The sequence below is a fragment of the Cupressus sempervirens genome, chromosome 2 (genome assembly GCF_028749045.1).
Source record: "Cupressus sempervirens isolate cs-2001-9-10 chromosome 2, ASM2874904v1, whole genome shotgun sequence".
NCBI classification, from domain to species: domain Eukaryota; kingdom Viridiplantae; phylum Streptophyta; class Pinopsida; order Cupressales; family Cupressaceae; genus Cupressus; species Cupressus sempervirens.
In genome coordinates this window covers 430,182,953-430,255,041 of record NC_143119.1, presented here as the reverse complement: position 1 = coordinate 430,255,041, position 72,089 = coordinate 430,182,953, and positions in this window count along the sequence as shown.

Sequence of the window (72,089 nt, the reverse complement as noted above, 5' to 3'; positions counted from 1 at the left end):
TCTCCTACTTAATGCATCGATAGCCCTATTCGACCGTCCACTTCTATTTTTCAATAGAAATGTATAGCTCTACAAGAACTCTACTCATTTCAAATGTCTCTAATTTAATTTACCTTGGTTATTTAGGTACTATAATGCCAAATGATCAGTGTCCAAAAAAAATTGACAAAAAAAATGTCTCCATTTCTTTATAGCTTGAACTGTTGCATAGAACTCTTGATCATAAACATAATACTTCTTCTTGGCATCATTTAATTTTTCACTAAAATATGCAATAGGCTTACCTTCCGAGCTCAATATAGCTCCAATAACACTACCACTAGCATTACAATTAAAGTGTCCCCTTTTTTATTTATATGATATTTAAAGCCTCTAATCAGATTTTTAAAATCAAACAACCAATATTTCCAAGATCCACCAATTTTTCAATAAAACCCAAATGGGGTATGCCCAAAATAGTGCCAAAAAACTTCACAGCTTCACATATTATTAATAAATCTGAAAGTAGAAATTTTTATAGAAATTTCACTAGCATAACAGCCTACAAAATGAAATTTTCATATCTATATAGATTTTACACAACAGCTGCCAAATGGAGGACAAAAGTAATGCTCATCAGGCTCCCAAAAACAACACAAAATATCTCGGAAACACCACAAAAACACTAATAATCTACCACAGAAGTATAACCATGACCCAATACATATATTCAGCACTATTTTAATATCTAAATATCTAAAATATAGCAGAAACCCAAACTGATATGAAATACTAAACTGGAAACACCAAATTCCTACAAAAAAACACACCCGAAAACCCACAAATTTGCACTGATCAGCACAAGGGAAAACTCTCTATGAGCTTGCACATGGAATGACTTTAAACTCCCATCCTTAGCCTTCCTAGAAACCTACAAACTCTCATCCTTGGCAGCCTCTGAAGAACAACAAAGCAATGAGCAAAAATCAAGTTCTGAAATGAGCCCAAAATGCCTCCAAATCTCTTAAAAGAGGGCATAACCCTAACTCACGACCAAGAGGGGTTAATAAAACACATTTTAATAATAATTTTCATTTATTAGTCCATTGATTTCTAAAGATTAGCCCCTTTTTCTGAAACTTCACCTTTTTGAGCCCGCCTGCCTTAGCAAATATTATTATTTTTAATTATTTGAAAAGGGGACATGACAAGTCCTCCCCTCCCAAATATTGCTTGTCCTCAAGAAATGAAGGTTGGAATGCTCAAGAATATGTGCTCCTTCCCAAGTTGCATCCTCCAGTGGAAATCCTTTCCATTTGACCAAATGCTCTATGATGCTCCTATTTCTCAATCTTTTCTCTCTTGTATCCAAAATCTTTGTTGGTATCAAAACTAATTTCCCTTCATCATCAAGAGGTGGTAATTCTATAGATACTATTTTTTTCTATCCTAGAATCTTCTTCAGGAAAGATACATGGAAAACATTATGTATTTTTCTATTTGGTGGGAGCTCCAATTCATAAGCTATCTCTCCTACCTTCTTGATGATCTTATAAGGCCCATAGAACCTTGGCTTGAGCTTCTCTGCCCCACTCCTCTTCAAGGTGCTTTTCTTATATGGTTGTAACCTAAAAAATACCAAATCTCCCACCTCAAAAGATCTTTCAGTCCTTTTCTTATTAGCATACAACTTCTTTTGGTTCTGTGCATGTTGTAGATTATCCTTGAGGGACCTTATTATGTCTTGGCTTTTCTTGATGAAATCACTTGCTATGCATACTCTACTATCTGAAAGTACTAGATCAACAAAGGAAGGGCATCATAACCATAAAGAGCACAAAAAGGAGGCATACCAATAGACATGTGATGAGATGTATTGTAACAATGCTCTCCTAGGTGCAACCATTTCACCCAAGCATGTTGTTGATTTGAAACATAGTTCCTCAAATATCGCTCTATCCATTTATTAACTATCTCTGTTTGTCCATCTGTTTGAGGGTGATAGCTAGTACTGGGAGTGAGTTTAGTTCCTGCCAAATGAAAGAGCTCCTTCCAAAAAGAGCTGAGGAATCTACTGTCTCAGTCACTAACAATGTTTTTAGGCAAGCCATGTAATCTAAAAATTTCCTTGAAGAATAATTCGGCCACTTGCGATGCCTTGAATTTAGATGTGATAGGAAAGAAATGTGCATACTTAGTTAGTTTATCTACCACCACATATATGCAATCCTTACCTTGAAGCTTGGGCAACCCAGTGATGAAGTCCATGGAAATACTTTCCCATTTTTGTTCAGGAATAGGAAGTGGTTGCAACAACCCTGTAGGAAAATTTTGCTCACTCTTGCTTTGTTGGCATACCATATATTCCTTAATGTGTTTAAGGACATCCTCCTTCATACCCTTCCATGAAAATGGCTCTCAAATTTTCCTATATGTCTTGAAGCATCCTTGATGACCTGCCAAAGGTGTGTCATGAAAGGCCCTCAATATCCTCTCCTTAGTTTTTTATCCTGGCACTAAGAAGATCTTGTTCTTGTAATAAAGCAATTCATCAACAACCTTGTACCTTTTATCATCCACTAACTTATCCAAAATCTTGGTGGCAAAGGAATCTTTAGCATACTTTGAAATTATGGATACTTTCCAATCAGCAGAGATAGATGTTAAGGAACACAGAGTGGGCTTTCTTGAGAGAGCATTAGCAACCACATTATTCTTTCCTTTCATGTATTCAATATCATAATCATAAGCTTGCAATTTTTTTACCCATTTTTTTTGGCGATCATTCAAATCCCTTTGGTTCAAGAAGAACCTGAGGCTATTATGGTCTATCTTTATAATGAATCTCCCACATACCAAATATTGTCTAAACGTATGAAGTGTATGCATGATTTCCAACATTTCCTTATCATAGATGGAGTAACCTTTCTCTGATTGATTTAGTTTTCTACTCTCAAATTCTATTGGATGTCCCCTTTGAGCTAGGACAACCCCTATACCTTCTCCAGAAGCATCACATTCAACAACAAAAGGTAAAGAGAAATTTGGAATTGCAAGCACAAGGCATGAACTCATTGCCTGCTTAAGCTTATCAAATGTTTTTTTGTGCCTCTTCTGTCCAAAAAAAAGCTCCTATCTTTGTCAAATCAGTCAAGGGGGCAGAAATCTGAGAAAATCCCTTGGGAAATCTCCTATAGTAGCTACACAACCCGAAGAAACCTCTCAACTATGTAAGATTAGTGGGTGGAGGCCAATCCAAAATTGTCTGGATTTTTTTTTGATCAACTTGTACTCCTTTAGAACTTATAATATGTCCCAAGTATAGGATCTCTATCAAACCAAACTCACATTTAGATAGCTTAGCATAGAAGGATTTCTACTCCAAGATTCCCAAAATAGTGTCTATGTGTTTTAGATGCTCTTCCCATGTTTTACTATAAATCAAGATATCATCAAAAAATAACAAAACAAATTTTCAAAGATGCTAGCTAAATACCTTATTCATACAAGATTGGAATGTTGCGGGTGCATTAGTGAGGCCAAATGGCATAACAAGAAATTCAAATTTCCCACAGTGACATCTAAAAGCAGTCTTTTCCACATCTTCAATCCTCATTCAGATTTGATGGTACCCTGATCTTAAGTCAATTTTTGAGAAGTATACAACACCATGTAACTCATAAATGAGTTCATCTATGTGTGGTATGGGATACCTATTTTTTATGGTCTTCTTGTTTAGAGCCCTGTAGTCTATACAAATTCTGATTGTACCATCCTTTTTCTTGACAAGTACCACAGATGATGCAAATGGACTCAAGCTAGGCCTTATGAATCCCATGTCTAGGAGTTCCTTAATAGTTTTTTCAATTTCTTCCTTCTAACCTCTTGGATGGCAGTATGGGGTTAATATAACTGGTTTGGCACCCTATTCTAACTCTATAACATGCTCAAAACCTCTACCTGGTGGTAATCCTGGAGGCAAGTCATTGAAAACTATACTATTCTTATCAAGAATATTTTGAATTTCAAAATGGAAATTACCTTGATTCTTTGGAGAGCTTGTTGGATGGATTATGACTCCTACTGCCCATGCTACTTGTCCTCTTCGAAAAGACCTCTCCATCCTCTTTGCAGAGAGTGCCTTAGGTGCTTCATTCAATAAGCCTCTCAATAAGACTTCTTTCCCATTGGAATGAAATTTAAACTCCATAGTTTGATGGTTCATGTAATAGCCTCCAATAGAGTGCAACCATTGAACACCCAATACAAGATCTATCTCCCCAATGCCAACAACATAGAAGTCATCACATAACTCATAATCTCCTAAGGTCATCTTGAGTTGTTTCACCACCCGTGTGCAAGGCATAGTGAATCCATCAGCTCTAGTAACATTGAATCCCTCAAAATCTTCTGCTTTAAGCCCTCTTTTCATGGAAAATCCCTCATCACTAAAATTGTGAGTTGCCCCAGTATCAAGAAGAACTGTCAACCTTTTCCCTGCTAGTACCCCTCGAATTTGAAAGGGATGGTATCTTGGGACTCCTGCTAATGCTGCTAAAATGCCATCCTTTCTGATTTCTTTTTCTTTATCTTTTTCTTTCTCCTCCTTAGTGTCATGAAATTTCTCATGCTCATTTAAATCAAATTCTGAAGCAACTTCAATATAGTGCACTTGACCTTTCCCCAAACATCTGTGTCCTGGAACCCATGGTTCTCTACAAGTGAAACAAAACTTTTTCCTTTTTAATTCACTCCTAGTCTCTTCATCTACCTTCTTTTTTTCCACATGTATCACATATTTTGGTGGTAGTGTTGGAAAATTCTTTTTTTGAAAATTCCCCTTATGTTGCCAAAGATTTAGGGGTTTTTGATTAGTGACAGGTTTCATAGGCACGCAAGTTTCAAGTTGCAAGCTTATTTTGATAGCTTCCTGTAAAGTTGAGGGTGAGAAAGCCTTAACCAAACCCTTAATAGAATCTTCCAAACCATCAAAAAAAAGATAAACAATCCTCTTTTCACTCATATTAGGTACCATAATAGCCACTTTTTGAAACTTTTCTATATACTCATTAACTGATTTGGTTTGCTTCAATTTTGACAATTCCTTAAAATACTCTTCATCATCCTTGAGGTCAAATCTATCTATCACTTTTTGACTAAAATCATCAAATGTAGTTACCTAATCATGACCTTGAGTAGTCATTCCATGATACCACCAATCATAGGCTACATCTTCCAAGTGTAGACTTGCAAATTGAACAGCATCACTCTCCTTCATGGGGTTAAGTGTAAAGAAGGTCTGTAATTTTTGTAGCCATGCTCTAGCTGAAATTTTATTTGTTCCATCAAAAGTAGGTGCTATAAACTTGCTTATTTTATTTTTGAGCTCTCTTCCACTTATGTCATGCTCCTTCTTGTACTCTTTCTTGGGCATCAAAGTGTTCATCATATCCACATATTCTCTAAAAGGAACCAAACTATGAAAGTCATCATCTAAGACATTCTAAGTAGCTCTTAATGCAATCAAGTTACCTGTAAACCTCTTCCATGGGATTAAGGGCTAGATTTGGTATTGGTGGCTCATCTGCAGGCAAGAAAATAGTTTTTTTTTATTTAGAGGGTGTGGGTTTCAGATTTATTGGCTCCTCTAAAGTGCTCCCTTTCTCATTAGTAGATGCAACTCCTTGCAATTTTTCTGTCAATATTCGCAAAGCCTCTCTAGTTTCTGTCAAACTATCCAATATTTGCTTCTGAGTATTCTAGATATCTTGAAAGAATTTCTTTGCCATCTCATCTGGGTCAGCCATAATTTTTCCTTCCTTGGATTTTGTACTTGTACTTTTAACTAGAGGTTTGATCAAAATTTCTTTATTCTTTTCTCGCTGTGAATATCTCTTTTCTCTTTCACTTAGTTGCATGCAAACTTCTACAAACCCTCGAGTTGGCAAGATCATAACTCTGATACCACTAAAATTTCCCCTTTCTGATTTATATGATATTTAAAGCCTCTAAATAGATTTTTAAAACCAAACAACCAATATTTCCAAGATCCACCAGTTTCTCAATAAAACCCAAATCGGGTATGCCCGAAATAGTGCCAAAAAACTTCACAGCTTCACATATTATTAATAAATCTGAAAGAAAAAATTTTTAAAGAAATTTCACCAGAATAAAAGCCTAAAAAATTACCTTTCCAGATCTATATAGAGTTTACACAACCACTCCCAAATGGAGGACAAAAACAATGCTCATCGGGGTCCTGAAAACAACACAAAATAGCCTGGAAACACCACAAAAACACTAATAATCTACCACAGAAGTATAACCACAACCCAATAGATATATTCAGCTCTATTTTAATATCTAAATGTCTGAAATATAGCAGCAACCCAAAGTGATATGAAATACTCAACCAAAAATACCAAATTCTTACAAAAAAACACACCCGAAAACCCATGAATTTGCATTGTTCAGCACAAGGGAAAACTCTGCATGAGCTTGCACATGGAATGGATTTAAAATCCTATCCTTAACCTTCCTAAAAACCTACAAAATCTCATCCTTGGGTCTCCTTCTCCACAGGTTTGGCAGCTTCTGAAGAACAACAAAGCAATGAGCAAAAATCAAGTTCTAAAATGAGCCCAAAATGCCTCCAAATCCCTTAAAAGAGGGAATAACCCTAACTCACAACCAAGAGGGGTTAATAAGACATATTTTAAAAATAATTTTCATTTATTAGTCCATTGGTTTTCAAAGATTAGCCCCTTTTTTCAAAACTTCACCTTTTTGAGCCTGTCTGCCTTAGCAAAGATTATTATTTTTAATTATTTGAAATGGGGACATCACAACAATCCACCTAAAACACTTTGTTAAAATTAGGAAGTGCCAACACAGGTTTCTCAATCACCTTCTTCTTCAACAACTAAAAACTCCTCATAGCTGTTGCATTCCACTCGAACTTCTTTCTATCCCCTCTCATTATTTCACTAAGCGGTGCACAAATACTACTAAAATTCTTGATGAACTTCTTATAAAAACTACCCAACCCATGGAATGAGCTCACCTCAGTGGTAGGCCTTGGAAGTGGCTATTCTAGGATGACCTTTACCTTCTCTAGGTCCATTTTGAGACCTTCAACAATTACAAAAACCCCAAATAATCTAACTACCCTTTGACAATTCTACACTTCTTCAAATTAATCAATAGTTTCTCTTCCCTCAAACTCTCAAAGACACTACAAATGTGCAACAAATGTTCATCGAAAGACTTACTAAAAATCAAAATATCATCCAAATAGACAACAACTTTTCCCAAAAATCTCTTTAGTACCTCATTCGTACACCACATGAAGGTGCTCAACGCATTGGTCAATCCAAAGAGCATGAATAACAACTCATATAGACCATCCCTAGTCTTGAATGTAGTCCTCAACTCATCTCCTCTATTATCCATATTTGGTGATAGCCACTCTTGAGATCTATCTTTGTGAAGTGTTGAGCTCCACTCAAGCAGTCTATAAGATCATCCATCCTTGACAAAGGGAACCGGTACCTAATGGTTATCTTGTTTATAGCCTAAGATTTTGTACACATCCTCCACTCTCCATCCTAATTTTGTGCCAATACTATAGGTTCTACACATGGACTCAAGCTCTCTTGAATAAGACCTTTCCTTAGTAGCTCCTAAACTTCTTTATTCAACTCCTCAATCTCAGTAGTAGTCAACCTATGAGTAGCCTTCTTAAAAAACTATATCTAATGAATAAATATATTTGATGAACAATTTTTCTTACTAGAGGCAACCCTTCTAGGATATTATTAGATATGATATCTCCATACTCACTTAGCAGACATGGGACTTCAACTGGAACTTCACTAATTCCTTATCCTTTCTAGGAATTAAAGCATAACATATGTGTTGATGTTTCTTTCCATCTAGGAATTTTCTTCACAAATCCTAACACTATTGTATACATTCTCATCTTCCCTTATCAAGGTCTTCAACTTGTGATGAAATCCATCCTTTTTTAGAGAACATGTGTTTGCATGACCATCATGTGTAGCATGCCTATCATATAGTCATGACCTTCCCAACAAAAAATGGTATACATCCATCAATATGAGGTCACATACAACCTCATCATGGTAACTCCCAATCTTGAACTTCACCAAACATTATTCACTAACCAAAACCTTATGATCATCATGTACCTAGGAGATCTGATATTGATGGGGGTGTTTCTCCCTCTTGAGCTTCAGCTTTGAGACCATATCCTCTAACACCAAGTTGTTAGTGCTCCCAACATCAATAATCACATCACATTATTTACCCTTACACTTGCACCTGGTATAAAATAGACTCCTCTTTTGTCTAGGTTCAGTCTCACCACTCAGCAAGACCATTTTATTAAATAAACCTCTCCTATTTATCCATCCTCTAAATGTGATGACTTAGCATCATCATCAACATGAGAAAAATTTTTGTGACCATCAACTTTCCTATCTTTTCTTCCCTGGTATTAAGGGAACTCTCTTCTTCAATGTAGTGAAAACATGTACCATGGCAGCCTCCTCTTCCTAAAAATTGTCCATATCCTCTACCTCTTCATCGTTGGTCTCCAAAGTTTTGATCATGGTAGCAATTAAAACCCTCATTCCTCTAGTTTTGGTTAGTACCCACATCTTCATTTTTATTCTAGTCCTCATTTTAGCCTCCAAAAGACCTACCACCGCCCCTTCCTCCTTGACCATTCCCTCTTTACTTTTCTTCAAACTATTTTTAAGATACTCCTTGACTTGTAAGGAAAACTAGTATGCCTCTTCAATGTTAGCCATTCTAAGAAGACTTGGCTCCTCTTGAATGTTAGGTCTTAACCCATTAAGGTAATGGGAAACCTTCTCCTTATTTTATTCTACATGCCCTATCCTAATAAGGACTAGGTAAAACTCCTTTTTATATTCCTAGGAAATTTTATTCACTTGCTTTAACCATTGTATCTTCTTGAACAAATCAAGATTGTAGTCAATAGGAATGAACTACTTCTTTAGTTTGTTTGCCATGCGATCCCATCTTATGATTTTCTCCTTCCCTCTTCTATTCCTCTCTAACTAAATCGCTTTCCACTAGATATTGGCATGGCCCTTTAGTTTGGTCTTTGAAAACTTAACCTTATTAAGGTCCTCAATATCCTCATACTCAAAATATTCCTCTAGCTCATTGATCCAGTCGATCAACTCATTTGTGTTTAGATTTTGCAAAAAATTGCCAACCTCAAGTTTAGGTCCTTTGACCAACTTGACACTGGCCCTAAAATGATTCTCCACCACTTTTTTTGGGACTTCTCCTTCCTGTACAACATTTCCTTCTTCCTCATTTTCCTCCTCCTTTTCATCGCTTATGAAAAGATTCATCCCTCTATGGATCTCCTCTTCCAATACTTGGACTTATGTGTGGACATATCTAGCCTTAGGGGGAACACCTCTAGCCCTTCCACCATGCTCTCTTCATGGAGGTACCTTCTCACTATCTCAAAACCCATGACCACACAATCTTGGTGTGGACTATCTCACAATTGGCGCTCTATCTACACACTCAGGAACACTCACTTTGATACCACTTGACGAGGGAAAAACCCAAGAAAAAATTAACACAATAGTAAAGGAGACTTTTATTATTTGAAATGATATGCTATTACATTCATTACATATAGAAAAAATAGACTAAACTATATGCCCTATGGGCTTACAACATAATCAGAGTCTCGAGAAAAATACTTCTCACAATACTTTCTCCCAAACTCTGCAAAAACTTCCTTTACAATGTAATAAAAGATCTTAAGTAACCCATATTAGGTTTAGTCTTAGGAATAATTTAATAATATGTCATTTAGCATCTAGTGCCAAAGTAGAAGGTTCTAGAAGACACATCAAAAGTCAGTGCAAAATTAGAAGAATCTAGAAATGATAGTCCAACTTCTAAGAGGAAAAACTTTTAATTCGAGGCTCCAATTAAAAAACTATTTACATTTATGGAAAGCTCTCTAAGCACTCTATATGACAATGGAGTATCTTAGCTTTCCCCCCATTTTTTGGGCTCGTACAAGGCCATTTAGTGCCTCAATTCTAACATCAAATCATTCTTAAGAAGTCTCCAGGCAATTTAAAACTATAATAACTTTCAAACTGTAAAGCATTTTGAATTGATACTTTTTCTAGAGTGCTTGAAATTAAAAGTACAATAATCCCACAAAATTACACCCTCTTAATCATCATAATTATAGTTGCATTAAAAAATAACACATTTTCTACATTATCATTTATCCTTAGGTGCTAAAAAATACTAACCTAGAAAACTAATAGTTGAACTATGGGAATTGGAATCTTTATTTGGCCCAAATGAGTATCCAAAAATATAAACACATTAAATATAAAATAATACTAAGCATATTTTTGGGTGATACATGATTTATTTTACACCATTGGATGCTCCTACATCAAACACCCAAAATAAATTAGAAAAGTGACGATGTCACTTTATAGTTGGTTGAGGAAAACCCAAACAAGAAACATCCATCTTGGTTAACCAGACCAAATCTTCTACCACTCATCCCTTCCACTTCACTAGGTATTCCTTATACTGCATGTTTCTAGTACTATAGCTCACACAACTATCTCAAATTTCTTCAATCTCCTCCTTTTAAGAAATAGGAATGAGATATGGCTCAGGTATTAACTCCTCATTTACACCATCTTCATGATATTATGTTAAGTTTGCATTATTGAAAATAAGGGAAATATGGATCCCATCTAGAAACTCTACTTCATATGCATTCCATAAATCACGTTTATTCAAAATCTTGCAAGGGCCAAGTTTCTCCATCTTCAGCCTGTTGTAGGTGCCCACTAGAAATTGTTCCTTCCTCAAGTGCACCATAACCAAATCCCCAACATGGAACTCCTTATTTCTCCTCTTTTGATCTTCTCTAGCCTTATACTATAGGTTCATCTTGGTAATATGTACATGTAAATCCTCATGTAGGTTCTTCACATGTTCAAGAAAGTCTTCTTCCTTAATATGAGTCCTCTAACCTTGGTCCATCTTCCTCAAATTTGGTGTAGTTTGTGGACTACTCCCATACACCACATGGAATGGTGATCTAGCAGTACTCATATTCACAAAATTATTGTAGAAAAGTTCTTCTTGTGGTAGAACCAAATCCAATCCCTTGGACTTATCTCCTACTAAACACCTTAGCAAATTTCCAAGAGTTATATTCACCAGCTATGTTTGTCCATCAATTTGTGGATGATGTGCAAAATTGAACTTCAACTCTTTTAACTTCTTCCACAAAGTTCTCCAAAAATATCCAACAAATGTTGTATCTCTATTAGAAATAATACTTTTTGGGAGACCGTGTAGCTTCACCACCTCTCTGAAAAAAAATTTGCAACATGCATTATATCATGGGTCTTATGAAAAGGAATGAAATGAGCCATCTTTGAAAACTTGTCAACCACCACAAATATTGAGTTCTTACCTTGTTGTGTCCTTGGTAACCCAAGCACAAAATCCATGATTATGTCTTCTAGGGCCTTGATGGAATAGGCAGTGGCTAATAAAGTCTAGTATTTTGAGTGACCCCCTTAGCTATCTAACAAACTTGATAACTCTACACAAAATTATTCACATCCTTTGACAAATGAGGCTAGAAATAATGTTCACTTACAATGGAAATGGTCTTGTCTCAACCAAAGTGTCCTACCATCCACTTTCCATGTTTCTATGTGATCAAGTTCTCCCTCATGGAACTCCTTGGAATTCACAACTGACTACCTTTGAACAACATAGAATCTTGGATCATATCATCCAATCACTTAGTCCTATCTACAATAATAGCTTCCATACAAGCCTTCAAATCTTCTACAGAATCAGGATCCTTAATGTACAAAGTCTTGAGCTCATTAAATCCAAATGCTTCAATTTGAATTTCTGTCAGCAATAATTGTCTCCTACTTAATTCATCTACAACCCTATTAGACCATCCACTTCTAACTTTCACTAAAAATGTATAGCTTTGCAAGAACTCCACCCATTTCAAATATCTTTGATTTAATTTACCTTTGTTATTTAGGTACTACAATGCATGATGATCAATGTACAAAACAAATTCTTTTTCCAACAAATAGTGCCTCTATTTCTTTAAATCTTGACCTATTACATAGAACTCTTCTTGTAATCATTTAATTTCTTACTAAAATATGTAATAGGCTCACCTTCCTAGCTCAATATAGCTCCAATGGCACTACCACTAGCATCACAATCCACCTAGAACACTTTGTTAAGATCATTATTTTCCAACAAGGGTTGCTCTATCATCTTCTTCTTCAACAACTCAAAACCTCTTGGACCTCATGTAGTCCACTTGAAATCCTTTCTATCCCCTCTTAATGTTTCGGTAAGGGGTGCACAAATACTACTAAAAATCTTGATGAACTTTCTGTAAAACTATCCAAACCATGGAATGAGCTCACCTCAATGGCATATCTTGGAGTAGGTCATTCTAGGGTGACCTTCACCTTCTATGGGTCCATTTTGAGACCCACAATTGATACAAAAAACACCAAATAAACTAACTCCTTTTTGACAAAGCTACACTTCTTCAAAGTAATAAACAAATTATCTTCCCTCAACCTCTTAAAGACATTATGAATATGAAACAAATGTTCATCCAAAGACTTACTGAAAATCAAAATATCATCCAAATAGACAATAACAAAAAATTTCCAAAAATCTCTTTAGTACCTCATTCATAAGCTGCATGAAGGTGCTTGGTGCATTGGTCAGTCCAAAGGGCATGACTAACCACTCATATAGACCCTCCTTAGTCTTGAATGTAGTCTTAAACTCATCTCCCTTTATTATCTTTATCTGGTCATAGCTACCTTTGAGATCTATCTTTGTGAATTAGTGAGCTCCACTCAGGCAATCCATAAGATCATCCATCCTTGGCAAAGGGAACTGGTACTTCATGCTTATCATGTTTATAGCACAAGATTCTATACACATCATCCAGTCTCCATCCTTCCTTGGTGCTAGTACTACAAGTACTGCACATGGAATTGAGCTCTCCCAAATCAAACCTTTACTCAACAGCTCCTAAATTTTTCTATCAACTCCTTAGTCTCAATAGAAGTAGTCCTATGAGAAACCTTGTTAGGAAAGATAGCTCTAGGGACTAAATCTATTTGATGACTAATTTTCCTAACTAGTAGCAACCCTTATGAGACATTATCAAATATGGTATCTCCATACCCATTTAGTACACCTAAGAATTCAACTACATTATCAAATGTGATATCTCCATACCCACTTATTAGACCTAAGACTTCAACTATAACTTCACTACTACCTTCCTTATCCTTTCTAGGAATTAAACTATAACACATATGTTGATGTTTCATGCCATCCAAAAAAATTCTTCCATGAACAAGACATACCTATTAATCTTCCTTTATCAAGGGCTTCAACTACTATACCCAGATAATCCAATATGGATGGGGGCATTTCTCCCTCTTGATATTTAACTCTGAGACCATTTCCTCTAAGACCAAGTTTTCAATGTGCCCACCATCAATAATCACATCACAACATATACCCTCACACTTGCACCTAGTACAAAACAAACTCTTGCTTTGTCCAAGTTTAGTCTCATCACTCAGCAAGACCCTTTTATTAACTAGAGCCTCCCCTCTTTCTACATTCTCTAAATGTGATGACTTAACACCATCATCCACATGAGCAACCCTTGCTTGACCATCATCTCTCCTATCTAGCATTTCTTGGCATTGAGGGCACTCATAGGCTCAATGGCCTTATTCATTACAGTGAAAACATGTACCATAAAAGCCTCCTATTCCTGAACCTTGTCGACATCATCTACCTCTTTCTCTTTGTTTTAGAAAGTCTTGATCATGGGATTTATTGAAACCCTCATTCCTTTGATTTTGGCTGGTACCTAGATCTTCATTTTTCTTCTGGTCCTCATTTCGACTTCCAAAAGACCTACCACCACCCCTTCCTCCTTGATTGCACCATGTTTTCTTTCCATCAAATTTTTTTTTAAGCTTCTCATCAAATCACAAGGAAAATTGGTGTGCCTCTTCAATTTTGGTCATTCTAACCAGACTTAGCTCCTTCTAAATGCTAGGTCTTAACCCATTAAGATAATAGGTGGCCTTCTCCTTGTTTGCTTCCACATGCCCTATTGTAATAAGGACCTGATAAACCTCCTCCATGTATTCATGGACAGATTTTCCCACTTTCTTTAACCCTTACATCTTGTTGAACAAATAAATCTCATAGGCAACAAGAATGAATCGCTTCTTTAGTTTGTCCACCATATGATCCCATTTTATGATTTTATCCTTCCCTCTTCTATTCCTCTCTAATTGAATCCCTTGTCACCAGATCTTGGCATGGACCTTTAGTATGGCCTTCATAAACTTAACCCTGTCAGGGTCCTTAATATCCTCATGCTCAAAATATTCCTCCAGCTCATTGATCTAGTCGATCAACTCATCCAGGTTTAGATTTCCCAAAAACATGACAACCTCAAGTTTAGATCTTTTGTCTAACTTCAAAATGGCCCTAAAATTCTTCTCCTCCACTTGGTTTAGGACTTCTTCTTGATCGTCTCCTTCCTACACAAAATTTCCTTCTTAATTTTCCTCCTCACTTTCATCCCTTACAGTAAAGGTTCATCCCTTTATGAATCTCCTCTTGCAATGCCTAAACTTGTCTCTAGAGGGCTCTAACCTTAGGGGGAACACCTCAGGCCTTTCCACCATGCTCTCTTCATGGAGGAATCTTCTCATTATATCAAAACCCACAATCACATATTCTTGGTGCAAACTATCTCATAGTTATCTCTCTTTCTACACACTCAAGAATTCCTAATGTGATACCACTTGATGAGGACACAACCCAAGACAAAATGAACACAATAGGAAAATAGACTTTTATTATCAGTAATGATATGCTAGTACATTCATTACAGAAAAAAATACTTAACTATATGCCCTATGGGCTTACAACATAATCAAAATTAGGAGAAAAACCCTTCTCACAATACCTTCTCCCAATATCCACACAAATTACCTTTACAATGCAAGAAATGACCTTAAGTAACCTGAATTAGGTTTAGGGTTAGGAATACATTTTAGAATATGCCATTTGGTTTCCACTAGAAAAGGAGAAGGTTCTAGATCATCCCTCCAACATACACCCTCCAAATCATCATAATTATGGATAAATTACAAAATAGCTCATTTTCTACACTGGCACGTATCTTGAGGTGCTCAAAAACACTAACCTAGAAAACTATTAGTATAAATATGAGAGTTGGAATTTCTATTCGGCCCAAATGTGTATCCAACAATACAAACACATTAAATAGCAACTAACACTACGTATATATTTGGGTGATGCAGGATTTCCCTTACACCACTGGATGCTCATGCATCAATTTTATTGAGGTAAGGCAAGAGGTCTACAATAATCATAGGGAAGTAAGGGAAAAGTATCAATCCCTCAACCTGTTAGCACCTTAAGAGATTTCCACCACCAAGAAGAATTTTAAGGTGGCACATCTAGACATCATTTTTGTAGAAGGTCACTAAGACCCATGTGGTGGAAACTAAAACTTTTAGTAGTTACAAAAATCCTACTAGCTTTGACCCTATAAAACCTAAAGGTGTGCAAGTGTGTAGGAGTGCAAATGCAAAATTTTCCAAGGATGCACACATGTGTTGATTCTTTAGATTAGTTTTGGTGGTGCTATCAGTTAACTCCTAGTTCTATTTTTTGAGTGTTACATGCACCAAAAGGACATTTTGGCAGCAATTTAACTGGTAGAGACATATAGTGAAGCCCAAGTTTACATATTTAGAAGTGCCAAAGATCCCCAATTCATCCAATGTCTTCTCTCTTCTCATCTCCTTCTTTTTTAGTTTTTGAGTCATGTAAAGGTTCATGCACTATGTAATTAACAAAATAAAGAGTGTTGGCATACTTAGCACCTATTTAGGAGTCTATTTGTACATAATTTGCTTAAAATTAGTGATTTTAGCATGTTTTCTATAAGGAAAAAGCCCTAGATAAAAAAACATGTATGAAGTATGAGGTTTCTTATAATAAAAAGATGTAATATGTATTAAAAGTATTCTATTGGTGCTCTCATTTTGTGTGTAGTGTTTCTTCCTAGAATATGTGTTTCCTTATTAATTTTATATTTATGAATAGGGATGGAGCCAATGGTTTTATTATATTTAAGCACTCATGCGATCAACTAGTTTTGGTATTTGTCATATTTGTTAACAAATTCTTCTGTTGTGACAAATTGGAGAAAGGATCACCTTTGAGTTCATGGTTATCGATTTGTCTCATGTGCTTGCATTTTCATGGCTACTTGATTTGATAAATTGTGAAACACCCTACAATTTTCATTATTTCCTTTGATGATTGTATCAGAAGAGTTAAGGATGCACTGCTCTTGATTTCATTATTTTTCCTCTTGATCTCTTTCAAAAAATTAATTCAAATGCACATTATGGCTATGACTTTGGTTTCTTGTTACCCTAACTATGTTGTTTTATTTTGAACACATGGTTAGAATAGGAATTTGTATAGTTGCATTGATAGAACTTGCACTCATAATAAAATAAATAAATACATACAAAAAATATAGTGGTTTGTGTCCACGTTCTTTTCAAAGTTCTAAAGGATTTACAAATGTCAGCAAATGCCACTTTGTGAACATTCACATTTATCTTCAATTGAGCTACCTAGTGAATTAAAAAATAACCATCTAGAACCTTGGAGTTGGTTAATTTGACCAACTTTTCAAGAGATAAATTTGAGAGGATTTATGTCATTGTGATCATGTAAAATGACCACTCAACAAAAGTGGCTCTAGAAGGAAGATATGTTCTACTAGTTTTACAAATCTAAAGTTTTGTAACTATGAAGCTGCATATGTGTATAGCTCTTAAGGTATTAAAAGTGGAAAATCTTGATCCACTATCTCCCTTTTAGTGATAATTGAGGTCTTCACCCAACAAATGTGAGTTCTTGGAACTCAACCATTTTCATAAACCTTACAGTGACAAAGGGATACATAAAATCCATAAGTTCCATCAACATCATCATCCAATTTACACTCACTCCACACCATTTTACACAAATTTCCAAAAAACAAAGATAACCACCACTACTTCCACCTTTGGCATTCTTCATGATGAGATTCACCAATTAACTTACAAGGTTAATTTCATGACCTTCCCAAGAATCCTAAAATCTTTTGCCCAAAGTTCATTTATGGAGAGACACTAACTGTAGAAGACGACATCAAGTTTTTCAAAGAGATATGCAATAGGAAGATAATTTAACCTAAGGATCTAGTTCTTTGTCTTTTTTCCTACACTTTGGGAGAAGTCACATGCAATTGGCATATCAATTTATCAATTTACCACTAGTGTCTATCACAATGTGGACAAGTTTTGAAAAATTATTCTTGGATCAGTTCAAGACATTCATCAACCCAACCATCTTGCACCATTATTTTTTTGTCTATCAAGAGAGACCAAACAGAGGCCATCTCTTGGATTAACCACCATTTTCAAATGACATATCGAAGGTTGGATTCCCCCTACACTATACCATCGGGAGCTAGAATACAAATTAATTTGAATTCCATGGATCAGCTCACCTCTATTTTCCTACAAAGACTCCCTACTATAGACATTAACATATTGGAGAAAGTCTTCAAAGAGGTGGTTTCCTTTACAAAACAAGCTAATTAAAATGGTGGAGGAAGCATGATAATTCCCACTAGCACTGCCATGATGGTACCACCTTATCCCATGGGGTCACAAGTGATGCCTAATTAGTTTCCCCTAATAAATATTGTACCAATGTAATAGGTTCCTACTATTTTTGGCCCCTGCCATAACTTATCTTGGATAGGAACCTCCAAAAGAAACATTTTTCAAGCAAAAAGTGACAACACTCATTGAAACAAAAAATAATGTGACATCCAAATTAGAGAAGATGAAGAGAACCATGTTCCAAATAATAAATAACTCATCTATCTTCGGTTATCACAACATAAAAACAACAAATTACAGTGATCTAATACAACCCTGACCAATGGTAGTTATGGGAAAAACTATAAAAAGAACTTCAACTCCTATGGGAACAACACTATAGGATATAATTTCAAGACATCAAACCATAAAAATGGGCTTCCTAGGCAAAACCAATAATGGAATACTCACCTAAACAATGGAAGAATCCTGAATGATACCAACAATAATGCTCAATTTGTTAAAATCAATCAAGTAGACATGAACCAAAGCATACCCAACAATAACAACAACATGTTCTTTAGAGGAAATCAGGCTATGTGCTAAAATTTACATGATGCTAATGACATGCATCTCCTTTAGTTCAACACAATGTTATTGGAATCCTATGATACTCCACTACATAACAAGGTAGAAAAATTTTCCAATGAAGAATTTGTGTTCCCATTTAACCAAGACGTTGAGCCTAAACCTACTAAAATATTTTTCTTTTCCAATGACAATTAGAACACTTACAACTTGCACAGCCAAAAGGAGCATCTGATCGATGGTATCCCTCGAGTATTATAAACTAATCCTCTTGATCCATGGTCAAGTAATAATCATGTGCCTACTTGTACACCTTTCTAAACATAGCAACCTCAAATGCAAGGAAATGTCCTTGACATGCTAAAGAATCTTGCTTGGTCAACAAAACATTTAGTGCAATAAAAGAGTTGAAAGGGACTAAGGTGAATATCTTGATTTATGACATGTTACAAAGTTTTCCTAACCAAAGAAAAGAATTTTTGAAGAAACTTGAAAATACTAAGGTATTTTTCGGCACCAGTGCTCGAAAGGAAACCACTCCTCAAATTAATGTTGGCAAAGCTATGCTGACTATGTTTAAAGACAAGGTGGAAGTGCATCCATTTCTACTCAGCATCCAAATCTTTATGAAAAATCTTAATAATTACCTCATTTATTTAGGTGCTTCATGTAACATCGTGCCATTCTCCATATCTCAAAGGTTAGGAGTTATTCCACAAACTACTGACTGAATAGTGATCCAACTTGATAAAATAGAGGTAAAGATCATTAGACTATTGCAAGATGTCCACATTCAATTGACCATAGATCGTAGAATCCATGCTATCATTGAAATCCATGTGGTGGACATCCCCAAGACATAGAAAATTCTTCTAAGAAGGGAATCGACCAAGTGTTTGAGAGGATGGTTTTCTATAGATTTAACTCAATTATGGTTGTCATGGAAGGGACTGCACAACCAAATCAAGATCGATGTCGAGCTAAAGCTAAAGAATATGATCACAAAATAAAATATTCCTACCAATGTGCTATTTATTTAGTCAAACTTAAGGTCCTATAGGGTGATGGGTCTTGATGTGCTCTAAACGGAAATGGTGGATGATATCCTTGTTGTGGTTCCACAACACATGCCCCATTTTTTATTTCAAAAATGGGGACCCCCCCCTATTTTCTCTTAGGTCATGGGAATATTCTCATTAGAACAAGGTGTATTGTAAGATGCTTCAAGGAGTGGGAGCTACCATGATCTGAGGTTGGTAGTCAGGATAAGGTAGTGGCATCCAACTCTGGTGGTCAAAAAGAGTCAATTGGGTTTAAAACAACAAAAGTGCAGACCTGTGCATGTTGTGAACTTGTGCATTGTGCACAACTATGCTAGATGCATAGGGTCTACATCTCCCCCCTTTTTCATCAACCATGTTCACAAATGCAAAGCGTGCCTTGCACAAGTGCTCAACCATGTAACATGCATTGGTATGTTACCATAAAAATATGCCTAGATCCAAAAGTTGCATTAAGGATGAGATTTTAGATAAATACAAAGATTTAATATGTATTCAAGGCCAATATTTTGATGTCATAAAGTATGTTACTAGTGCTCTCATTTTGTGTACCATATTTCTTGTTGAATTTTATGTTCTTGAATAGTGATGGACCCAATAGTTTTATTGTTTTTTAATGCTTGTGTAATCAATTAGTTTTGGTGTCTGTCATTTGGTAACAAATTCCTCTATTGTGACAAATTGGAGAAAGGATCACCTTTGAGTTCTTGCATAGAAATTTGTCTCATCATGTATGTGCACTTTCTAGCTATATGATTTGATGAGTTGTGAAACATCCTATGGTTTTTATTGTTCCCTTTGACAATTGCATCAATGGAGTTGAGGATTCCCTACTCCTAATTTCATTAGTTTTCTACTTGATCTTTTTGAATATTGTATTTGAAGACATGTTGTGGCTTTGACTTATGTACATTAGGAGTTTCATTTTCAGAAATTCCCTTTAATTTATTGTTACCCTACCTTTTTTATTTGTTGTTGAACATGTATCTAGAATATTAATTCATATAGTTGTATTATTAGAACTTAAATTCATCATTAAAATTTCAACATACAAAAATACATTGGTTAGTGGTTACATTTCTTCATAATTTTGTTGATTTAACTTTGATACCAGCAAAGGCCTCATTGTGAACATTCACATTTATCTTCAATTAAGCTACCTAGCATGTTGAAAAACAACCATCTAGAATCTTGGAGTTGGTTAAATTGATCAGTTTTCCAAGAGAGAAATTTGTACGCATTTATGTCATTGGCCTCATGCAAAATAATTGCTCAAGAGAAGTGACACTAGAAGGAGGACTCAAATTCTATAAATTTTCTACATGTGATGTTTTGTAATCACTAAGGCATGTAGGTCCATAGGTGCACAAGTCTGAAGATGCACTAGTGTGCTACCACAAAGGTGCAAAAATTGGAAAATTTTGATCCATTGTGTCCCTTTCAAAGAGCATTGAGGTTTTCACCTTGTAAATGTGAGTTCCTAGAACTCAACCATTTTCATAAGCCTCACAGCAACAAAGGGATTTCCAAACTCATTCCACTCATAGCATATATTTCATCATCAACATCTACCTCAAACTCTACTACCTATCTCCACACCATTTTTCTCAACCCTCACCAATAGAAAAGTCAACTGGCACCATCATCCACCATGGCTTTCTTCAATGCCCAAAGTTTGTCATTGAACATAACTAGTCCATCACATTACTTGTCCAAAAATCTTGAAAAAAAAATACCACTATTCATTTATGGAGAATCACAAATAGCAGAAGATCATATTAAAATTTTCAAGGAAAACTATAATCAAAAGAAGATTCAACATATGGATTTGGTATGTCTCATGTTCCCTTACACTTTGGGGGAAACAACATTCAATTGCCTATTTTGAGAGAAAGTTTTTGGCACAATTCAAAATGTACATTGGTCCAATTATCCTACACCATTAGTTCATCTCAATTAAGAGGGGTCCCCATAATTTTATTTCACAATTTAATCACCACTTCTATAGGATGTATCAAAGAATGGAGTCTTCTTACATTTTACCCCAAGAGACTATCATCCAAGTCTATTTGGGAATAATGGATTCATTAACTTCTATTTTTCTAAGAAGGCTCCCTCCCAAAGACATTAATGCCTTTGAGAATGTTTTCAAAGAGATTGTTACATTCACAAAGTAGATAGATCTACATGGTGGAGGGAACTTTTTGGTTCCCCTCACTTTAAATAATGTAGCAACCATACCACCATTTCCAGCAAGAGCTCCCACTATGCCCAATCAAATACCCCTATTGAATACAATACCTTTATTGCAATAGGTTATTGTTGGTCTACCACCAACAATCACATATTCAAGGTATGAGCCCCACAAGGCTGCATTCTTTGAGAAGAAAACTTCTCCACTTGCTAAACTTGAGAACAATATGGCTAGTGATTTAGAGGCCATGAACAAGACAATATCTCATTTGTCCAATGAACTCGTAAAAAATGAAGTTGAATTCCTCCTACAATCAAGGAAATTATTCAAGCTGAGTTGCTGCCCAAAATAGTTATCCTCAAAATTAGGACACCAATTATGACTCCTACAGTAACTTCAGCAATGAGAATAACAGTATTGTAGGTATGAGACCAAATGAAAAATCCATATTCCCAAATCCTGGAGGAACAACCTCTGTAGTTTAGTGCTATGTTATTTGAATTACATGATTAATTTGTAGAACAAAATAATGAATATGATCAAGAGGATTTTGTGTTCCCATTCAATGAAGAGAAAGAGTATGCACACTCTAGGATACATGTATATTGCAACAATAATAGGAACATGTAGAGTTTGAAAAGTAGAGAAGATCCTCTAATGGATGTTGTCTCTCTATGGTTACATCCTACTCCTCTATACATGCAAGTATGTAACACTCCAATTCATTATGAGGCTCCAACCAACATTACCTTGATAGTTTTGAAGGAATTACATGTAAAAGATGGGGATTTGAAAGATTTTATGAATAACATAACAAGAAATTCTAATTATCTTGGAGAAGATCATAATCCAAACATCCTTTTTCTTCCCAACTATTGTCACCTCTATCAAAGGATTTATTCTAAGTTTTAATGTGCTAGTTGACAATATGTACTATCTAATGTGTTAGCATAGATAGATCAGCCTATTGAAATTGCTACAAATAAAGAAATTGTTGAATTTTTATGTTGCAATGAGTGTAGATATCACAAAAAAAAATTGAGAGGAAAGAAAATTTTAAGGTTCCCAAAATCTATGGAGTTGTAAAAAACCTCAAAGTTGTGAAAAATGATGGAAATGTAGAAGATCCTAAGGTTGCTGAAATTTTTGAATTAGGGTGTCATCAAGAAAAAGATACTAATGCTTCCTACTATGATATTGATCCCCTATTGGATAATGATGAGGCACCACCCTCAAAATGAGATATGTCATCAGAGGAGATCAATAGAGTGCTTGATTTGGTCTCAAGCTTTGACTAAGGAAATTTTCATATATGGGTATTCTATGCATATATCACACCATGCAATAGCATATTCATGCAGAGTTCATCCCTCTAGGTTCCATTCAGAAGTAAGTTGTCTTGATTTCTTGTTAGCCTGGGAGATTGTGATGGAAGGTAAGTATAATCATGAATAGGTTTACTCAAGACTTGAGCAAGAAGATTCTTTTATTGATGATATTGATAAGAACTGCAATTCAAAAGACATGCATGTGATTGAGCTTGTCTCTCCAAATAAGCTTTAGTATGATTATTAATTATTTAGGACTAATGATGGTGATAATAAGGATCATAAATTCAATGTTCTAGCTTGTGGGTCTTATTTTTATAGCTATATTATATCATCAACATGTATGGTTCCATATGTGCATGGAGTTGTGTACCATGAGGTAAGACTATCAGAAGGAGAAATTACAATGTGTGAGTGTACCCCTATGGTGGGGGCTTACTAAATTAGGAGGTATCTTTCCATTATCCCTCTCAATTTGATTATTTTCAGTTTGAATATGATGTGAAAGGTAAGAAAAACATGTTTATAGATTAATCATGACATGAAGAGTTCCACAACTTCTGATTTTGTGTGATTTGTGCCCAAAATTTGAACCAAGACTGTCCAAATTTTATTTTTCTAAGTACAAAGACAATTCAACATTTGTTAGAACTATATGGGGTGGTTTATTACTACTATAAATAATGATAAATCTACTAATAACCAACCCAATTTCTTATTGTTCAAGGTTTTCATATATAAGTTTTTATTCCATTTTATTTTTGAGTCTTTTTAGTTACATGTTAGTCTTCTTTTTTTTAGTCTTTTTTGTTAGAAATGTTTAGAATAACTGGGGGGGTGAATCAGTTACTCAAGGTCTATATGTACCACTTGAACAATTAAGCATTACACTTCATTCTTCTACTTATCCTACTACTACTTAGTCTCTACTACAAAACTGTCATAAGCATAACTTGCATTGCATAATGGAAACATTATCAAATGTAAACAATCATCACATTTTGACACTAGGATTTTATGTGGAAACCCAATTTGGGTAAAACCACCACTAACATGTCACTCTTTTTCACTCTTTTGAAGTGAACATTGTTACAAGCCAACCCTATTAAAGGTTACAAAACACATTGTTAAATGTGACATCGTTGAAGGATTTTATCACCCTATTAGGAGTGGCCTTGTAAGAGGAATTTGATCATCCATTTAGAATGACACCTAGTTAAAGGATTTACACAGACTGTTAAGTCTTCAAATGATTGTTAGGTCAACCTCTGTTAAAAGGATTTCAATACAAATTATTTACAATGATAAGAAAGAAAACAATAAGTTTGATCTATGTGATTACAACTCACTTTTGTTGGTTCAAATCTTTGATCGATCATTATGATAGTTCATTAATAAGCCTTTCATTGTCATCTTTGATCTTGAGCTTCTTGGACACCTTTCAAGTAATTAGTCCACTCTTCTCATCAACACTTAAGCCTTCTTCTCTAATTCACTTATCAATAACAACATCATATCTGCAAGCTTTCTCCTTTAGCTTTGCAATCACACACTTTTGGGTTTTTGATCAACCTTGCTATGTATGTCTTTCTTCACATACAAACTCACTCATACACACACTAGTTGGGCTCAGTTGGGCTTGACTAGATAGGGCACCAAATGTTTGGTTTTGTATCTCTTTAAATAGGAAATTTTTTCTTTACCATTTTCTACATCCATCGTATATCTTAGGGTTTAAGATCAGATTTAATTTAATTCAATGTATTTGTTCATCTTCTTGATCATCCTCTACAAACCTCTCTAGAATCTATCTGTTATGCCTTTACCTAATTACCTCCTTGAATTTAATGATACAACTCATCAATCGCATCTTCAATATGTTTTACATCTCCCAAGAAATCAACTGAGTCAGCTTGATCTTACGATTTATTTGAATTTTGTTCTCTTACTATCACTCAAAAATTCCTAAATTTTGATACTTGATCAACATTGAAATACTCGATCATTGTAAAGCTTTCTGGTTCAAAATTAACTAACTTGATTAATCAATGCTAATGCTTGGTCAACACTAGATTTGTTTGGCACTAACTATAGCTTGGTTCACACTAGCATTACTTGTCACTCCTTAGTATTTTACTCTTTTTCTAAGCTTAGCTTAGCTTTCTTGACATAAATAATTACTTTTATTTATAAAATTCTATCTAATCAAATGTCCATTGTATCTTTCTTTGCATAACTTCAAACTTTCCTCTAGGTATTATAGTTATGAGTAACTTCTCAAATCCTCTTCATCAATCAAATAGATATAACATTTAGATTAGGTAGCAATATCTCTCATCCATAGATTTAACATCAATGAAAAAACAAAATTGTTCCAATTGTAAGTTTCCAACACTTTTTTGTTTAGGTTTTTGCATCTCTTTGCTTCTTTTTCTTTTTAGTTTTGAGTATGTGGGTCCGTGTGTTTTGTTAGGCTTGTTCCTAGCATGTGGTCCATCCTAATTAGTTTTAATTTTTGGAAGGGGTGTTTCTTAGTCAAAGCACTCAAAGGTTTTATCTTGTAAGAAACATTATATTGGTATCATAGATGGAAGGATTGGTCTTTATCTATCAAGCTCATATCCAAAGCTGATCATTCTAACCACTTCACACATTTAAGAGTGATATATAGGTTGTTGTTGATCTAGGAGAGTAGTGATAGAGATTCATCCAAGTTGATTGGTATGAGCAATGGTATTTTTTAGAGCCTCTCCATGACACTTCTTGGCGTGTGAGTTTCCCAAAAATTCAAGAAAGAGGAATGCAAATAATAAGAGTCAAAAGAAGTCAAGAAATCAAGAAAGTTCAAAAGTTTTGGTAGCACAATCTAAGCATTACCATAGAATCTCAAAAAAATGAAAGAAAAGAAAAGATCATGCAAGCTAGCATAGTCTAATAGTTGTCTTGTACACAGAAAAGGGTTTAAAGAGAAATCAAATGGAAAATGTGAGAAATCACTCAAATTAGAGATATTACAAAAATAAGGCAAGCTAAAAGCTAACTCATTAAAAGAGCCATCTGAATGGATTCTCAAATCTAGCCAAGAATGATAGAATGGTTTCTTGAAGATTATCAAAGCTCTTGTTTGGTGAAGATGGGTCTTGGTTACTGCTCACTTGTGGTTGCCTATGTCTGAGAATCAAAAGGAATTAAGACATTGTGCACACACTGAATGTGAAAATTGAAGTTTTGGATTGATGGCTAAGATTCTTTGTAACCTTTTAAAGAATCAATGTTAAGTTTATTTCTTGATAGATTTTGAGGGTGCTTGCTAATAAAGAAATGTCTCTAATATTGTTTCCTTTTGTCAAAGCTATTTGTTGTGGTTCCATAATACATGCCCTATTTTTTACTTTGAAAATAGGGACACCCCCCCCCCCCCACCTTTTTTTTAGGTCATGAAAATTAATGCTTCATAATAGAATGTCTTCTGAGATGCCTCAGGGAGTGGGAACTACCATTGTCTAAGTTTGGTAGTCAAGATAAGCCAACATCATCCAACTTTGGTGTTCAGAAAGAGTCATTTGGATTTAAAACTACAAACATGTGCACACTTACACACCATGCAAAATAACGCTAGGTGTACATGGTTTGTATCTTCCCCCTTTTTTCATAGACCATGTTCACAAATGAAAAGCACACCTTCAAAGTGTGCAAATGTGCAACCACATAACATGCATTTCTATGTCATTCAAATATTGCAATTAACCAGTTTAATGCATATTGTGTAACATGTGCACTTGCATAAGTGTGCACCTTGTCATCTTTTTCTTGTTTGTAGTCAATCATTATTTTATTCACTAGTTTCTTTGAATCGCTAAGCATATTTTTTCCTTCTAGACATAAGATTTTATTGATGTTTTTCATTTTCTGTAGGTTACCATGGCTTCATAAACTTGTACTTCATAGACTTACACTCAGAGATAAAAGATATAGATCTTGGACACATAAACCTAAATGGGGCATTCATCTTATCCAGCTATTATTGCAAGATTTAACACATGCACTTTGGGAGTTCAAATTAAAGAAGCATAAGGAGCTTGAGGGACTATAAGGAGGGCATAAATCATCAAAAATATTAGAAATAAGTACACAAGAGTGGTCCTAGACCTCATTTGAGAAAAACTAACAAAATCATTTTCAATTGTGGGAAGTTTGATTCTGAGTGAACTGAGCACCTTGCACACTTCCCGAAAGGCACACAAGTGTGAAGGTGTACAAGTGTGCAAGTGCATAGGTGTGTAGGTGTGAAAATGTCAAAGTCTTAGTGATGTAGAAGGTCCTCAAGGTCCTAAGGTGTGTGGGTGCAAAGGTGCAAAGGTGTGCAAGTGTACTAAATAATTTGGATCAATTATGGTTGTGCTGACAATTAACCACTAGTTCCATTTTTTGAGTGTTTCATGCACTAAAAATACATTTTGGAGGAAGTTTAACTAGTAGAGACACATATTCAAGCCCAAGTTTGCATCTAAAGAAGTAACAAAGACTCTCAGATCATCTATAAACTTCTCTCTTCTTATCTTCTCCTTCTTTATGAATGTTTTAGTCATGTAAAGGTCCATGAACCATTTAATTAATAAAATAAATAGTGCAGGCTTACTTAGTACCTAGTTAGGAGTTTGTTTGTACATACTTTAATTAAAATTAGTGATTTTAGCATGCTTTTACAAGGAAAAATACCTAGATTCAAAATTTGTATTAAGAATGGGGTTTCTTATAACTATAGAGATATCATATGTATTCAAGGCCAATATTTTGATGCAATAAACTATGTTATTGGTGTCTCATTACGTGTGTAGTATTTCTTGTTAGAATATGCATTTCCTTTATGAATTTTATGTTCATGAGCAGCAATGGAATTAATATTTTTATTGTGCTTTAATGCTTTTGTAATCAATTAGTTGTGGTGTTTTTCATTTGCTAACAAATTCCTCTATTGTGATGAATTGGAGAAAGGATCACCTTTGAGTTCTTGCATAGCAATTTGTCTCATGTATGTGCACTTTTCATGGCTATATGACTTGATGAGTTATGAAACATCTTATGGTTTTCACTCTTCCCTTTGAAAATTGCATCGGTGGAGTTGAGTATGTGATGCTCATAATCCTTTTGAAGATTCAATTTGCATGCATGTTGTGGATTTAACTTGTGTCCATTAGGTGTTTCATTTTTAGAAATTTCCTTTAATTTCTTGTTACCCTAACTTTGTTATTTTCTTTTGAGCACACGGCTAGAATAAGAATTCATATTATTTTATTATTATAAATTGCATTCATCATTAAAATTAGAAAATACATTTGTTATTGGTTGCATTTCTTGAGAATTTTGTAGATTTAAAGGTACCATCAAAGGCCCCCTTGTGAACATTCACATTTATCTTCAATTGAGCTACCCAGTAGGTTGAAAAACACCCATCTAGAACCTTGGATTTGGTTAAATTGATCATCCTTTCAAGAGAGAAATTTGTAAGGATTTATGTCATTGGCATCGTGAAAAATAATCGCTCAATAAACCCCACTACATGGCTATAGGAATTTTCTCCACAAGATGAACTTTTTACTCAACTTGTGGATAGAATGATTTCGAATGTATAATGCCTTAGTAAAGACATAGGTCCAAATATATTACTACTCCCTAGATTTTTCAGATTACATTACACAAGTCATTCCAAGATTGAATGCTCGAGTTCGCATGATTGTTTTTCTCGAGTGTTGATTCAAATGTCTCAATTTGAAAATGCAAATCTTGATAACCTTTTGGTAACAAACAATGAAGTAGCAAACAACACTCTCAAAATCATTAGAAATGACAATATGGTTCACCAAGATGAGCCTAACATGGTAGATGATGCCCTTGTAGAAGAAACTAAAGAAGACATTAATGCTTTGTACAATGATACCTCCTTGGATGGAAGAGCCTTATCCTCTCCTCCTAAAGCAATAGTCACAATTTTCTAAAGGCAACACTTTTGAAAGGGCAAGGTTGGGTCCTAGTGGTTGTGCATCATGAACCCCAAACTTCTAAGATTGTTGAATTGATTGAAGAAATCCACCATAAACAATGGGGACTTTCTATCCCTGTATCGAAGGTAACTACTAGTGGTGGTCCAATTCAAGCTAAGATGTAGTGGGTCCCCAAAAAAGGTTTTTCAAAGATAAGGTGAAGGAAAAGGTCAAAATGAATAAGCATAAGTCCATGACACCCAAAGAAGATGGGGTCTAGACTCTTGGGTTCGATGGTTCCAAGTGCAAACAAGGGGCCAAAGCAGAGATTAAGCTAATTAATCCCTGAGGTAATTCTTTCTATATTGTCTATCACCTAGTGTTCATATACACCAACAATATGGTAAAATATGACGCACTAGTGCAAGGACTTCATTTTGCACTTGAGAAGAATGTCAAGGCTCTTGAAGAAGGATGTTTGTAGATGGCGATCCAACAAGTCAAAGCAATTTACTTCTATAATGACAAGAGATTGATGGCCTATCGCAAACAAGTTTGGGACTTAACAGACAACTTCAAGGTGCTAAACATCAAATATATCCCTAGAAGGAGAAATGTGGTTGTTGACGCACTTGCTATCTCTGCTAGCACATTGCCACTCATTGAGAAAAAAGTACTCAGAATGTTCTCTATTGAACTCATGATCGCTCCATCCATCCTAGATAATATCGCCAATTTTGAGATCTTTCAGGATGATCAACACATTCCAAAATTCATCATATGCAATGGCTTGTTTGAATGACAAATAATTGATGATAAGACTCAAGGAGACCTAGAAATAGAAGAAGAGAACCAAAATGGTGTCATAAATTTGAAAACCAACACTATCCCCAAAGGGGTAGTGGAGTTAGAGTGCATCTTTGATCGGGATGAATCAACATGCCATAAGAGAATCCCTGAAGAGAAAGCAAGTGATAAGTGTGATTCTTATAACATGTGTATCGAAGATAACCCCAAACTGGTCAAGATTGGAAAAACATGCAACACCTAGGAAAGAAATGAAATGTTATAGCTCCTCACAGAATATTAGCATGTTATTTCTTGGAGTTAGGAAGAGCTCAAGATGTACGATCCCAATATCACTATGCACCCTTAGAAGCCTAATGCCAAATTGTTCCATCATAGGCAAAGACCTATGAACCCAATCATTGAGCTATTGATGATGAAAGAAAATTAGAAACTATTGGATGACAAGATTGTCTTCTAATTTTGGCACTCTGGTTGGGTTACAAATTTGGTACATATAAGAAAGAAGAGTGGAAAAATTTAGCTTTGTGTCAACATTAGGAACCTGAACTGAGCATCTCAAAAGGATAATTACCCACTACATTTTCTCAACTAAGTATTCCAAATTGTGAATTGATCTAAGATGATGTCATTTCTAGATGGGTACTTTGGATACAATCAACTAATTTTGGATAAAGAAGATAGATTGAAAACAACATTCACCACCAAGTGGGGAAATTTCACATATAGGTGAATGCCCTTCGAACTAATCAACACAAGAGCCAGATTTAAATGAGTCATGGATGAAGCATTCAAAGAATTGGTGAAAAATGCATTGTCATCTACATATATTGTCTTACAATTTTCTCAAAGGAGAGGAGAAACCACATTGTTGATTTGAAACAAGTACTTATTCAATGTAAAAAGTTTGAGGTCACAAAGGGGAAGCTCCTTAGGCACATCATTTCTAAAGCTGGTATTTCAATTGACCTAGAATGGGTAGAGGTGATACTTAAATTATTGCCACTCAATAGCTTAAAATAATTAAAATATTTCTTTAGGAAGATTAACTTTGTGTGAAAATTCATCAACAATTTTGTTGAGATCGTACGACCTCTCAATGATTTGTTAAAGAAAGGGGTAAAGATCAAATGGACTCTAGAAATCAAGAAGTCTTTTAAATATATCAAAGTGGTTATTTCTATAGCCCTGGTACTTTTCATCCTATACTATCAACTACCTTTCCAAGTCTACTCCTTTGCCTCAAAACTTTCATGCATAGACATTCTTATGAAAAATAAGGATGGTAAAGATGAGAGGCCCATTGCATTCATGACTTTCCCTCTCAAGAACACATAATTAAAATTATTCAATTTTGGACAAGTAGTCGTTTAGCCTAGTAAAATTAATCAAGAAGTTCTACCATTGCATATTACAAAGCAAGGTGTATGCCATTGTGTCAGATCCCACAGTCAAGGCATTGCTAATGCAAAAAGAGCTAGGTGAAAGGAGAGGGAAATGGATGGCTATCTTGCAAGAATTTTATCTAAAAATCAAACTTATGAAATTAGTATGAGGTCAAGGGTTAACCAAGATGATGACAGACAATGAAGAGCAAGTCATAGCTTCTCATGTATACACAAGTGAGGGAATCATATCAAATGTTTGATATTAATACAGTGTGTACTACCTTCTTCAAAACCAATGTCCCCAGGCAATGAATAGTTCATAGCACAGAGCTCTAAAGATTAAATGTGAATCCTATATGATTCAGGATGGAAAGCTCTACAAGAAAAACTACAAACAGATATACCTAAAGTGCTTATACTATTAAGAAGCCAAAGAAGTCTTGGAGCAATATCATGATAAATATGGTACTGGGCATGGATCAATAGAATCCATTGCTCACTAGATCTTGAGGTCAAAATATTATTGGCCTACTCTTTTCAAGGACACAAACAAGCATGTTTAGTCATGTCACTTCTGTCAAACTAGTACAAATAGAGAAAGAAACCTAGCCATGCTATTGCAACTAGTCTTCAAGGTAACCCTTTTTCCAAGTGGGGTTAGATTTTATCAAGCCAGTGAACCCTCCATCTTCTGCAAGGCATGCATTCATATTGATAGTTTTTTATTATTACACAAGGTGGATTGAAACTAAAACATTTCAGAATTACAAAGCATAGGTGGTTACCAAATTTCTTAAAGAACATATCATGACCAGGTTTGGAATACCCTTATTTTTGGTATACAACAATATATCCTCTTTTGTCTCAATTTTCCTTATCCAATGGGCCTTGGATAATTAGGTAATAATCAAGTTCTCTTCCAACTACTATCTACAAGGAAACAGAGTTGTTGAGTCTACAAACAAAAACCTAATAATTGTTATAAAATGTCTACTCACACAGAACTTGTATTTCCCCTCAATCTTAAAATTCTAGTAATGAATTTCATGAGGGGATAAGTTGAAAATGTTGATAGAGTCCAAGTCAGGTAAATCAACCTTTTAGATTTGGATGAAAAAGGATAGCTACATTAGATCACATGTCAAAGCATCAAGCAATTGTCAAATTTTGGTTCAAAAAGAGAGTCATAGTTAAGGCTTTTAGAATCTTTGATCTCGTCCTTATGTGGGATAAAGTGGAAGAGAGACTGGGAAGCCACACAAAGTTCAAACAAATTTTTTTTTTTTAATAACCCATGCTTATAATTTTTAAGGAAGTGGCCATTGACTGTGCACACTTGAAGGAGAATGGATTTTGTTGCCATTCGATGGTCAATTCCTTAAACATTTCAAATCCTAGGTTATTCAAAAAAAGAAAAACACTTGTTTGAGTCTTAGATTTTTATTTTTTTATTTTTTCTTGTTTTAGTTGGAAGTTAGTGTGTACTAATCTTGACCCTTGGAAGAGGTATTCCTTCGTCAAAGTAGTCAAATAATGTTTTCTCTTGTAAAGAATAAATACTATTGTCATGTGCAGACAATAGAAGATTCTCAGCTTTTGACTTAGATACTAGGTTGATCGCTCTCAACACTAAATATCACATAAAGAAATGACTAATCGAAGTTTCTTGCAACCCGAGCAGGTAGTAATCAAGGATAATTTAAAGCTCTTTGTTCTGAGAAAAAGAGTTCCCTCATGATCATACCAAAATAACTTGTTTGCATGTGAGTTTCCAAAATTTCACTAAAAGAGGAACACAGAAGATATCAAAATTAGAAGAGCCCAAAAAGGACATAACATCACACCTTGACTCCACAGTCTAAAGTGTGATCAAGGGACAAAAGAAAAAAGGATAACGAGAAATGGTGTCACAAAAGGGACCTCATTAACAAGCAAAGAATGATACTAGCAAAACTTAAATGTCACCTCACTAAAAAAAATCAAGTTTCAAGGAAGAATCAAGTGTAAATACATGAGCTCTGCGAAGTTGACAAAATATCAATGGAATATAAAATGAAAAATGGATGTCTCATCAAGATCCCTCTAAATGGATTCTCACATCTGGTCATACATTGATTGAAATTTTTTTCATGTGGAGATTTCTAGAACTCCTAACTGCTAGTGACAAATTGTCCTGAACTACTAAATGCTTGAGGTGGGGAGTGCTCAAGAAAGTCAAGAAAACTAAGACACTAAGCACACAATAAGTGTGAAGATTCAATGTCTAAATTTTGATTTGAGTTCTTCAAATCATCTCCTATGACATTGGAAACCAAGTTTGAGATTGATACATGTCTAAAGCTTGCTTGTTGATAAAGAAATATCTTTGTCATTTCTTTTGTTCATTGGGGCTATTTGTTGTGGCTTCACAACACACGTCTATTTTTTTACTCAAAAATGAGTGCCCCTTCTTTATTTTTAAGAAATACCTTGGGGACTATTGTTACTATAGATAATGTTTAAGGTTCTAGTTGATCTGCATTTTTGAATCTAGTGGTCAAAAAGTTAGTTTTTTCACTAAGGAAAAGGGATGTGCACCTAGACACCTAGTGCACATGTGCACCTATGCAAATGTGCAATATCAACCCTATCATCCTTCCCTACACCTCATCAGTAGGTGCACTTGTGCACCTTGTGTAGGTGTGCACCTTAACAAGGTCCATAGGGCACACTAATTGAGGTTTCTACCTATAAATAGGGGGACTCCCCCCTCTCAATTAGCACTAATTATAACTTTCAATCTCTTGATTTGTGTACCCTTGCATCCTTCTACCTACACAAGACAAAGACCACTCTGCAACTCAACTCCAAGGTAAATGACCTTCTGTACTAGGTGCACATTGTGCACTAGGTGTACATTGTGCACAAGTGCATGACTACATGTGCCTTCCAAAATGCCAAAATGATGTCGACATTTTCCCTTGCACTAACCTATGATACGCAAGTGCACTAGTGTGTAGTTTGTGCCCTTTTCTATTTTTCAACCCAATTTGTCAATTTTTTGTTAGTCTGGTCTAGTCATCAAGCATCATTTTAGCTTCCCAACAATGGTACATTGATGTTTGTCTTTTTTTTAGGTTAGAATGGCATCCACATCATCTTTAGTAGCTAATATTATCCTAAAACTAGTAACCTTTAATTTTTTGGGTGTCCCCAATAAGTCCATATTTATAGATGTGCACTATGACATTCAAGATACAGAGCTTGGACATTGATGTAGCAAGAATTCAAGGGTACCCCTACTGAAGCTAATCTAGATCCTTATAAATAAACACACACCAGAAACACAACACAAGATGCAACATTTGATACCAAATCACAATACTTGATTCATAAAATAGTTGTTTACATGCAATGTGCCCAGCTAAAAGGCCTTTCAAATTAGGGCCAAATACAAAAGGCAATTACAAAATAGTTTTGTAGGATCCCTCAAGATCCAACTCCACACTAATCCCAGCTAGTCCAAATCCACACTCTAGCAAAAAATCTCAAGGAAATTTTAACCTGTGCTCGTAAGCCCACCAAGAAATGTCTCAATTTACCAAGCCTCAGCTACTAGCCCTTCAAAGTTTGCTCCTACACTTTATTCTCTTCTCCAAGTTGGATGACTATAAGATATGACTTAAGATTCCAAAAAACACCCCTGTTTATACCCAACTAAGCCACAAGTCAACCTAGCCTATTACAAATTAAATAAACATGTGCATTAAATACACATTTAAGCTACAAGTTGGCTTTCAAAACAAATTAATTACAACCAAATTAAATGCCAAGGTGAGCTCACTCTAGAAACCAAGACATGACCAAGCATCAAAAATTACTTTCGAGTATCAGCAATTACAACTTAGTTAACATGACAAGTTATGACTCAGTTAATACTATAGCTTTGTTAACATGATAGGTTATGACTCGATTACCACTTCAACTCAATTAACATGATAGGTTAATGACTCTATTAACACTGCAACCAATATCACCGAGCTCCCAATGCATGTCAAGTGCCTTTAATGACTGATCACCTCCTCCTTCTTTGATTGAGTCCTCCAACTCCAAGGTCAAATCACAACATCTTGCAAGATTTCCAGCAAGCCTAGGCTGCTCTTGCATCAGACACCATAGGTTTGAAAAGATGTTCTTAGTAGCTGGCAAAAAATCTTCTAGGATTTAGCACATAAATCCCAAATTGGTTCTTTACATACATATACTCCAAGTCCTCAACTTGTATACTCTTTCCTTTTCTCTTCTTTTGTTTCTTCACATCCATCATCAATGTGTTACAGATCTGCTTTCCATGTTGATCTCCAACCCTCTCATAGTCCTTCAACTCAACTTGGTTACCAATACTTGGGTTCCTTCTACCAAGTTCTTCATTCTACAAAGGAATTGAGGAATGCTTCCTGCCACCTTTCACAATTGAAAACACGTTCTTGACACAATCATGCATAGTCATGTAATCATACTACCAAGGTCTACCAAGCAACACATGACAATTGTTCATGTCCATAATATCACACAATACTTTATCCTTATGCTGCCCAATCTGGAAATTAACAAGGCATTGCTCCCTCACTTCCAAAGCATGCTCACCTTGCAACCAGCCAATCAGATAAGGATAATGATGTATCATTCCTTTCAAACCAAGTTTCTAAACCATCTCCTTAGCAACAAGGTTATCAATACTACCACCTTCTAGAATCACCTTTCAAACTTTACCACCAGCCTTACAATAAGTCCTAAACAAATTAGTCCTCTAACAAGATTCCATTTACCTCTGACCAATCAGCACTCACTGAGCTAGTAAAATTTCTCCTTGCTTAGGTTGACTATCATGATCTTCAAACTCATTCACAATGATAGCTCTATTGTCACCATACCTAGAAAATTCATAAGATATGTATCCTGCTTCACCATATCTATAGAAAGTACCCTTAAACTCACCTCTACTTGTCCTCCTCTTCGGATCAATAGGTTTTGGTTCATCTTCTACACTTGATTTAGCTTTTGTTAAGTTATCTTGCTTCTCCTTCCCTTACGAATCATCTTGACTTTTCCTCTTCAACTTATCTTCTGCCTTCAGAGCATATTGATAAGCATCCTTAACTGAATCAATCTTCAACATACCAACCTCATCTTTGATATTGAATCTCAAACCATTAATGTATTGAGCTACTTTCTCCTTTCACAATACTCTATGGCCAAATAGAATAGTCAACTTGTAGGACTCCTCGGTATAATCTTTCGTAGTCATATCTTTCTATTTCAAATTTTGCAACCTTTTGAAAAAATCAAGTTCATAATCAGAAGGAATGAACTTGTCCTTCAATTTAGTTACCACAAACCTCCATCTAGTGATTTTCATTTCACCTTTCCCCTCTTTTTCTCTTTGTAGTGCTTTCCACCAAAGAGTAGCATGTCCTTTCAACTTAGTTTGTGTCAACCTTACTCTGAGTGGATCTTCAATATCTTCAAGCTCAAAGTATTCTTCCAATTCACCAATCCAATCAATCAAATCTTCAAGAGTCAAAGTACCTGAGAAATTATAAACTTCTATCTTATGCTTCAACCTCAACTGAGATCTAGGTCTAGCAAACTGACCAGCCCTAGTTCTAATAGGTCTCTCCACATGATCAATTTTTTCCTCACTATTTGATCTAGCTTTTGTTGAGCTATCTTGCTTCTCCTTCCCTCACGAATCATCTTGACTTTTCCTCTTCAACTTATCTTCTACCTTCAGGGCATATTGATAAGCATCCCTAACTAAATCAATCTTCAACATACCAACCTCATCTTTGATATTGAATCTCAAACCATTAATGTATTGAGCTACTTTCTCCTTTCACAATACTCTATGGTCAAATAGAATAGTCAACTTGTAGAACTCCTCAGTATAATCTTTCATAGTCATATCTTTCTATTTCAAATTTTGCAACCTTTTGAAAAAATCAAGTTCATAATTAGAAGGAATGAACTTGTCCTTCAACTTAGTTACCACAAACCTCCATCTAGTGATTTTCATTTCACCTTTCCCCTCTTTGTCTCTTTGTAGTGCTTTCCACCAAAGAGCAGCATGTCCTTGCAACTTAGTTTGTGTCAACCTTACTCTAAGTGGATCTTCAATATCTTCAAGCTCAAAGTATTCTTCCAATTCACCAATCCAATCAATCAAATCTTCAAGAGTCAAAGTACCTGATAAATTATAAACTTCTATCTTATGCTTCAACCTCAACTGAGATCTAGGTCTAGCAAACTGACCAGCCCTAGTTCTAATAGGTCTCTCCACATGATCAATTTTTTCCTCACTATTTGATCTAGCATCTTCAAATCTTTGGTAACCTCTTCATAACCATCTTCAGTACCCACACGCCAAAGTACACCACCTATAGCACTCACAATTTTAGTAATCATGTCACTCTTCATCAATGTCATCTTAGATCTAAAACTAGCTTTAACCTCCTCCATTTCATATCTAAAACTTTCTTTAACCTTTTCTAAGATCCTCTCTTCCATAGCATTACTAAGATCATCAATCACCCTAGGGTCCAATCTTCTTGGAGGCATCTTCCAACATTTTTGTAAACCCTCTACAACAAATCCACAAATCCAGAAGATCAATCAGCTCCACAAGATCAACCTTCTCTTCTAGCCTTGAACCAATTCCTAGTGCAAACTACCTCAACTTTAGTGCTTGGACTACACACTCAGGAACAACTGAGCTCTAATACCACTTGATGTAGTGAGAATCCAAGGGTAACTCTACTAGAGGTAATCTAGATCCCCACAAATAATCACACAGTGGAAACACAACACAAGATGCAAGATCTTATACCAAATCACAATACTTTATTCATAAAATAATTGTTTACATGCAATGTACCCAACTTTAAGGCCTTTCAAGTTAGGGAAAAATACCAAAAGAAATTACAAAACAATTATGCAAGATACCTCAAGATCTAACTACACACTAATCCCAACTAGTCCATATCCACACTCTGGCAGAAAACCTCAAGGAAAACTCAACTTGTGCCCGCAAGCCCACCAAGCAATCTCTTGGTTTACCAAGTCTCAACTACTAGCCCTTCAAATTTCTCTCCTACCCTTCACCCTCTTCTCCAAGTTGGATGACAATACAATATGACTTAAGACTCCACAAAACACCCCTACTTATACCCAACTAAACCATAAGTTGGCCTAGCCAATTACAAATTAAATAAACCCTTACATTAAATGTACATTTAATTCACAAGTCAACTTACAATAGAAATTAAATACAACCAAATAAAATGCCAAGGTAAGCTTACACTAAAAGCCAAGACATGAACAAGGATCAAAAATTACTTCTAAGTATCAACAACTGCAACTCAGTTAAGACGATAGGTTACAACTAAGTTAACACTACATCTCGATTAACACTGCAACCAGCATCACCGAGCTCCCAGTGTATGTTGAGTGCCTTTGATGACAAATCACCTCCTCCTTCTTTGACTGATTCCTCCAACTGCAAGGTCAAATTACACCCATCCTATAGGATTTCTAGCAAACCTAAGATGCTCCTACATCAAACATATAGACTAGAATGCAATCCTCATGTTATGCAACAAGTCACATGAGATATCAAAGATTATCCCATCCCTCATTTTGAGAAATTTTGTGAATGTGGCATCCCACCCAATGTTGGTATAGTCTTTCAAGATAATCATGACATTGGCTTAGTATTATGTACCCAAAGATAAAGTGGTCAAGAGAGTGACTGGAGAGATTGTATTAGACACAATGCTATAAAACATTGAGAAGGTCTTCCACCTTCATGTCACCTATAAATATCAAAAGATCACACATAAAATAGTCAACAAATGGTATAGAGAGAAAGAAAAAGAGGCCAAAGACCTAGTGCAAGAGAAGTACCTCATCGCTACACTCTCTCCTAATAGGAGAGAAAGGAAAGTAGACATGGCCCAAGGGTAAATAATTGATGACATAGGCTACTACATCATTCACCTAAGTAGAGTAATCGAGCTCCCTATAGAAAGCCATCTAGAGACCTGGATGGTTCATTTCATAGAGATAATTGGGATAAGGACCCTTAAGATTGATTGAGGCACCATAATCAGTTGTTTCTTCGATGAGAAACTCACATCTATTCAAACAAACCTTGGGTTCTACATGACCTCATATGTGGTTTATTTGTTGGCCGCTAGAGCGACCAACTATCTAGGTCTAGTAAAGAGGGGAGGTTTGTGAGAACCCAATGCATGGCCATATATTATGTGCCCACAATTGGTATAGAAGAAGCTCCCAAATAAGAGCCCAAAATATAGATTGGTAAACAATACCTTCATCTTTATGATAATTTGGTTTAACAAAGGTGATTATACGAAGAGGTCATTAGTGGAAGTTGTAGCAATGATAATGCAAGTGGGTGAGTACTTCAACCATTACAACACCTTCACATACATCTGGGTAGTTGGAACTCTCATGTTCCCACAAAGTTTCCTCGTTATCCTTATGATAGGCTTGTCCTTCTTTAGATTCCTAGGCAATTGGCCTCAATATATGAGAGAGTACATAAGTTTCACTAAAAGACAAGGGTGTGGCCAATCACCATAGGACATTATGAGGTGAAGTAGAAGCAAGAAATTTCCACCTATGAGATAGAGTGGGACAATTATTCTTTGGAGGATTAGTCAGTATCCCACCCCTACTTCAACAATATTGGGATGATCCAGCAGATCATAGGGAAGGAGTTCATCCGCGATGCCATCATTGAAGATGTTAAATTTCATAGATGACTACAAAGATTGAATAAGGAACTATTATAGAATAAGTCTACCATTAGAAGAAAGGGCATTGAATCTTGACATACCTCTCAAGGTGTAGAATAAGGATAGCTTAGATGTCCTAAACTCCCTATGTAATAGAGACAAGATGTTTAATCATTCTATAATGAATGTAGAGGTGGTCAGGGAGGAAAATGATAACATTCAACACCAAGAAAGACATGTCATCGAGTTGACAAAAGAATGGGTGAAGAGACTTTTTGATTTGGATGTAGTGTCAAATGATTCCACTCTACAAAAAAATGCTAGACCAGACAAAGGTAAAGGGACCAAATTTATTGTCCCTACTTACTAGGAGAAGTCCTTGATTGACCTAAGATCATATATAGGCATGCAAGATATGTGGCTTAAATCTTAAGGGATGATAATGTCAAGGGGAAGAAGAAGAGGTCCACTAAGATGAAAGAGGAACAAGCTAAAGAACCTTAGGTCCAAGATGAATCCCCACCATTGGTACCCAAATGCTAGTAGTATAGAAATGATGGTTGTAGGGACAAAGAGGAGGAAATTAAAGAAGAAGAGTATTTCCTTCCCTCTAATCCTTGAGACAACCCTGGAAGTTGAGGAAGAAGAGCAAGAAGAGGATGTGATTGATAATCTCCCTCTCAACAAGAGGACATGTTCAACACTAGTGGATTAAGAAGAAAGAAGTAGAAGTGTCACACAAACACCACCAATCACCCAAGACTGGCCCATCCAAATTGATGATGTCACCAATCAAGAATGAGAGGGATGGATTGAGTCAACATTGGGGAGTGGGTCAAGCATGTTAGATTTTGATTGGATGCTTATTGGAACACACTTAGAGAAAGGAGAGATCAGGGACACACCATGCCAAGAGCCATTAAGTGATGACTGGAATTTAATAGCTCCTCTCCTACATGGTCTAGTGGGCATACCTGCTCCACCTCCACTAGAAGAGGATGATCTAGGGAATAATTTGTAGTAAAAATTGAAGTATCCCCAATTCTCCATAAATTACTTCCATGCTAAAGTCCTTGATAAACTAGACTTAATGCAACTTGAATAGATACAAAAGGAGTTCATATGTCCAAGATATAGTTGATCAAATTTGGAATCAAACTAGGTACAAAAGCGATAAAAAAAGGTGATTGACCTTTTAAAATTGGTCAAAATTGGAATCATATCAAAGTTCTCATTAAGGAAATTATCACAAATCCATGATCACAAATGGAAGACAAAGGTGGTGGACAAGTTTGTGAAGACAAGAGTATCAAGAAGACTCTTCAAAATTTGCAGATAGTAGTAGAAGTTTTAGTACAAGAAAGGGAAGAAAGGATGCGAAGACGTGCAGTCAATGAAGAAAAAGAGAAAAAATAAGGAGGTGATCATGATCCTCTAAACACACCTCCCTCTTCTCCTTCTTCTACTCATTCTAAGTCTTCTAATCTTTTTAAGGGTGGACATAAGCCTAGAATCAAATTGGATGTAAAGTTTGATCTTCCAAAATACTTTGGGGAATTAAATGTTGCACAATTAGATTATCGGATTCAACAAGTTGAAGTCTATTGCAGAGCCAAATCCTCATAGATGATGTTGATAGAATTTAGTTAGCTACTCTTCAATTGGAAGGTATAGCTCTAACCTAGTGGGAGAGTAGGACTCGAGATGAAACTTCACAAGATGGTAGGTTCCATTTATCTTGGTTAGAATTGGTTAGTGCTCTTAAGAAGAAATTCTATCCCCTAGGCCATATGCAATACTTAATGATGATATAGTAATATTTTAGGCAAGGGAAAGGTTAGTCTATCCAAGAGTACACCCATGAATTTGGAAAAATGTTATTTCATTAAATGTTCCATTGTACACCCAAGATACTTTACTCGAGTACATAAGTAGTCTTCACTCTTACCTTTGACATTCTATTTTGTTTTGAATCCATGTAATCTGGATGAAATATGTGTACAAGCGACACATTTAGAGTCAAGGGGTAAGGGTACTTTCATTGATAAGTTTGATAAAAACTATCTAATTTTGAAGGTAAGTCCAAAGAGAAAGGGAAGGACAAAAAGATAGCTACAATGAAGAAAGAGGGTGAAAAACTCACATGATCACATTAATGATTCTAAATTTTGGAAGTTGCATCCAAAAAAGAGGCCAAAGAGATATGGTAGAAACAAAGGGAAAAAAAAAAGATTGCTGATGTAATTCAACAAGCTCTTAGATATGACTTTGGAGATGAAAAAAAGATTGTTTCTACCGGGAACGAAGGTAAAGGAAAAGGTATATCTCTTTCTCTAGCTACAATTTCTAATATAAGTGCAAGTACAAGTAAAGAATCTTCTCCTAAGAATGATAAGAAAAGGAATGAATTATTTCATATTTGGGTTTTTATCAAACATATTAAGGTTGATGCTTTGTTTGATATGGGTTCTCAAGTTAATTTGATATCTGAAGAAGTTTTTCAAAAGAATAACTTGACTATAACACCTCATTCAAAACCATATCCTCTTGGGTGAGTTTGCAATGATGCACAATTACAAGTAAATGAGCAATGTAAATTAAGATTTGGTATCACTACAAACTTTGTAGATGAGGTAGAACTTGATGTGGTCCCTTTAGATATGTGTGGTCTTATGCTTGGGATTCCATACTTGTATGATTGACAAGCTATCTTTTATAGGGGGGAGAAAAATTATAATCTTATTGAAGATAAGGTTGAGTATATTGTACGAACAGATATGATAAAGAGTAATCTTGCACTAGTTAATGCTGGTCAAATGAAAAGGTTAGTCAATTTTAGTAAGAACTTTGTATTAATGCTTGTAAAAGCCAAAAAATATGAAACATCTGAGGCAATCAAGGATTTTGATCCTCAACATAAGTCTGAAATGGTCAAGGTTGTTTCTGCTTATGATGACTTGTTTCAGGAACCAAAAGGATTATCGAGAGAGAGAGAGAGAGAGAGAGAGAGAGAGAGAGAGCACAAGAAATTTAGTTATAGCAAGATGTGCCACTTCCTAATATTGGCATGTATCATTTATCAATTTTGCATAATGAAGAAATTAAAAAGTAGGTTTAGGAGTTGGTTGAGAAAGGATTTATTTATCTGAGTGCTTTTCCTTGTCATTCTCCTATTGTGTTGGTTCCAAAGAAATATGGAAATTGGAGAAAATGCATCAACTAAAGGGCTCTGAACAAGATAATAGTACTAAATAGGCATACTCTTCCTAGAATAGATGATTTACTTGATTAGTTGAAACATGCAATTTATTTCACTAAGTTAGACTTGTATAGTGGATATCATCAAATTTGAATTGTAGAGAATGATATTTGGAAAACTAATTTTAAGACAAAATGGGCGCTATTTGAGTGGTTGGTCATGTCCTTTAGGATTTGTAATGCACTGGCTATATTTATGAGAGTCATGAATGATGTCTTTCATCCCTTGATTGATGATTTTGTCATAGTCTATTTAGATGATATCCTTGTATTCAGTAAGTCCTGGGATGATTATATTACTCATATAAAAAGAGTCTTGGATGTATTGAGAAAAGAAAAAATTTATGTAAATATGTCTAAATGTGAATTTGTAAAGACATCATTAGCATACTTAGGTTATGTCATAGGGGGTGATCAATTGAAAGTAGACATGGTGAAGGTTGAATGTATTGTAAAATGATCTAAGCCAAGTACAGTTACAAAAGTCAGGAGTTTCTTAGGTGCACTCCAGTACTGAAGGAAATTCATTCCAAACTTCTCTTATATTGCATTGTGTTGCACGTATTAACCAACACAAAGGAGACTTTTCAGTGGGGAGGTCCATAGCAGAAGGCTCTCAACACTTTCCAGGAAAATTTGACACCGCTCCATTTTTGGCTTTACCAAATAAATATATCAACTATTTGAGATTGAGATAGATGCAAGTGGGATTGTAATGGGAGTTCTACTAATGCAAGGAGGTAAACTAGTCTATTGCCACTCTAAAACTTTTTCAAGAGCAGTAAGTAACTATCCCACTTATGATAAGGAACTTTATGCTTTAGTTCAGAGTGTTAAGAAATGGAAACACTAATTAACAGGGAAAGAAACTATAATCCACACTAATCACCAGTCACTTGAATATTTGCACCCATAATCTAAGTTGCAAAATAGTAGACACTTTAGGTGGATGGGTTTTCTACAACAATTTCATTTGGTAATTAAGTCCAAGAAAGGTAATCATAAAAAAGTAGAAAATATGATCTCTAGGCCTAATGTTAAGAATGCTTTGATAATCCTTCATAATAGTTCTATGGTTCATGAAATTTTTTAGGAACAATATGGTAACGATGAGAACTTTAAGGATATATGTGCAATTTTAATCCATGGTAAACATGTAGAAGAGAAATATTACTATGTGCAAGATAACTTGTTGTACCACTTGGGAAAACTATGCATTCCTAAAGATGAACAAACACATGTAATCTAGGAAGCACATGCCTCTTTGATTTATAGACATTTTGAGGTAAGTAAGACATTATCTCAATTGTAGAAATATTGTTACTGGCCTCATATGCAAGAAATTTTCACTAAGTGTATAAAAGGATGTGTAATGTGTGCAACTAGTAAACCAAGTAACATGAAATTGTGTTTGTACACACCTTTACTTGTACCATCTCATCCATGGGAAAGTGTGCCTATGGACTTTGTGGAGGGTTTACCTATGTGTAATAAGGGTCATGATTATTTATATGTAGTAGTTGATCAATTCATAAAAATGTGTATCTTAATTCCTTGTAAAAATTAGGTCATTGTTGAACTGACAACTCATTTATACTTTCAATTTATATGGGTTCATTTTGGGTTACCTACTTTTATTGTATTACATTGAGATTCTTGATTCTTGGTGGAATTTTGGTCATATTTGTAGGGACTCATGGACACCAAGATAAAGAAGAGTACAACCTTCCATCTATAGACTAACGGACAAACAAAGGTACTCAATAGGGCAATTGTTCATCTACTCAAAGGTTACTGTAGTAAGCATCCTAAGTTGTGGGATGAAAGTATTCATTATGTGTAGCATGCTCACAACCATGAAATACACTCTTCTACAAAAAGGTCTCCTTTTGAGACTTTCTTCAGATACTTCCCTAACACACTAATGGATTTTTCTTTTGGGAAGAACAATGTTGTACATGGACACCATGATGCAGAAAGGGCTTTAAAGTTCATCCAAATGATCTAAGGAACCACCAGGCAATAGAAGCATAGTTGGAGTAGAACCAAACCAAGGCTCGCCATGATAAAAATTGCATCGAACACCATTTCCAGGTAGGTGATAAATTTTGGTTACATATTAGCAAGGAAAGAATGCAAGGTGAAGGAAGGAAGCTCAAGCCTATCTGGAATGGTCCTTTTGAAATCTTACAAAATCTTGGTACCGATGCCTTCCACCTTAATTTTCCTCCATACATGTAGATTTACTCAGTTGTCAATGTTGAGAATCTGAAATTGTATGAAACTCCAATGGTCTTGGATGAAGACATTGTCATTCAGGTTCCATCTGTTGATGTTATTTCACCAGAGTGTGTGCCAGAGTTGCCAAAATATGTTATCCTTGATAGGAATGTCAAGACTTTACGAAGAGGACTAGTGGGATACCTCTGAGTGGGATTAAAGGGGATGCATCCAAGCAAGTTAAGATGGATGGAGATTAGTAAAGAGAGGGAACGTTAGCCTCACTTACTTTCTGAGTAATCAAACTTTTGGAGGTTTGCAATCTCTCCAGTGGGAAGGCTTGATCTAGGGGATAATTTTCAACAAAAGTTAAAGTGTCCCCAATACTCCATAAATTAGCTTCAAGTTAACGTCCTTGAGAAACTAGACTCAACATAACTTGAATGAATATAAAAGGAGACCATATATCCAAGATATGATTGGTCAAAGTTGTAGTCAAACTAGGTACAAAGGTGATCAAAAAGGTTGAAATTTGACCTTTTTAAAATTAGAAAAATTTGGCATCATATTGAAGGTCTCATCAAGAGGATTCCAACTATATATTTTTAGTCAAAATCAGAGTCAGTATGGAAAAGATATGGCTGGTCAAAGTTGGGTTAAGAAAGTTGACTTTTGTTGACTGATGACATCACCATGTTGATGTGGTAGTGTAGGTGACATGGCATCTTCAAGAAATCGATATTTGATACATGGCATTTGGGAGATAGATTTCATTTTCCAAAATGAGATGGTTAGATTTGAACCCATGACATCCATTCCATAACTGCCCATTTTTACCGCTAGACCAACCATTCATATTTACTACATTTGAGAGAGAAGTTATTTTTAATTGGTAACAAATAGACCAAAGGGAGAATGGAAGTCAGCAGGGGTGGAATCCTTGACCATCGAACTCCCAAAATATTGTATAACCATTGTACTATTTATAATGCTAAGATATTGGGTTATATGTTATTTAACCATTGTCATACCCCGCTTATATTTAGTTAAATAAGGATAAGGGTTCAAAATAACCCCTAAAAATAAAATAAGGTCAAAGTCATAAAATGGGAAAGGGGTTATTGTGAATATTAAATTAGTTGAAAAGGATTATTTTTGTAATTAGTGGTTATAACCTATTTTGGCTAATTTTATGTATAAAAAGGGTGGTAAAAGGCCTTGGAAGATCATCTAAGTGATGAAGAAGGAGATTATGATCTTGAAAACTTGTGATTATTCTTGTATAATGGAGAATTATGTTTCTATTGTACTTGAAGGGAAGATCTTGTAAACACTTGTAATTGATTTCTTGGAGCTAATCAGATTGGTCACCTTATTGGAAAGGGACTCAGAGACATAGTCTAACACCCAGATGAACTCCATTATCAATTATGTTTTGTTAGTTATCTCTCTACTCTCTTTCTTTCAATTCATTGCCTTATTATGCCTTTTTCATTTAAGTATTTTAATTACATCACTTCACTTAATTAAAGATTTGAAATCACTTTATGTAATTATGTTATGCATTTCTCTGTAATCATCCTAGATCCTAATCAAATCATAGGAGACTATGCAAGTGACACCTCCAGTACCATAAGAGTAAAGCTAGGATATTGTAGAGGGGGAAACACATACAACCCACATAGTGGAGGCCCCATAAGAAAGTCTAGTAGTAGGAATAGAAGAATAGAATCCCTCGATGGCTCAACCATCTTCCTTCATTCCTACCACAATTGTGGTCACCTCTAGTGTGGAGAAACCTAGGGGAGAAGAGACCCTAAGAAGCACAGATAGAGGAAGGGGCTTAGTGGTTATGATACTTTTTTCATCCAATTAGTATGTTCCTTTGATGAGTATTACTCCAATGTAGTTGACACAAACAATAGAGACCCGACAAAGGAGATATATACAAATGAAGGAGGAAGGGATGTTAGTTTTGACACAAGCTGTGTAGACCATAGTGTCCCCTTTGGAGGGATTGCATCGAATAAATTTCATCTCAAAGAAAAAACAAGATGGCACGATGACACATATAGTCATCCATCTACTCCACATTGACCCAGAGACCATAGCACACCAAGATTATCAAATGCAAGAAGTGATATTGGGGAAGCCTACCAAGGACACTGCTAAGGCATTAATGACCCTAGTTCTCAAGTAGGAATTCTAGCAGTTGGATCAAGGAGAGGAAGAAATCCAAATTTTGAGGAAATAGAACGAAGTCTTAAAGGGATTTTGGAAGAGGTGGCAGGTCTCATTGACCCAAATCACCCTAAGGTTGCATTAGTGACTACCCTCAAAAATGAGCCCTGGCTCCAGAACCCAATGACTCATTTTTGGATGCATGCAAGAGATGGTACCACAATTTAGAGGATCACTGATTAGAATTATAGAGGCTAATATGTACTTATTTTATAGCATATAGAATAACACAGAGAAGCTTGCGATAGTAGTCAGCAAGGATTTGGATTAATGGACGAAGTGTCCACCTGGACAAATGATCTACAAGCACTATAGACTACAAAAGGTCAAAGATATAATATGTTAGTGAATGTCTATATAGAAGAGCTTGATAAAATTGATGGCTAGATTGAGAAGATTCGATTAGAAAGAAAATTGAAGTTGACCTTATATGATGAGGACGTGTAGGACATGCAGGCAAGAACTCAAGCCCAAATTTTTGGAGGCAAATAAGTATTAGGTCACGGTTAGTCTAGAGTTTTTTTTATGATGACTCCAGGACTCATCTATGCTTAATGGTAGTTATGTAGAAATTCAAGGTAAGTTTTGAAGTAGTTTCCTCTGAGGATCATGTATGACACATATTCAAAATTGAGCAGATATTGAAGGAATTAGACTCCAAGAAAGAGGATTTTATTGAGGTAAGGCAAGAGGTTCACAATTTTCACAAGAAAGTTAGGGGAAAGTGTCAAGCCCATGACTTGTCAGAACCTCAAGAGATTTCCACAACCATTGAGAAGTTTAAGGTAGCACATCTAGACATGATTTTGGTAGAAAGTCAAGAAGACCTAGGTGTTGGAAACTAAAATTTTAGGTGTTAGAAAAATCCTATCAGTTTTGACCCTGTGACACCTAAAGTTGCACAGGTGCATAGGTGCGCAAGTGCACAATTTTCTAGAGGTGCATGAGTGCACCAATTTCTAGATCAGTTGTGGTGGCACCGATAGTTAACTTCTAGTTCCATTTTTTGAGTGTTTCATGCACTGAAGGTGCATTTTGATGATAATTTAACTAATAGAGACACATAGTGAAGCCCAAGTTTACATATTTAGAAGTTTCATAGACTTTCAATTCATCCAAAGTCTTCTCTCTTCTCATCTCTTTCTTCTTTGTTAGTTTTGGAGTCATGTAAAGGACCATGCACTACGTAATTTTTAGAATAAAGAGTGTTGGCCTACTTAGCATTGTTGAGTTATCATTTTGCACTATGCTTAATGGTAAGAATCCCTTCGAACTCATCTCTTGAAAGGCTAATCTAGGATCAACTCCAAGATTTTGTGTGATCTTGTGACCTACTAGAATCTTCTCAATTGAAGATAAATGTGTATATTCATGAGGAGGCCTTTGCTGGTTCCAACCAATTTTGGATAACATGTTTGATTTGTTGTTTTGAAAAAAGTAACCACAAAAGAGATATATTTTTGGTATTTTTTGTTTTATGATGAATGCAATTTATCAATGCAACTATATGAATTCCTATTTCAACCAAATGTTAGAAAAGAAAATAACAAAGATAAGGTAATGAGAGATTGAAGCAAATAAATTGAAAGGGAAATTCCTAATAGACATAAACCATAGTAACAACATGTCAGTGAGTTAAATCATCAAAAAGATTAGGTAGGAAACCAATGAAAATAGGAGCAACACTTCCTCAATTCCACTAATTCAATCATCGATAGGAACTCAATAATAATCAAAATATGTTTCACTTCTCATCAAATCAAAAGGCCATGGAAAGTGCACTCATGCGAGACAAGAAGCTATGCAGGAATAATAGGTGATATTTTCTCCAACTCAGTATGTCAACAAAATTTGATAACATGAGGCAAACACCAGAACTAAAAGATCACACAATAAAATCAATACAACCAAACCATTGGCTCCATTTATTATTCATGAACATGCATTCACAAAAAATAACTGACTCTAGCAAGAATAACTACACTCAGAATGAGAGCACCAATAGCATATATTATTGCATCAAAATAATAGCGTGGAGTACATATTAGATCCATGTATTTATAAGAAATCATCTCCTCCCTTTATGTTAGGAGAGAGAGTTCTTAAAATGAAAACATATGCTAAAAACTAATAAAACAAATCTAATTATATACAAACTTGACTCTCTAAATGGTGCTAAGTAGGTCTCTACCCTTGCTTATATCAATTAATGGGTGCATGAGTCATTACATGACTTAAAGAAAAGAAAGAAGAAGTAGATAAGAAGAAGGAAGCTACAAGAGGATCTAAGATTCGTTGGAAGCTCTAAAAATGGAAGCTTGACCTTCTTTGGGTGTTTCTAGGAGTTGAACTACTGTCAAAATGCATTTCAGTGCATGGAATGCTCTAAATTAGGAACTGGCAGTTAACTATCGGTGCACTATTACTTCTTCAAAATTGTTGGCTCGCCTCTATGAATAGCGCACCTGCACACCTTGATAGCAGGTTCCAAAAATCCCAAATTTTCCCAAGTGTCAAAATTGAATTTCCAGCATATGGGTTTTCTCCTTCCTTATCCCAAAGTGATGTTTGGATGTTTATTCTTGAAATTCTCTATGATCTCTACTACTTGGGTAGCTTCTGGAAAATTCAAAGCTAGATATTTATCATTATTTTTTTGTCGATAGTTACTAACCTCCAAACGGGTTTTTGCAAAATCCTCAAGTTTAGTGTCCAGTTCCAACAATACCTCTTTAGTCTTAAATGCTTGCCTAATATCATCATTAGATGAATCATCCTTAAAAATTCTTTGGAATTGTTGGACTATTGATTGCACTAATTTGAGCTTTATTTTTTACTCATCTTCAAAAATATCAAGGTCAGCACCGTCATAGTACTTCTCTACTTCCAAAATTTTCTCTTGAGTCTGGTCTCTTAACCTCTAAATATCCTCATGTAGTCCTTCCATGACCTTATTTATAGTAGTTATTTTCTTAATCCAATCCTTGAGCTTATCAAGATCTTTCGCTATATACACCTCTACGAGTGTATGAATCTATAGGTCTTTTGCCTAGGTATGTACCTCATCTATTAAACCAAAATCTTGGTTCACTATGGATACCAGTTTTTCTGCACTTCACTAAATGTAGTGCAATAGGTTCAAATTGCCCTATATTATTTGTACACCCTTCTCAAAATTGTCACACTATTGCTGACATGCCCCCAAAAATGGATCCATTTGTATCGTCCCCTTTTCCTTTCTCTCTAGTGTTGCAACAAGAGTGATCTCCAGATGATTTGAGTCTATTAGGCCCACTATTCCATGGAGATAGCCTCTCATAAGCTCATTTTGACTCTACAGCATCAATTGTGGCCTAGTCAATTAGCATCTTGACCTTTCGGGTGGTTTCTACGAAATGGACAATCCAAATATTGAGATATCCAACTGCTAGTAGACCCATGACTCTGCTCAAAAGTACGATGGCATATGCTACATCATCCTTCATATATCCCCAAGTCATGTCTACCTTACTGAATCTATGGCCCACTAGTGTTCCATCAATCAGAAATGATGATTGGATTATCTCTTTGGCTTCCTTATCATGTTCCTGATACCATCTTTCTACCCCTTCATAGGATATATGTACATACTAATCAGTTCTAGGCAAGTGGAAGACTTTCTCAATGTTGTGAGATCAGAGGTCCAGGACTATCTCACCTATAACACTCTTTACAACCTTCTCTTCAATTACATAAGTTTTTGCAGGAGCCATGATGAGTTTTGAAGACTACATGGAAGTAGGATGTGAAATTCTATTGAATAACCCTGATCCAATGAGTGCTAACACCATTGCGGATCTCTCTTTAGGCTTATTACAAATGGTGAGGAACGCATTCTATTCAATGTGTCCAAGCTCTGTGTTTCTAATTTTATAGTGTCTATCTTGAAAGTAGGATTCCTTCAATGTACCTTGATATTTGAACACTACAAGTTTGGGAGCTATTTTTTGCAAGCGAGGATGATGAAGATGCCATTTTATCTGCACATAATAGAAAGACATTTGAAAATATAACCCAAAACAAACCCTAACTAACAAAATACCTAGCCCAAATGCTCCAAAAAAGTCAAGATGGTTAATTTGCCCCACCCAAAAAGCTCTAGAATGCAAAATAACACACCTAGTGCACATTGATAGGTGCGCTAAGTATGCTTAATGGTCATTTTAAGGCTATTTTAGCATAATTGCACACCTGTGCTTGGCCAATGTGGGGGGACTTTAAGTGCTTTGTGCTTTGGAGTGCATAAAGGGTGCACACATGCACACCTTAGTGGGGTGTGCATGTATGCAACCTACATGCACACCTTTCCTTAGGTTTTCTTAGCTTTAGTTTAGGATTGAAAGGTGCACACATGCGCACCTTGGATAGGTGTACATGTGTGCACCTTTCTTAAATGTTCTTGTTTCAGGTTTTGGTCTTTAAGTGTTAGGTTTGAGCTTTCATGAGTAAACAAAGGTACGCACATGCATACCTTTGTTGTCTAACACTTATGTGTTTTGTGTCTTGTGTGTAGGTTTGAGTGCACCTTTAAGGTTGTGAACATGTCGTAGCTGATGGAGGCACAAGAACAATGAGGAAAGGGTGGAGGGGTCCCAAGAATATATAGGCTCGGGCCCCGTGTGCACACCCTTTGGAAGTGTGCATGTGTGCATCTCCAAAGGGGATAAGTGCACACTTGCGCATTTAGCGCACCTTGGATAGGTGCGCTAGTGCACTAGTGTGCATTTATGCACCAAACACTTAGAAACTTTCAATTTTCTTCTTCTCTAATACCCCAAACTTGCCTAGCCAAAGTCTAAGGCTTGACACAAACTTGTGAAGAGTCCCAAAATGACCTAGGCGCCAAACTAGGGCTCTGGGAGGCAAAAAAATAACTAGGGGGTCCCAATTTCTAGGAGAAATGGGGTGTGCATTGTGAAACCACAAAAAATAGTCCCAACAAAAATGAAGAAATGACAGGCATTTCTTCACTAGCAAGAATTCTTCTGACATGTGGCAAATAACAACTAAATCCTAAACACTTCAAATAGCTTTCAAGTTCCTCAATAGTCAAAACATTAGAATCTTGAATCTTCAAGCTCAATATGTGCACAATGTATTAATTTCATTTGTGTTTTGAATCTTGAATCTTCAAGCTCAATATGTGCACAATGTACTAATTTCCTTTAACGTTTCAAAATTCAATCTATCATGAGTTTGTAGCAACTTGGAAACAATCTTCCACTCCTCCGATCCATTCATTGGGAATCCTCGTAGATAATGTGTATCAATCACTATCTAACCAGATGAGAGAATATATTTAGAGGGCTCTTGACAGGTTATTATATTTATATTTTAGGTCCTAAGTAATCTTTTGAATCCTACTTCATGGAGCTCGCATGTTTCCATTTGATTCTTCCATGAAGTGATTTGTATAAATATTGTATAACCATTTTGGAGGGCATATCCCTATTAATAGATTACCTTTCTCAGACCTTTTGGAATCTTTTATTTTTAACAACATCTTTGGTTTTGTTTTTTTTTCCTTTTGTAGCCTGGTCACACTTAGACTGTGTGGCCAAGGCATTGGTGTCATTTCTCAAATTCTTTCATTAGTTTGATAACCTTTGCGTTCCTCTTTTAAGAACTTTTGGAAACTCTCATGCCAAATAGTAACCTTAGAAATTCTTTAAAAAGACCTTTTGTCTAAACCAACAAGTTTTGAACTATCCCTTGATGTCATCAACCTTGATTTGAAAACACCAAGATAATCAATCTTTAAATTTGCATAGTGTTGAGAGTTATTGATCTGCAATTTTGATTTGAAAACTAAAAGTCCTTTATGACTGAAAGTAATATATGTCCTCTAGTTGGTATAAGAAACAAAATCATCTGAATGCTTTGACAAATAAATACCTCTTCCTAAAAGTCAAGACCAAAAGGAGTGATTTATGAAATGTGTCAAGCCAGAGTCTTGATTACACCTAAACCCTGGAATGACACAACTTTGAAAGAAAACACATAACATAAATTAAAGACACAACTAAAAGCAACACATTTGTAGAAAGGGAAATTTTTAATTAAATTATTATTTTTATTTTTATTTTTATTTTTAAATTTTTTTTGAAATGTTTTCCATTTTTAGACCTCAAAGTAATGTTTTAGGAACTAGTTATTGACAAGAAATGGGACCAATTCCCCTTGTAAGAAACTCAGCCTAAAAATATTTTCTCCCAAACTTTTGCAATTTGATAAGGGCTAATCCACAATCGTTGAAACTTAGTGTGACTGCCTAACTTTTCTTTCACCTTGTCCCATAGGAGAACAAGGTCAGATATTCTAAAATATTTTATTATGGCCTGCTTATTGAACTACTATTTTATGATAGCCTAATGTTTCACCGCATGCTCCACGGTTGTTGTTCTCTTCTCATCCAATTCCAAGAGATTCATTAATCTAATTTGAACTCTATCCATGTCCTCAACATATCCCTTCATAAATTTCAATATTGGAATCCTGAGATTAAGTGGGAACACTGGTTCTTGTCCATAAACGAGTAAATAGGGAGATGTCCCCAAAGCATTTTTATCCCAACTCTGTCCATCCATAATGCATACTTCAGCTGAGTGTGCCAATCTTTTAGATTTTCCTGAAGCAATTTATTTATCACTATAATCAAGTTCTTATTGGTGGACTTGGCCATAATATTCCCTTGGGGATAATAATTAGAAGAGAAGTTGATTATGACATGATTGTCTAGAGCCCGTTGAGTAAGGAAGATTGATGCAAATGATGATCCATTATCACATACTAGGAAGAATGGCATATCAAACCTTGTGACAATGTGTTCTTCCAAGAAATTTGTAACCACCTTTGCCATGCAATTTCAAAAAGTCTCAACTTATGTCCAACACATGCAATACTTTGTAGCAATGAGGACTAACATATCTCATGTAGATGATGGTGGGTTTACTGGACCAATAAATTCCAGCCCCCACTTAGCAAAAGGGTGTACCTCAAATATAGGTTGTAGTGGCATAACTGGATGCCTCTCTCTATTGGCACTTGTTTGACAAATGTGACAAGAACATACATGTTCAAATGTATCCTTAAAGATGGTAAGCCAAAAGTAACCTGATCTTAAAATCATATATGCTATAGCTTCTATTGATCCATGTCCCATGCCATATCTATCATGAAATTGTTCCAAAACTTCTTTCACTTCATTGCATCCCAAGCATTTCAAATAAATTCCCTCATAGTTCCTTTTGTAAAGTTTTCTAGCTTGCAACATGTAGGATTCACATTTCATCTTGAGTCCTCTGTGCTAGGAACTATTCATCCAATTGGGGTATTGATTTTGAAAAAGATAGTAAATAATATATCACACATTAGTGATTATTCCTTGATAAATATCTACTTGAGACACCATGATCTTTTGTTGATTATCAGTGTTGATTTCGTCATCAAATCTTATTTCATTATCATTATTGATCTCATTATCAGTTATCATATTGGTTAATCCTTGTCCTCTAACCAACTTCCTTGGTTGAATCTCCAAATCAAACTCTTGCAATATAGCCATCCATTTTCTTCATCTCTCTCCTAATTCATTCTACATCAGCAATGTCTTAACTGGAGGATCAAGCACAATTGTATATATCTTGCTCCTGAGTATATAATGGCAAAATTTCTTAATTGTTTTTATCAATGCAAAAGATTGTTTGTCAAGATTAGAATAGTTCAACTTAGTATTCTTTAGTGGGAAACTCATGAACATGATAGGTCTCTCATCTTCTTTGTCTTTCTTTTGAGTAAGAATCCTAGCGCATGAATGTTTTGAAGCAAATGAATAGATTTTGAATGGTAAATCATAATCTGGACTTACAAGAACTAGAGCCATAGAGATTGCTACGTTGATGTCTTCAAAAGATTTCTTTATTTCAGGAACCCATTCAGTCTTTGCTCCTTTCTTAAGCAAGTCATTAAGAGGATGTACTATCTCAACAAATCCACTAATGAACTCTATGTATGAAATTGATTTTTCCAAAGAAAGATTTTAGCTCTTTACAACTATGAGAAGGTGATAGATTAAGAATGGCCTCTATTCTTTTAGGATCAATAGATATCCCAACTTCAGAAATAATATTACTAAGAAGCTTTCCTTTGGTGACCCTGAATGAACATTTTTTTGTATTTAGCAATATACCAGACCTTCAACATTGATTGAACACTTGTTTCAAGTCTACAATCTAAGTACTCCTATCTTTATCAAAGATAGTAAGGTCATCCATGTAGATGACTATGCACTTGTTTATCATCCCTTTGAATGCTTCATCTATCGCTCTTTGGAATGTGGCTCTCGCATTGATTAGTCAAAAAAGCATCCTTTGGTATGCAAAGGTTCCCCATTTTGTTGTAAATTTAGTCTTCAACCTGGCTTCTTCATCTACCATCAGTTGATTGTATTCGAAATATCCATCTAAAAAAGACATCATTTTAGACCCATTCATAATTTGTAACACTTCATTGAGCGAAGGCAATAGGTAATTATCCTTTTGGGAAGCCAAGTTCAAATTTTAAAAATTCACATAGAGGAAAATTTCTCCAATATTTTTCCTTATTGGGACCAAGTTAGAAACCCATGTAGAATATCAGATTGGGAAGAAAATTTTAGCATCGAGTAACTTTTGTACTTCTTTTAGTATCAAAGGCTCAATTATCAGATTCACTAGTCTTTGTCTCTGACAAAAGGGTTTGGCGTCATATTTCAATGGAATGTTGTGAGTGATGATCTCAGGGTCATAGGTCTTGAGTTCTTCGTAACTTCATGCTATGACGTCTTTGTACTTTGTCAGCAATTGAAGCATAATTTCTCATTCTTGAGGGTTACAAGATTTTTTGATTCTCACCATCTTTGGATCTTCTTCTGTGCCTAGATTATATAAATCACATTCTTAAACACCTTTTTCTTTAACATTCCTTTTACTACATGCTAATTCATATCGATCAAAGATCCATTCTAGCTCTATGATCCCCTTAGGAATAGTATTTGTCTTCAAATTTATAATTTTGTCTTCATCCTCTAGCTCATCTTCTTAAGGCTTTTCGTCGAGAGTATCATCAATATCTTGTCCCTTCAAAAGGCCATTCCACATGATAAAATCAAGAATATGTTGGTCATCTTGGAAGACTTGGAAATTCATAATGTTGTCTTGAATAGATGGGGCAGCAACCAATTCAACTAAAAATCTCTTTAGCTTTGTCCTTTCAACGGGTCACAACACAATTGCTAAAACGGAAAAGGCATCAGATACCATGTTCTTCTTCCTTGGGATGGACCTTATGTTCAAGGCTTCAAAATCTTCCAACAAGTCTCAAACTCTTTTCCAATATACAAGTAGTCTCCTATTATTGCACGAGTAGATTGATTTCACCTATCTAATGACTAACTGACAGTCTCCTTTAGTTACGAGAGTTTTTGCATCCTTTTCCAATGCGATGAGAAGTTTATGAATCAAGGCTTCGTACTCTGCAACATTGTTAGTACATCTAAATTGTAAGTGATATGTTGCATAAAAAGACCTATCTTTGGAATTAATTATCTCAATACCTGCCTCAACTCCTAATTTTCATTTAGAGTCATCAAACATGAGTGTCCAGGGTAGCTACTCTTTGGGCTTTCTGATCTTGTGCTTGTTCGTATGTAACTTTTCCTTCACTTGAGTTTTAAAAGATTGTTTCTTTAGGACCCATTGCAATCTTTCATGAGGTGGACTTGGTGAGTTGCCACAGTTTATCTTTGATTTAGGAGTAGTTTGTTTATCTTGTTGACTTTGAATATCCTCAATTAATTCGGTGATCTTATCAATCTGGGGTTTTGAATGAATGACCACCGAGGTCCAACCTTGGCCTTTTACGAAACATATTCTCCTCCAAACTTTTATCATTCTAGGTGGAGGATTGGATAGACCCCCACCGTCTGAAGAAGTGTCACTATATGATGCATTGGAATCTTCCTTTCCTTCTTCATAAATCTCAACCAATTTAGATGTGCTTATAGAACTTGAACTTTCCTTGTGTACCTCATTTGGTATTTGGTGATTTTTTAATTGCATTATCTGAATGAGTACCCTAGCGACTACTTCTTAACAATGCGAGCATTCAAATTTTGAATGACTAACTTTGTGTAACCTTCAGAATCTTGGAAGAAGAAAAATATTTGGGTCTGCTTCCTCACCTAAGAATTGTAAGTTTGCAACCATGTTGTCTACAGACTGAGCGGTGAGTTCTTCTTTTGGAGTAGGGATCATAGATTTTTTATTCAGATGGTCAGGTTTCTCAGCTACATTTATGTCAAGAGACATCACTTTGTAGGAGCCTAGCTCAACTTGGAAAAATGCCACCTCATTTGGTGAACAATATTCTATGATCATTGTCTTCAGCTTTGGCTCAACATCAATCTTGATCTAATTATTCAACCCCTTCCAACATAACCATAATTGAGTAAAATCAATTGAAAACCATCCTCTCAAGCACTTTGTTCATTCTCTACTTAGCAATAATCTGTAAGTTTCAAGGATTTCAACCACATGTATGTCTATAATGTCTTGAATTTGGGGGTCTACAGTCAACTGTATTCTAACATTTTTCAATACCCCGATAACTTTTACTTATGTCTTGTTGAGTACTATCACTATCTGATTTGAGGATTGAGGAGTGGCTACCAACCTTTGAGCTATCAAAAGTGGTATGGCGTTGCAAGAAGCTCCTGAATCTATAAGACAATTGTGCACATTTTTTCTAAAAATTCTAAGACTAAGAAAGAAAAGAGGCACTTCAGCCTTGTCTTTATACATGGTAGGAATTTCCTTAGAAGTATTGACTAGTTGTGATGTTGCCTTTTGAGGGATTGTGTTCACATTAGGCATTGTCTTTGCATGATCAAGAGTCTTTAGCGCTACTTCCCTTTGATTAAGACAATTTTGTAGCATATCAAACATGGACACAATAGCCTTGGTTCTCTTTAGATCTTAAACTACATTGTACTTTTTAGTTTCCCATATAGGATTCTTCAGGATTGTAGACATGTTCCCTTGATTTTAATTTTTTTGCCCAACATAGGGTGCTTTGGTAGGTACTAGATTGATAAGTAGGAGATAATTTCCACAAGTCAAATTGTGATATTACTATCAGGATTTAACTATGTGATTTCGAGTCAAACTCATTGACCCATGTTTCATGAGTAGTGATTCAATATGAATCCATCTCTCATGAGAATAAATGAAACACTTAGCACACATTGGATCTAGGTGATGCTCACAAGGGTGAAACATGAGGTGTTGGATACAAGGCAGGAGGAATCCCATCGGTCATAAGTTCTCTTCAGTTACGCAAATTGTAAGTATTCTAATTGCCATTTTGAAAAGCTAGCATCTCTTCTGGTTAAGGATTTGATTCTTGACTAAATGGACAAGTGAATTCTTCACTAGCTTATTGTTCTAATTGAGGATTTTGTGGAGAATCATAAGATTCTAACACTATAACATTGTACTGCATAGAAGACTCACCATTATTGCCTTGTGAATTTTAGTTCATCGCTTGATTTCCATTAAAATATGAGTTGCCATCATCAGGTACATTTTTGTTGTTGTCATATTGGTTGATTTCCACATACTGAGCATTGTTGTTATTATCACCAGGGATGCTTCCATTGTTTGGACGAGTGTTCCATTGTCAATTTGCCTTTGGAATCCATTGTTGCGATCTAGAGGATGTAATTATTTCCTGCATTGCTATTTCCCACATTATTATTTCCATTGAAATTCTTGTTGTAATTCTTACCATATTTTTTGTTGTAAGGGGTTGGATTCACTCTCTGAAAAAAAAAATTCCGCCCTTGTGACAACCTCAAATGGGTTAGTTCGTTGGTAATTTGAGACATTATTTTATTCATTTGACCAATCTCAAATGTGACATTGTTTTCTGGTTCAACAGAATTTGTTGAATTTCACTCAAAGAAAGTGGCTTTTAGATGTTCTTATATTGGATAGGTTATGGCTGGAACCGATACGGTTGGTGCTTGTTGTAGCAGAACTAGATTCATTGGAATGAATTGGCTAGGGATCAGTGGTTTTCTAGCGAGATATGTTGGTATCATTGTAGTCGCTTGAGAAAAAATCATCAATCCTCCTCCATTATGATTGGCTTTCTTAGTAAAGGTAATTGCTTCATCGAAGGCCTTTTCTAATGTGTTAATGTTTGCAGTAGGGGGTCTTTGTAGAAAGATAGTCGTAAGAAGGTCCATAGCATTAAGAGAAATCTGAATTGCAGCTTCAACTAGTATAGTATAGGGTGTTTCCAACTTGCAAAAGGCCATATGAAAATGATGATTGAAACGTGAAATAGTCTCCATTGGATCCCTTTTGATTGATATGAACTAATGATGTATCACAATCAGGCTGATGAATGTTTTGAATTGTTTGAGGAATAATTTTTCGAAGGCAACCCAGTACTGGATACATCCTAGTGGCAAGTTTATGTACTAGTTAAATGCAACTTCTCCCAATGAGTATGGGAATAAATGGAGGACCACATTCTCTTGTTGAACCTGCTTTCGATGATGAAATTTGGAATGGAAGTGGTAGAATTCTAGGAAATCATTTGTCATTGTGAGGCTTATGAAAATGACTGAGTTCTAAGAACTTTGGCTCACTATCTAAAGATCTTAAAGCTCGTTGAAATGGAGATGATGGATCAAAATCTTCCATCTTGCATCAATAATAGAAAATATGCACCTCTACAGAAGCACACTTTCTCAAAATGGCGCACCTTGTGCATCTATGCACCTTCTGACAGTTTTAGATGGAAAATTTTCTGAACTTTCAAAAACTTTAGAATTTCAAAATAGCAAGTTGTTTTTCTATTTCGAATGGTATGAGGCCCTCCTTCTAGTGTCACTTTTGTTGATTTATCATTTTGCACGATGCTTAACAGTAGGAATCCCTTCGGACTCTTCTCTTGAAAAACTAATCTAGGATCAACTCCAAGGTTCAAGGCAATCTTGTGACCTACTGAAATCCACTCAAATGAAGATAAATTTGTATGTTCATGAGGAGGCCTTTTTTGGTTCCAACCAATTTTGAATAAGATATTTGATCTGTTGTTTTGAAAAAAGTAACCACAAGAGAGATTTTTTTTTTTTGTACTTTTTGTTTAATGATGAATGCAACTATATGAATTCCTATTTTAACCAAATGTTAGAAAATAAAATAACAAAGATAAGGTAATGAGAGATTAAAGCAAATAACTTGAAGGAGAAATTCCTAACGGACATAAACCATGGTAACAACACGTCTACGAGTTAAATTGTCAAAAAGATCTGGAATGAAATCAATAAAAATAGGAGCAACACTTTCTCAATTCTACTGATGCAATGATCGATGAGAACTCAATAATAATCAAAAGATGTTTCACTTCTCATCAAATCACAAGGCCATGGAAAGTGCGCTCATGCAAGACAAGAATCTATGTAGGAATAATAGGTGATCTTTTCTCCAACTCAGTAGGTCAGCGAAATTTGTTAACATGAGGCAAACACTAGAACGAAAAGATCACACAATAAAATCAATACAACAAAACCATTGACTCCATTATTATTCATGAACGTGCATTCACAAAAATAACACACTCTAGTAGGAGTAACTACACTTAGAATGAGAGCACCAATAGCATACATTATTGCATCAAAATAACGGCCTAGAGTACATATTACATCCATGTATTTATGAGAAATCATCTCCTCCCTTTATGTTAGGAGAGAGAGTTCTTTAAATGCAAACATATGCTAAAAGCTAATAAAACAAATCTAATTATATACAAATTGACTCTCTAAATGGTGCAAAGTAACTCTCCACCCTTGTTTATATCAATTAATGGGTGCATGAGTCTTACATGACTTAAAGCAAAGAAAGAAGAAAGAAGCTACAAGAGGGTCTAAGAGTCACTGGAAGCTCTAAAAATGGAACCTTAACCTTCTATGGGTGTTTCTAGGAGTTGAATTGTCATCGAAATGCATTTATGGTGCATGGACTTCTCTAAATTAGGAATTGGCAGTTAACTATGGGTGCATTGTTACTTCTTCAAAATTGTTGGCACACCTCTATGAAGAGCGCACCTGCACACCTTGATGCTAGGTTCCAAAAATCCAAAAATTGAATTTCCAGCATCTGGGTTTTTTCCTTCCTTATCCTAAAGCGATGGCAAGATGTTTATTCTTGAACTTCTCTAGTTTAGGATTGAAAAGTTCACACATGTGCACCTTGGATAGGTACGCATGTGCGCACTTTTCTTAGATGTTTTTGTTTTAGGTTTTGTACTTTAAGTCTTAGGTTTAGGCTTTCGTGAGTGAACAAAAGTGCACAAATACACACCTTTGGTGTCTAACACTTATGTGTTTTGTGTCTTGTGTGTAGGTTTGAGCTCACCTTTAAGGGTGCGAATGTGCGATAGCTGATGGAGGCCCAAGAATAATGAGGAAAGGGTGGAGGGGTCCAAGGCTTATATAGGTTTGAGCCCAGTGTGTGCACCCTTTAGAGGTGCACACTTACACATGTGCATAGGTGTGAATCTCCAAAGGGAGATAAGTGTGCACTTGTGCATTTAGTGCACCTACGCACCTTGGATAGGTGCGCTAGTGCACTAGTGCACATTTATGTACCAAACACTTTGAAACTTTCATTTTTCTTCTTCTCTGACACCCTGAACTCGCCCAGTCTGAGTCTGAGGCCTAACCCAAACTTGTAAAGAGTCTCAAAATGACCCAGGCCTTGGACTAGGGGTCTGGGAGACAAAAACTTTACTAGGGAGTCCCCATTTCTAGGAGAAATTGGGCGTGCATTGTGAAACCACAAGAAGCACCTAGTTAGGAGTTTGTTTGTACATCATTTGCTTAAAATTAGTGATTTTAGCATGCTTTTTGCAAGGAAAATGCCCTAGATCCACAAATTGCATGAAGGATGGGGTTTCTTATCAATACAAATATGTAATATGTATTGAAGGTCGGTATTTTGATCCAATAAATTATGCTATTGATGCTCTCATTCTGTGTGTAGTATTTCTTGTTGGAATGTGTGTTTCCTTATGAATTTTATGTTCATGAATAGCGATGGAGCCAATGGTTTTATTGTATGTTAATGCACGTGCGATCAACTAGTTCTAGTGTTTATCATATTTGCTGAGAAATTCCTCTGTTGTGATGAATTGGAGAAAGGATCACCTTCAATTTCTTGCATAGTGATTGTCTCATGTGTGTGCACTTTCATGGCTGCACGATTTGATGAATTGTGAAACATCTTATGGTTTTCAATGTTTTATTTGATGAATGTAGCGGTGGAGTTAAGGATGCATTGCTCTTGATTCCATCGGTTTCCCTCTTGATCCCTTTCAAAAAATTAATTCACAAGTGTGTTATAACTATGACTTATGTCCATTAGGAATTTTATTTTCAACAATTTGCTTTGATTTCTAGTTACCCTAACTCTGTTATTCTCTAAGTTTGAACACATGGTTAGAATAGGAATTCATATAGCTACAATGATAGAACTTGCAGTCATCATTAAATCAGAAAAAATACAAAAAATATATTAGTTTTTTGTCACATTCTTTTCAAAGTTCTACAAGTTCACAGATACAAGCAAAGGCCTCATTGTTAACATTCACATTTATCTTCAATTGTGTTATCTACTAGATTGAAAAACAACCATCTGGAATCTTAGAGTTGCTTAATTAATTAGCTTTTCAAGAGAAAATTTTGAGAGGATTTATGTCATTGTCATCATGTAAAATGACCGATCATCATGTACCAATCTCCCTTTGCATTCAGGAAATGGATTAAATGATCCATCAAACTTATCATCTCAACTCTTGGTCTCTTACTTTAATCTAGATAAATCTGTTGAGTCACCCCTCTTTTCTATTATTGGAGGTGAATGTTGATCTCCATAGCTCGATGGTTGTGTTAGTTCAATGGTTTATTTGCACAATTCCCTCAACTATAGATGGTGGTTTCATATCCTTCCCTTCTGGATTTGATCCAGCTTAGGAGTTAGTTGTTGCCCAAAGATAGAGCGATGGCACCCTTGTCTTCAATTCGCTCAATTGTTTTGGCTTCAAGTTAACAAGTATGACTTCCTAGCTCCTCAACGAAACTTGTTTTCTTTCCTCTCCTAAAAATGGTAATGTGTTACTTCTCAACTTTAGTTCTCTTTGTTTCTAGTTTTTCAGTATCATGCCCATTTTCTTCTTCTAGAGTTAACATAGTTTACAGAAGTCAAATAGAAAATGGGTTATTGTCATATAAGCTTTATGAACCATCCTAGTGTCAAAAAGAAAAAACCCATTTGGTAGATATCACTAAAACATTTGAGGAGAATAATTTATTTGATCTTGGATAATACATGAAGTTTGGGGTAGGTATTGCATAAAGCAATCCCACTTAACTACCCTAGATCGATGCATGAAGCAAAGAGGTACTCTCTTCTTGCAGGAGGAAAGAGGGTAAGGCATGTGCATTGCATTGCAACATGCCTATCTTTTTTCTCCCCATGATGCTTTCTAGCCTCTATTTAGTTTTTAAGAGGTCCCCTAGATTTGTGGTATCACAAAATGGGTACTTGTGTATAAACCTAAATTAGAAGATTTGGGGAGGCCTTCTAATGGGTTTGTGGGTTGGTGAAGTTACATTCTTCCAACGTGGCCCTAGCATGTACATGTAACCTAGCAATGCCTATAGAAGCTAGATGCCATGAATGTGTTGCATTCAAGCTATGCCCAAGAGCCAGGGGTATTTGGTAATAAAGGTATGGCTATTAATGTTTTCATATACAACATTATAATTTGACTATTTCTCAGTCAAGTTGTAGTATATTTATTCTCTTAAAAAATAGTAAATGTCATTTCTCAGTAGTACCTCAATGTAGTTGTTACCTATTTTCAGTTGCACAATAGTGGTTTTTTACCTCCGAAATGTGCACCCCTGGTGATTCTTGCCCAATATTTCCATCTCTTGCAAAATGCATTCAAGTAGAGCACCTGTAGATATGCAAGCAATAGCTTCTCAAGTGTAGGATCTTCCTGACACTGACTCCTTACATTGAATGTGGAACATATTTATTTACATGATGTATGAGCACTTGCAGATTCATAATAATATAAGAATCACCACAAAATAAATTGCATGGATTATTTGCATACCTCTGAGAGAAATAACTTTTGCTTAAGTCTACCAAACCTTGAAACTTGTAAATGAAATAGATGAGGAAGAAATAAAGTATTGAAGACGAAAGTTTGACAAGTAAATTTCTTTAATTAATTAGATCTTAAGAATGTGATCATATTTTGGTGCAATTTTTGTGAGAAAATTATTTTAGTGTTCATTCTAGCTTAGTTATTGTATTGTTCTCACAAGTATATACAATGCTCCAATGAGCATTAGAGTCTTAGGAAGAACACCAAATTTTTAGCCCCCTCCATGTGTATTTTTGTTTAAAGAACATTGGGGATTCCATCATTCGTATAATTTCATCGATCCAAAAGTGCTCATCTGTAACAACAAGCATATAAAATTCAATCAAATGACTAATCCAAGCCCAGTCATCAATATCAAAAACTAGCGGATTTGTTCTTATAAGGAATTAAAGCTATCTTGAGTAGTTAGCACACTTATCTGACCGCTTGGATCTGTTATGCAAAAACTAGATACCGATGTATCATTCAAATATTTCAGAGGCTTTCTTACAAGACCATTTCGTGCATATTCACCAAATCATTACAAGATTTTAAAGAAATTATGGCTAGAATAAATGAGTGAACATACAGTTGAATCAAAATATGAACAATAGTAACAAATTCAATCACGTGCAAATAGTTCAGGTGAAGTTTTGAAGTTCAGGCATACACTACAGATGATGTTTATAGTCTCTAAATGATTTCCCAGGCCCATTACCCTCCCTCAGAGACTATACTGGTAAAGTTTTATATGCTCTTTGAGTGCTGGGAGCCCCCAAAATAGCCCAATTTTATTAACTACGAGCTATTTGTTTTTAAAACATATGCTTGTTCTCAAGGGACACTAAGTGTCTAAATCATCTTAGGAAGAAAATAAGTGTGCACTTAACTAAACACAAGATTACATCACAGCAGTGTCACCATTTGTGCATAACTTGTGGAATCCACTCACAAAAAGCACATCAATTTCCCTCAGAATGTTCCTTCAAAACAAACAAGATCTAATGTTCAATCTTGGTAATCAACTAGCACCCAAACAATATTGCTCTATTTTATCCAATATTGTACAAGAACATAGTTCAAATGCTGACATATAAAAATTGTCTAAATAAGAAAAGGATTAAAAGATCCGCCTAGTTTATGAATTAAAGGAGCATATGCCATAGTTACGACGTGAGGAATTTTGAAATCTATTCAAAAAGAAAGTTTATAGGATTCATAATATGTAGATTTCTCAAGTACAACCAGTTCCTACTGCATCTTAGTTCTTCTAAATTTCTAATGAAGGAACAAATGGATCTCTTGATTTTCTATTTTACTTTTCCAGAATCTCAAAACCCATCTACAAATTTTTTTTTTAGATGACCTAGACAGACAAATTTAAAAGTGATCAAACTCTATTTGCTTTTGTCTCCAACAGGGAAAAGCCAACGGCATAAGATTAACTCAGCAGTCTTCAAGGAAGGTATGCAAACTAACCTAGAGCCAGTCACACTATCAAAGGGTCGGACACCAAGAGGATGTCATAAAATACACAACTACTGTAGTCTGATATGATATACTGCTAAGGGCGCATGGGAGTATTCATCTTCACTGCTTCAGAAAATCAACATGATATTTCAAATTGAACTTAATAGTAGTTGGGTCCTTTTATAGAAGATTTCATCTCTTTAAATTATTTTATTTGTGTATTTAAATTATTTTATTTGTGTATTGGATCAAAAATTATGATTACACTCGGCTATCTAATTCCTTTTCCAAAATAATTTCTTCTAAATTTCTATTGGATTGGCAATAGAACAATTTTCATAACTTTGGAGCTCAGTAGAATTATTTCGCAATTTTCAGATTGGTTTGTCAGATTTGTGTAAAACCCAAGTTTTGATGTATGATGATTCTACCTTGTATCCTCAACCCAAAAGGAATTTGTATCAACTATATGTGGACATTGTTTTTTCTTTCCTATTTAATTCCTTAGCACATGCCAAAAGTGCTAAATTGTTACAACTAATTAGAGTGTCCTTTATGTTGTTTGAATAAATATCTTTGTATTTAACTTGGTTTTCTACTCTTTATACAACATTATGTAGTTGATGAGATGTATTTGTGTATAGATTTACATGGAACTTGTCTCTATGAACCTAACACTGTATAGGTCTTGGTTGTGTCTGTTAGATTAACACTATCTATCTTTTGGAATTTCCTAGTATTGAGTCGTTTGGTTTGTGTATGATACTCTCTCAATTTATTATTTAAAATGTATATAAGTGCTTTAGCAAGCAAAGCGCTTGTGTTCTTTTTAATAGAAAGATCTTCATTGGTGGCCTGTCAAAAAAAACAACATTGTATATGTCTTGGTTCTGTCTGCTAGATTACACATTTAATGATCATCTTTTTCATTTACCACATAAAAACCTGTATTGATTGTCTCATCAAATTTATGGTCGAATATGCCTTGTTATTAGACATTTGTTGGCAGAAGATTTGCAACTAAAATCTTGGTTTTAAATTTGTAGGTTCTTATTTCTTGATTTCTTGTCGTGCATCAAGGAGGTAGTTTTTCATATGCAACTAGTTCGACCACTTTGATGTTGCCTCGGATTCTACTAAAGTTGATTGAGTTTACCTCTAGCATCCCTTATAGGTGCTCTAGTTGGATATCAAGAGCGGAAATAGAGATAGGACCTCACCTAGATTCAGATCACCTTACCCTATTATTCTAAGGTTAAGGGAACAATTTTAATTCCATGGCCATATTTATACAAATAGATATAGTGAACATTTCAAATCCCCTTCCAAATCAAATTGCAAGCCATAGCTATCCCTTCCATTCATAGATCAAGATGGAGATCCACTAATTGCACAGGCATACGGAGGTAGAGGCAATTTGCTTTGTTGTTGGCCCATAAACATTTCCAAATAAGTCATATTGTATAACCATTTCAGTGCCCATTCAAAAAGCATAATAACCTATGTTTACGCAGACCACCTTATGGGAAGGCGACAAGTCCCACCAACAATTGTTTATTCTGAGCCACCAATTGCCCCACTCTTCTAATCCATTCAAGGCACCTATCCCTGAACCTTTCCAGGATCCCTTCTAAGAGAGCCAGTTGATTCTACGATGAATGAATTGAATCAAGTGGGTGGGTGACCACAAAACTATCTTGTATATAAGACATAAACTTATGTTGTAGTCATTTATGAGTCCATCTAGGCGAGGCTAAGTAGCAGTAGATTGGCCCAAAGCCAAGCTATGTGATCTAGCATTACATACAAACCTCCCACAAATCCCACCAAAGATGGGGACTAGAGTTGCATGCAAACCTTGTTTAACCATGAAATTCTTGACATATTAAGAGTGTGGATGTTCTGGAAAAGTATGTTGGTTTGCAAATTATGTGACCACAATTGGTGGGAAAACTTCTAGAGAGGAGGGCCTTGAAAGCGAAGGGAAGGATGTGCATGAGTCTTTTAGAACTGTGATTTATGAAGAGGTGGCAAATGATGCAATAGTGATGAATCTAATGCAACAGTGATGACTCTAATGTCAGGTGATGGTCATGAGAGTTGATGGCAATGGTACATATTTATGTTTGTGTTTTATTAAATACACTATAATTCACTTGTATGGAATAGGGTTGGGAAGTTGCTAGTGAAAGGTATTAAAAAGTATTAATAAGTATTGTTTTTTTCGTATTGACTCTTCCAATACTAATTCATTTGGAATGTATACTATTAATTTTTTGGTTTCACTCACATTAACTACGAGAACAATTATTGTTTCACAATTAAGATTAGGTTTTTTGATTAAATGTTAATATTAGGACAATTTGTTCACAAAATTTGATTGACATTCAACAATGTTTATATCTTAATAATAACAATGAATGAAACCATAAAGTTAGTACTAAATAATAATAATATTATATGTGAAACACTTGCATGAACATAAATATTAGGGATTTTAGGAGTGTTCAACATTAAGTGCCAAATACTGATATTAGTTATGAATATTAGACACTAAGATTAGCGATGAATATCAAACCGTACTCTTAACAAAAATTAATAGAGATATAGACTTTTTAACTAAAACTAAACAACAAATATTAATAGTGATGCATACGAAAAATTGTATTAGAGTGTCTTTAAGATAGTATCGAAGCTTAAATAGAAGAGTAGATTTCACTTACAGAGTTAACTATGTTCATATGCACAAAAGAAGGCTAAATGTGTCCAACAGAAAGCACCCACAAACACAAATATCAAGTACAATGTATAGAACAACCCACAAATGTAGATCACAGTCAAGTTAGAGATAAATGCAAAATATATAAATCAAATCAAGGTATAACAAAAAATAATAGCCCGAAAATGGATAGTGGAGGTCTTAATGAGGATCTGCCCCCACTTGGATTGAATAGTTGGCATGGGAATTGCCTTAAATCCTCTATTGCGTTGTGGCCTCTGAACCCTCTTCTACTGGCCTACAAGTTATAAATGTGAAGAAACAATTGCACAATGTAGGCAATTTAAACCAAAGCATGATAACTAAATGAATTTGGTGAAACTTGCCTCCTTACCTCCAAACTACAAAGAACAATGGCATACAAAGAGAATCATAGATAACAAGGAGCGTTCTCATTGCCATTGCATAAAACCTGTTGGGAGTGCTAACAGTGGGAGTCATGTTCTCGTATACAAATGAACAACCAATAGTTTTGTACCGAACATGTTATGGTACCTAATGTGTCCACAAGTAGAGAATACACAAAAGATGAAGGAATTATGGTACCTAATGTGTCCACAACTAGAGAATACACAAAAGATGAGGAATTATGGTACCCAATGTGTCCACAACTAGAGTATACACAAGAGATGAAGGAATGAAGGTCAGCTTAAAAATGAGAAGACATGCACATTAAATGGATTTGTGCTAAAAAAACAACGGGGCTTAAGGGCGAAGTAAAGTGAGGTAACACGCAATTAATGACATTGTGAAGAAGAGTGATAGGTGGTGGCAACTTTGCCCAAGTTGGTTTGAATGATGGCCAATTGTCCACTATCATGGTTTTACATGTCAGTGCAAGCACCTTCTCGAGGTGGGCCAACGTACGTCACAGACCATGAATGAAACAATTTGCAATTGTTTTTTGGGGAGGTGATTTTCTTCCTAAATATGTAGACAAGACAGTTTGTTTTTATTTGTTACTTAAATTAAATTTAAAATTTCAAAACATAACTGCTTTTTTATTTTTATTCTAATTAATAAATACAAACAAATTGTCTTATTTGATACCTTTTGATGCCTACATGGCACTCCTCGCATGGACCCCATATTCGTGTCCCTCCAATAGTTTCTAGTTTGTATTTATCAGAGATTATCACGGTGTCACTATCTACAGAGCAACATTTATGGGTTTTGGCTATGGAGGGGCCAAAATGCACTTTTTAAAATTAATTTAAAAATTACGCATAATAATTTTATGAATTTTAATTTATTAAAAAATACAAACAAATTGATTATGCAGTGCATTTTAGCCCCTCCATAGCAAAACCCATCCTATCACGGATTTTGAAGTGCAGTGCTGCTGCGTCAAACAGAACACTCGCTATAACATCTGGAATGCCCAGTAAAAACTACTATTTAATTGCATGCGCTCTTGTCTGAATGGGTACATGCTCTTTAAAAGCCCGATTCTTCCAATGTGAAACGTTCCCGGCAATACTTTCCCGGGGTTGCCTCAATTTTAGCTTCTTGGGCTTTCATGCGGTTCGCATCGAACGCAATCAGAGAAAACTCATTGAAATCGAGAATTTATGCACAACAATGTACGCGGAGCTTCTCAAGATTTACAAGTTGTAAAAAGAATTATTAATGCCTTTCTTCCTGTCATCAGGCAGTTTGCATGAATGACATAATTCCTTCTACAATCAAAACATAATTTCCAATCCATCTTATTTGCCCAAATCTATCTTTGCAACCGAACTTTAAGCTTGGGCATCCCAGCAAGTGTAGGTTATCATTTTAGCCCTAAAGCCTTACCAGCTTAAGAACGGGAATTAGCTCAAAATGCTAGGTGTATCTTAAAAAGCTTCGATATCAATATTTATAGACATGTATATTATAAAGGCAATTATCTTAGAAAGCGATGATACACGTAAATTGATTCTCCAAAGAGTTTACAGATTTTCAGTCTTTGCTTCATAAAAACAGATTAAAATATCAACCTTTACTACATCCAGATGTGACTTGGTCCATGGACACTGGATAATGCTCCAAGAAACACTGCAATACAAGGAGATTAAGAATGCCCTTGAAATTCGCAAATATATCCTTATCAGAGAGTTTTTTTTTATTAGTTACCGGCCTTGCCCGTATGCCTCCTGGACCTGCTAATTTTTTGTAAGTAATGGACAAGTTCCAAACCTCGGGTTCTCTAAACTCAAGTTCACGCTGACAAAATAAAATAGTATGGGGCCTAGGCTATAGCAACAATCCATTTAATTGCCACAAGGGAAATAATAACTAGCATTTTCAGCAAGAACTCTTGAACTTTGAAACATAATGGACGGAAGTAAATCTGCCATTGACAAATTTTGCTTTAAATTCTTCTTGACCCCTACCTCTGTTTTAGAAGCCGACGAGAAGAAAAGACTGGATGGTTGAATGCAATAACTCCAAAATATGATAATTTGAGCACAGAATAGCTTGCCAACAAGAAACATCCACGCGAAAGGCAAAGATTTTGACATTCCAAATTGCATTATTTTGCAACACAGCCGGATTGAGAGATGAACAAATAGGCATTGAAACTGTGCCAATGAATTAAAGCATTGAGAAAGAAATACACATTAAGAACTAAATCTGGCAACAACGAATTTTGGTCAAAAATTTTCTAAAACCAACTCCGTTTAAGAAGACCACCAAAAGGAATCGTTGGGTGAATATCAACAATGTAAAGTACAATGCATTGCTAAGTTTCTGGATTAGATTGTGTAGAAATTTTTCATCAACGTTTCGAATCACACTATGTGATCCATCATCAGGATGAGAGAGGAAGAGGTGTCAAACAATGCA